This window comes from Sus scrofa, chromosome 5 (assembly GCF_000003025.6).
Source record: "Sus scrofa isolate TJ Tabasco breed Duroc chromosome 5, Sscrofa11.1, whole genome shotgun sequence".
In the NCBI taxonomy this organism is placed as follows: domain Eukaryota; kingdom Metazoa; phylum Chordata; class Mammalia; order Artiodactyla; family Suidae; genus Sus; species Sus scrofa.
The window spans coordinates 33,104,184-33,164,631 of NC_010447.5; the positions used below are offsets into that span (position 1 = coordinate 33,104,184).

Here is a 60,448-nt window from a genome sequence, read left to right on the forward strand (position 1 = left end):
AGATATTTGCTGAGCAACTCTGTTTTTGAAATCGTATAGCACATAACTAACTGCTCCTTCCAAGTTGCATAATTTATCTTTTCATGCTATTTTCTCCATTTCTTGAGATTTTCTTTTATCCTGCGGCAAGCATACCCTTTTACAACCAGAAACCTCACTATATTTGATCTGATATTTTTTTGAGCTAAACCAGATCCCTGAAGATAAGATTAGCAATTAAATTAATCAATTAAGTGACCACTATGTTTAAGGAAGATTCCTTTCTAGTAGGCTAGGGCATGGAAGAAGGGAAAGATACACTATTTTTAATGGCCCCACCCCCAGCATATGAAATTCCCCTGCCAGGGATTGAATCAGAGCTAGCCATAGCTGTGGCATCCCAGGATCTTTTAACTCACTTGGGCAAAGGGTGGGGGCATTGAACCCGAGCCTGGGCAGAGACCACAGCTGCTGTAGTCAGACTCTTAACCCATGTGCCATAGAGGGAACTCCAGGAAAGATAATTTTATTAAACAATTCCTCCTTCATAAAGAACTCACTTTTTCCTGGCCCAAAAAGAAGCTGTTCTTTGCAGTGACTGCTTTTTGGGTTGTACCAGCTCAATTCTCGTGTCCTGGCTCATTTCGGAGACTGCTACACCTATGTGCCAAAAGTGGCAAGTAAGTGAGTCAGTACTGAGTGCCTAATATATAAATAGATTTTTTTTTTTTTGCTTTTTAGGACCACATCTGTGGCATATAGATGTTCCCAGGTTAGGGGTCGAATGGGAGCTGCTGCAGCTGCCGGCCTACACCACAGCCACAGCAATGCCAAATCTGAGCCACCTCTTTGATCTACACCACAGCTCAAGGCAATGCTGGATCCTTAACCCACTGAGGCCAGGGATTGAACCTGCATCCTCATGGATAATAGGTTTGGTATGGCTGAGCCAGCACAGGAACTCCTAAATGCCTAAATAGATATTTTTAATGGGAGTGAATGCATACATTATATAAACAAACCTAAATATTCTAAACGCTTAAAGTAGAAAGTGACCCTTCTTTATCTCCCGCCCCTTCTGTAACGGTAACCACGAGTCTTATTCCTCCGGCTAGAATATTGAATACATCCCTGAGCAAGCCCATATTGTGCTATTTTTAATCATACTTTTAAAAAAGTTTTGAAATAGGTCATTTTTATACAACTCCAGCAGCTGGCGGTGCGGGCTTAATATATCACACAGCTGTTAAATTTGGTTTCTTTTTCGGTAGCAGCACTTAGATACCCATCTGCCTGAGTTTCCACCGCAGTGGGGAGGTGTAAACACACGAAATACAAAAATAGCAGAAGGATAGTCTCAAGCTTGGCGCGCGGAACCAGGTGGTGGCGGGAAAGACCAGGGCGGAGCTCAACCCAAGGGAACTCGCCCCTCTCCAGCTGCCCAGGCCGAGCGCCGAGCTTCAGAACCGCCCCCTTCTCCAGGCAGCCCGCCCCAGCCCCGCCCTCAGTGGGCGGAGGCGGTGGAACCTTGACGCGCGCGCAAACGGCCGGATGGGCCGCGGCTTCCGGCGCGCTGGGCTCGGACAGTAGGGGGCGCGCAGCTGGCGCACTTCAGCCAGCTCGGCACCTTCTGGGGCCTGTGCGGCTCGGTGTGACTGGAAAGAAAATGGAGCAAGAAGCCTAGGCCGAGGGGTAGCCCTCACCCCTCTGATCGAGGTCCTGCCGCTTACGCCGCCAGGAGCCTCCTTCCCCGGACCTAGTGCGTTCGAGTGCCCCGGTGGCCTGGGCCTCGCGAGTGGAATGGTAGCCGAGGCCCAGGGCCTCGGGTTTCGGGGCACCCCGTGAAGGGAACTGGGGAACCTCGCGGGACTCCCCCCGACTCCAGGAGCGGAAAACCCCAGCGAGCTGCAGGTATCGACCTGGAAGCGTGTGGGCAGTTCTGGGTTTGCTCTGTGACTTGGGTCTTCCGACTCGCTCTCGTCCCTCGCCTCTGTCCGCACGGCGCCTTTGTGCATTTCGTGGTGGGGGGCTCGGGGCACGTGGGTGTGTGAAGGTTTTGTTGGAAGGGGCCGAGGACGGCGTCGCTGGGGAGGTGGGCGGGGTTTCGGGCCGGCGCTCCTAGCGGGCGGGGGGAGCGGGGGGGGGCTGGGAGGGGGGCTCCGCCGACAGCTGGGATAAAGGTCACGTGTGCGGGGGGCGCTGCCTGGCGGCCGGCAGCTTCCCGGCCGGGGGTCAAAGTAATGACAGGTGCCTGTTCGGTAGCTCGTATGAACCGGGAGCTGAGTCTGGGCGAGACTGGGCTGGTTCTGTGGGCAGGTTGACTCAGCTTTTCCTGTTGGGCTGGTCAAGTTCGGACAAGTTCCTAAGTCTGCAGTAGAAGGAGCTAAGCCCTGACTTGTCTCCAGTTGGGGCTATTTAAACCGTGCCTTTCCCCAGCTGTATTCAGTGGCTGTTGGAGAGCGATACCTGTGGTCTTCAACGCGTAGCAAGTACTTTATGCTGATCCAGGTGAGGACCCACTTGCTAAGGGCTTTACTTTGAGTAAAGCATTATGTGTCTCCTTTTTATATGATTTTTGTCTTTTTTCACAGGTGTTTCATTATTTCAAGTTTTTATCGTGTTTTTTTTTTTTCCCTATTCTTAGGCAAATGTGCAATACCAACATGTCTGTGTCCACTGATGGTGCTGTAAGCACCTCACAGATTCCAGCTTCGGAACAGGAGACCCTGGTTGGTATTTTTGTCTCCAGTGTAACGTCAAAAGTTTTTTTTTTTTAAATCTTATAAGGTGATTAGCTAAATTCCATAGACCCAATGACAGCCTGGCTCTTTAGGTAAAATTGCGGTACATTGCTTAAGTTCTGCCACTCAGGCATAGTTGTCAAGCAAAAGTTAACTGTCAGACTCAGTATTTATCTTCTTGGCTTTTTACCACACTGGATTTAGAAGTTAGTTTCATTACATTCTTAAGCATGGATGCTGAAGTTGTTTATTTTTTGAGGGATATTTTTTTTCTATTTTGACCTATCAGTATTTAACTTTTAAAATGGTTTCTAAAAGTCACAGAAATAATTCATGCTTGTGAAGATACAGGCATTACAGGAAAGTGCAGTGTAAAAACTGAAAATTCCAGTCTTCTCTTTTGACCATGTCTCCTTTTTAGATCTTTTTTGTGTGCATACCCATGTAATATATGCACATATGAGTTTTAATCTGTGTTCTTTATGTTTTACTATAATGGGATTAAAGGTGTTTGGCAAATAGCATCTATTATCAGTAAGTAAACTCTGCAGAATTTTTTTTAACAGCTGTATGCTAATCCGTAGTATTAGTATGTCATTTTAAAATTTATGATCGATTTTAAATTGCCTTTAGTTGTTTTTTGTTTGTTTGTTTTTGTCTTCCCATTGGCATATGGTGTTCCTAGGCCAGAGATCAGATCTGAGCTTCAGCTGCAGCCTGTGCCACAGCTGGGGAAATGCCAGATCCTTAATCCACTGTGCCAGGCCAGGCTGGGGATGGAACCTGCATCCTAGTGCTCCTGAGATGCGTCTGATCCTGTTGCACGCCACATTGGGAACTCCCACCTTTAGTTTTTGATGATTACAGATAGTGCTGCTTTGCGCATGTCTTTAACACAAGTGTTATGTGAATATTTCTGTCAGAGAGACTTTTATACACATAGAACTCCTGGGTCCTAATTGTACACATTTCATTGCTGCTGATAACATGCTAACCAAAAGATTGTAATAGTTTTCCCCCCTCTGCCAAAATTGGATATTATCACTTTATTATTACTTTGCCTTTTTTGGGGCAAAAGATATTATATCATTGTTTAAGTTTGTATTTCCCTAATCTCTGGTGAGGTTGGGCATCTTGTCATTTGTTTCTTTTGGGATTTGTGTCTTATTCACTCTTTTCTTTTAGGCGTATTTTTTTCTTAGTAATTTGTATTCTCTGTGTTTCAAGTGTATTTAATTTATATCATTTACAAATGTTGTAATTAAACTTTGCTTATGTGGTCTTTTTCTCATTGAGAACATTTTTATAAAGTCAAGTTTGACTTTTGTTGGCTTTTAAAATTTCATATCATGCTTTGGAAGAACTCTCATACCAAGATTATACAAATATATTACTCTATTCTAATATTTAAGGTTTTTACATCTAGGTCTTTTCTCATCTGGAATTTTTTGTTGTTGTTCTTAAATGTAAGATTAAGAATGGTATTCTTGGAGTTCCCATCGTGGTGCAGTGGTTAACAAATCTGACTAGGAACCATGAGGTTGCAGGTTCAATCCCTGGCCTTGCTCAGTGGGTTAAGGATCCAGTGTTGCCATGAGCTATGGTGTAGGTTGCAGACGCGGCTTGGATCCCACGTTGCTGTGGCTGTGGTGTAGGCCGGCAGCTGTAGCTCTGATTCAACCCCTAGCCTGGGAACCTCCATATGCCGCGGGAGCGGCCCTAGAAAAGACCAAAAAAAAGAATGGTATTCTTTCTCATAGTTATGAATGTGTGTCTTCTAAGTCTTAATAGAAGCTAATGGCTTTCTAGTGCAGCTTTTTACTTTGAGTTGTTTTATGTAGTTTGAAGTTAATATAGCATATATAAAATTTTAGGAGAAAAAAATTAACTTTATGTTTTTTGGGCGAATTCATTTTTTGAATAGCTTGAAAGTAAAATGCATACATAAGCACTTAAGAAAAAAATGGGTGATCGAAACAATTAATGGCTTATACTACATTTGTTGTGTTTTAAATTTTTCAGTTACTAAATAATATTTCTGTTGATTGGCTAGAAATAGACAATTTTCTTTTTTTTCTTTTTTCTTTTCTTTTTTGGCCACACCTGTGGCATGTGAAAGCTCCCAGGCCAGGGATGGAGCCTGCTCTGCAGTTGTGACCTGCACCACAGCTGTGGCAATGCCGGATCCTTAACCCATTGCATCACAAGGGAATGTCTGGCAATTTTCTTAAATCTAGTTTTAAGAGTTAGATTCCCAAACTGGGTTGCTGTCAGATTTCAGAAGTTGGGACAGGAATATATTAAAGGGAGATACAGAGACACCAGTCTGTGTAGGGGTGGCAAGCTGTACAGATACTTGAGTTTTCAAGGTTTTGATACAGCAGCAGAGTAGGACAAGGAGCATAAACACATTATAGCCCTGCCCTCTTGCCAGTTATTTCTCAGTAAAACTTTAAAAGCCTCTAGAACAGAGTCAGGCAAACTATAGCCTATGGACCAAATTTGGCCTGTTGCCTACTTTTGTAAATAAAGTTTTATTGAAATGCGGCCACACACATTGGTTTACCTGTTATTTATGTTTCTGTGAGAAAACCTTTGAAATACTTATCTGGGTATTTATAAAGAAAAAATTAACTCCTGATCTAGTTGGGTGGTTCCTTGAATACAGGTCACATGTCTTATTTGTCTTTTTGTGTGTGTGTGTGCAATATCCAGCACTGTCTGGTGCATAGCAGAAGCTCAGTAAATGTTTGTTAAGTAGACCAACTAAAAAGGCAGCATATTACAATGGGAGAAAAATGCTGTCTTGGGTAGTCCATTTACAGTTGAGTTAGTAGGGTAATAAGCAGATAATAGGAATAGCTGGAAGAAAAAGAATAATTTTCATTGCCCTAGCATGGATACTGTTTTTGATTGCAACTGATGATACTTGAATATTCTGTGATTATTTGCATAATAATTAGATCCCCCAAAGACAGTCTGGTATTCAGTTTATATAGTCTATTATTATTACATTTAGTGAAAACATTTTATGACATTTCTCAAGGTCTAACCTTATGAGAGTGTTAAGCATTGTGTCTGCTACCTGTATTGAAATTCTTTATGGACAAGTTTCCTGCAGGGCTTATAGTTCTGGAATAGTTTGGAAGTATAATAGCAACTCTTTGTTCTTTATAGGTCAGACCAAAGCCATTGCTTTTGAAGTTGTTAAAGTCTGTTGGAGCACAGAAAGACACTTATACTATGAAAGAGGTAAGCTGAATTAAGAGTTAAAAAAATAACTTAATGTCTTACTAGTTACTTAAAGCAATGGGGAGAAATTGGCCATGTAGATAGATTTTCAATAAGCAGCAATATTAAGTATTATGGTCATTTGGATTATAATTTGAAGCAGAAAATTCTATTTATACATGAATTTCATTTCTCAGCCAGGAATTCGGATGAAGGTAAACTTCGTAGGGGTTCTTAGCCTTTTTATGCTATGAACCTTCTTGGCACACTGGTAAAGTCTTCTCAGACTATTAATTCCTTATTAGAATCATGTTTTTAAATGCATGAAGTAAAATATATAGGATTACAATGGAAAAAATTACATTAAAATATAGTTAGAATAAAGAGGTTTGTGATATGTGCTTTTAGCAGGATCTAATGTAATTTAGAAATGGGTATAATTGATATTTAGAGATGTTTATATCAAGCATAATATATGAAAGATGCTTGTGATTTTATTGGTGACAAAATCACAGTTATTGTTAATACTTTGTGATTTGTTGCCTGTATTCATAATTGAAGGAAAAGCTGAATTTCAGTTAAAAATCAGTGAAAATAAAGGTAGAAATTTCTTTTCCATCCAAATTAATGGACCCCCTGAATTCTATCCAAGGACTTCTTGGGCATCCATGGATCCCAGGTTAAGAACTTCTGCACTAGAGATACATGAGTACAGTATACTGATCTTTCTGGGAGAGAGGTGAGCTGATTTGTGAACATATGTTCTATTTAATGGATACATTTCAATGTATTGTTCTCTAGCTTTAAATTTGTGCACTGAAGGATGCTTTTCACTGAGAGATTGGGTCATCTTGGGCAAAATTTCGATGTGAGTGAAATGTGCCTCTTCCCCATCTCTCGCACTTAGTTTATGAGGCTCAGATTGCTTAAAACACTGAAGTACCTTCTCTACATCAGAAAACTGGGCAGGGAGAGATTCCAGACCCATTTCCTTTTTAGCCACACTCAGAAATTTCCTTATGGGATGTTTGGTAGAAGGAGTCTAGGTTCTCTTCCTTCTTCCCTTTCCCACTGTCTGCCATCTCTCCGATCTATAGTCATGTAGGAATATTCCTTTAAGTCTGAAGCCTGCTTTGCCAATTAAGTCTGTAGACAGTACCTGTAGGGAAGTGTCAAAGTAAATTATGTTTTTAGGGCTGTTAACTTGGATTTGACTTTATATTATTATTATGTAAACAGTTAAGGAAACAAAATATGAATTTAGTAGTAGATGGAAATAAAGAGAAAATTGATCAAGGCCATCGTGAAGACTTGGAATGCTTATGCTAAACCATTTCACAGTGATGTATATATTGATAGTTTTCAGTTGTAGGGTCTTCGTTCTATGGTAAAGGGAGAGTAATGAAAGCTAATATGGGGTAGTAGGAAGAACACAGGACTAGGAGTCAGAAGACCAGGTCAGTTTCCTTATTTCTCACATGGTGGATAATAATTTTTTGAAATCTCAGGAGAATGAGACAGTACTTGTAAAAAGTACATTGTAAAACACCATATGTATTTAGGTGGTGGTTGTTAATAGGTTTGTATGTGGATGTCTTAAAATGTATTGCCTACTTTGTCTTCATGGAGCACATGGAATATAATTTACCTGTGTATGCATAATTCAGGATCATTATTTTCATTATTTGTTGTATAGATTATGTTGATTATCTTCGAGGGCTTACTTCATTCATTGAATTCTCCTAAACTGCTCTGTAGTTGTAATTGATCATTATCTTGTCTTCCTCATCTGTGATGACCTCAGAGGCTATCAAGGTATATGGTGTCCAGGACTATTTACTGAATGACTCCAGGTCACTGTTTTATTTCAGTACATGTTTTTGATTCTGCAACTTTTTGTTATCATTGGTTTTGCATTTTACCTCCTTTTCCTTTTTTCTTAATAAGTAGCATCTAGATACCTGAGCAGCGTTAAAGTCTGCCAAAAAAAAAAGACACATTTTAAAGTTTATTTAAGTAAGTCGGAATTGGTAGCTCTACTTCCATCAAATTAAAGGGAAAAGTTATAAAACCAGCTTTTTGTTTTTATAAGAGTACAGAGTGATTGTTATTCTAGGTGGTTATCAACGTGGTTGCTGGTTGTTTAACCTTTTCAGGTAAATGAGATAGTGAATATATTTGAAAGTAATATTTAATTTTCTTTAATGCTCAGAAATCATATTTCTATTTCAGGTTATATTTTATCTTGGCCAGTATATTATGACTAAACGATTATATGATGAGAAACAACAGCATATTGTATATTGTTCAAATGATCTTCTAGGGGATTTATTTGGAGTGCCAAGCTTCTCTGTGAAAGAACACAGGTAAGTTCTATAGTCTGTTGTAAAATGCCAACAGAGCATATAGTTCACCTCCGTTCTCACTCCCTCTTGTCAGAGAAAAACTTGTCTTTTTGCCTTTTCTAGGGCCATACCTGCGGCATATGGAGGTTCCCAGGCTGAGGGTCGAATCGGAGCTGTAGCTGCCAAGCCTACACCAGAGCCACAGCAACTCAGGATCTGAGCCGCGTCTGCAGCCTACACCACAGCTCACGGCAACGCCGGATCCTTAACCCACTGAGCAAGGCCAGGGATTGAACCTTCAACCTCATGGTTCTTAGATTCGTTAACCACTGAGCCACGACGGAACTCCATGAAATTTAATTTTTTAGTAATATAGTCTATTGCTTGAGAACCTTAGTTCTGGAATCTTACAAACCTGGGTTTGAGACCTACCTAATTCAGTCACTGACTAGCTATGTGACTAGGTGAATTGACTTAAACCTTGTTAAACCTTAAGTTTCCCCTGAATGTGAAGTAGGAATAATATAAATTCCTTATGTGAGGTTATAAAGAGACAGTGTATGAAAAACATAGTGTTTGGCATGTGGGAAGCATTTACATACTAGCTGCTTGCAAAAGGCTTAAATTTGATCCCCAGTTACGTTGGAGAGGATGATGATGATGTCATATACCATTATGGCACTTAATCACCTGAATTTAACCCAGATAACATTTCTAGAATGACTCTCCTGGGAACCGAGGACTTTTTTCCAGTCATTCTTTACATTTTGAATGCCTTGCTTCATTTGGTTTAGCACTGTTAGTGTTTTTGCAGTGTACCTTAAGTGGGATGAATACTTTTCACCTGAAGCAATTAACTAGATTCTACTAGTATTTAATGTTCTATAATATTATAGCTAAAAAGATAAAGTGAGATATTTATAACTTTGAAAGAACTTTATTATTCTAAGTATATAATTATAAGTTTAGTTCTTTATTGAACGTTAGGAAAAGACAGAAAGTTAAGGATAGTGAAAAAAAGACTATAGTTTGTCATCAACAGATATTTGTACTGTCATTTTTATATTATGCGCAAATGTGTTTTAGCCCAGTTGTGAACATACTATATTTAATTTCATCCTCCTTTTTAATTTATCATATATGTATCTTTCCATTGACAGACCATTTCTGTTTAATATTTATTATTTTACTCTTGGCCTTGGGATATATTTTAGTTTTATAAATTTAAGAGATAACTAAATTGATAATTTTGCACTGTTTGAGTGTTGAATCTTTTTTTATTTTTATTTTTTTGCCTTTTAGGGCCACACCCATGGCATATGGGGGTTCCCAGGCTAGGGATCGAACTGGAGCTACAGCTGCCACAGCACAGCAACTACCAGATCCGGGCTGTGTCTGCCACCTACACCACACCTCATGGCAACACTGGATCCTTAACCCACTGAGCAAGGCCAGGGATTGAACCCACAACCTCATGGTTCCTAGTCGGATTCGTTAATGCTGCACCACAACAGGAATGCCGAGTATTGAATCTTGATAATGTTTTGAGGTTCTGGTACTAAAAGCACAGATGTATGATTATCTTTGATTTGAACTCTAATGTGTTGAGAGGTTAAACACTGGGGAAAATACTGACTTGGAAAAAGGACATAAATAGGAGTATTGATTTTTGTGAGATTAAGAAACTGTATCATCAGTCCTAAGGGTAAAAAAATTATTGGGATTGGCACTTTCCCCTTAACCTTGAGAAATAGAAATTATATCTTCTTACCAATAAACATTCTGTAAAATCATTAGTAAATGAAAAAGAAAAATGTACCATGACTTCAGTGAATATTGGCATAAGTGAATTGTTTTCCTATGCTCCATGAGAGCAGAGATTTGTTTTTGTTTCATCCTCTGTTTCCCCCAATTTCTAAAATAGTCACTGGTATTCAGTCTGATTTAAATGACTACTATATTCTAATAATTTTCAGTGAAAATCCTTTAGATGATTGGTCCAAGATTGATGAAAGTCAGAAGTATAATCAAGTTCTTAAATGGTGGGTTTGGCGTAACATACTACTTTTTGGCTAGGCTACTTCTATGCACAGAGCTAGGTAATTTTTTTTCTTTTTTCTTTTTTTTGCTTTTTAGGGCCATACTTGTGGCATGTGGAAGTTCCTAGTCTAGGGGTCCAATTGGACCTAAAGCTGTCAGCCTGCACCACAGCCAAGCAACACGGGATCCAAGCCACATCTTCGACCTAAACCACAGCTCACGGCAGTGTGGGATCCCCAACCCACTGAGTGAGGGCAGGGATCGAACCTGCATCTTCATGTATGGATGCTAGTTGGATTCGTTTCCGCTGCACCACAACGAGAACTCCAGTAATTTCTTTTTTATTTGAAAGTAAATACATCAACCTGCCTCCTATGTTTACACCAGTTCTTTGGGAACTTTTGGTAAGGCTAAACAAGGCACTTTTTAGGAAACAGATGTGAAATCTTTGAGCTAGTTGCATAATCATTGTGCAACTAATTATTATGGTGCTTTTTCTTTTTCTTTTTTTTTTTTTGTCTTTTTGCCTTATCTTGAGCTGCTCCCGCGGCACATGGAGGTTCCCAGGCTAGGGGTCTAATTGGAGCTGTAGCCACCAGCCTATGCCAGAGCTACAGCAAAGTGGGATCTCAGCCACGACTGAGACCCACACCATAGCTCACAGCAATGCCAGATCCTTTGCCCACTGAGCAAGGCCAGGGATCGAACCCTCAGCTTCATGGTTCCTAGTTGGATTTGTTAACCACTGAGCCACGACGGGAAACTCTTGTGGTGCTTTTTAGAGTCTAGAAACTTGTCAATATTTGAATGTAGAGATGTAAAATTTGGGTTGTCATGTGATAGTTTATACTGATATGCATTTACAACTCTAGTTTAATACATTTTTATTTTAAAATGTATCTTTTTTTCTCTCTATAAGGAAAATATATACAATGATCTACAGAAACTTGATTGTAGTCAATCAGCAGGGTAAGTAAATTTTGAATGCCATAAACATAAACTATAAAGATATTTTACAGACTTTTTGTGCATGTGCAGTCATTTTATAATTGTGATTCTCTTTCAGAGTTGCTCTAATTGTATATTTAATTGTAGTAAGGGTATGCTAAATTTAATAGGAGGAAGTATGTATGAACCAAAATAACATAGTACTAAGGCTCTTAATGTACATTTGCACTTTGTAAAGTTAAATATCCTCTTACGTCAATTTAAGCCTTAATCTGTTAGAATTTATTTCAAAAGATAAATAACTTCAAAAGCGTCTGCAGAATAGAGATACGATCAAACCTTGAAACATATATTCAGAGACTTTGGGGAGTAATACAAATACCTCTGTAGAACCATTTGGATTGGTCCTTTTCTTCTGTGTGTTTTTCCTTTTTATGCCTGTACCGGCAGCATATGGAAGTTGCCCGGCTAGGGTCCGAATTGGAACCGCAGTTGCATGCCTATACCACAGTCCCAGCAACGCAGAATCTGAGCCTCTTCTGCATCCTACATCGCAGCTTGCAGCAATGCCAGATCCTTAACCCATTGAGCAAGGCCAAGTATCAAACCTGCCTCGTTATGGACACTATGTTGGGTTTTTAACCCACTAAGCCACAGTGGGAACTCCTTGTGTGTTTTTTATAATAGACAAAACTTTGTTTACCAATTTATTCAGGTGAGTGACATTGTACTTCCCTTCCTTTAGATTTGTAGCTGTTAACTGGTTATTGTTGGGTTATATATCCCTTTGATAGAAAATCAGATGAAAGTGCTAGGTTCTTATTCTAGAAAGATACACTTAAACAGATAGTGATATGCTGGTAAATGTTTAACAACCCAGTCACCAGGGGAAGAGCTTTGATTTGTGGTTACTGGTTTACATGATATAAATACTCTCACCATGACTATTTTCAGCTGCAAACATGGAGTTAGGAAGAAATGTGCATAGTCTGCTTGGGAGTGCTGATAGGATCTGGCTCCAGTAAACCACAGGCTTCTTAAAAAGTCCATCCTTGGAATTCCCTTTTGGCGCAGCAGGTTAAGGATCCACTGTTGTCATTGCAGCAGCTCAGGTCACCGCTGTGGCGCGGGTTTGATCCCTGGCCCAGGAATTTTATATGCTATGGGTGCAGCCAAAAAAAAAAAGTCCATCCTTGAACTGTAATTAAGAATTGTTCTCGGCCTCACTGGCTGCTCTGAAAAGCCATCTTTGCATTGTTCCTGTGTCTGGCTCTCTGTTCGCCACAGCCACTTCTGCCACCACAGCTTTGTTGCCAGAGTCCTTGGACTCCCACTTTCTTTGTAATCTGCTGCATCGGACTACTGGCCTGCCCCATCATGTCAGAAGCCCAAGCCGTGGGTACCAGCTCCGAGATCACCACCAAGGACTTACAAGAGAAGAAGGAAGTTGTGGAGGAGGCGAAAAACGAGAGAGAGGCACATTCTGATGGGAATGCCAGTAAGAAAATTGGGGACCAGGAGGCTGACAGTGAGGTAGACAGAGAAGAGGAAGAAGGTGGGGAAGAAGAGGAGCAGGAGGAGGAAGGTGATGGTGAGGAAGAGGATGGAGATGAAGATGAGGAAGCTGACGAAGCTACAGGCAAACGGGCAGCTGAAGATGATGAAGATGACAGTGTTGACTCCAAGCAGCAAAACACCAGTGAGGATGACTAGACAACAAAAAAGGAAGAGTTAAACTTTAAAAAAAACCAAGCAAAACCCATCATGACCTATTTACCCTCCACTTTTCAATTTCACAAATTCTTAAACGTGGTCATCTTCAAGTAGAGAGTCCTGCCTGCCTGCCCGCCTGCCTGCCTACCAACCACTGGCAGTGCCACCTACAGATGGCATATGCTCTTCACCACCCAACCAAAACCACTGTGTGAATTTGCAGTGGGAGGGAAGAAAGAACCAAAACTTTCAAGGCCCTGCTTTTTTTCTTAAAGAACTTTAAAGAGGAAACTTTGTCCTTTTTATTTACATTTTATATTTTTGTACCTATTGTGAAGGGTCAGCCATTTTTAATGATCTCGGATGACCAAACCAGCCTTCCTGTCCTACTTCTGACTTTACTTGCGATGTGACCATGTTCATTATAATCTCAAAGGAGAAGAAAAACCTTGTAAAAAAAGCAAAAAGAACAGCAAGAGAATCTTATTCCGAGCGTTCCAGTAACTTTTTTTGTGTATGTACATAGCTGTACTATAAGTAATTGGTTTGTGTGAGATGGTTAAAAAGGCCAAAGATAAAAGGTTTCTTTTTTTTCCTTTTTTTTTAATCTGGGAAGTTGCTGGGTTTTTTCGTGTGCTGTTTTTTGGCCTGTTTGATGTATGTGTGAAACAATGCTGTCCAAAAATAAACTGGAATTTTATTTTGCTCAGTTGTTCGAATAATAACAAAAGAACTGTTCTCAAGCTTATTTACTTTCCAGAATGAAGGGACCACTCCTTTTTGCTTTCATTATTCTGTATATAGATTTTATTCTTTTTGTTTTGTTTTGTTTTAGAGCGGCACCTGCGATATATGGAAGTTCCTAGGCTAGGGGTCGAAATGGAGCTGCAGTCGCTGGCCTCCACCACAGCAACGTGGGATTCAAGCCACGTCTTTACCTACACCACAGCTCACGGTAGTGCTGGATCTTTAACCCACTGAGTGGGGCCAGGGATCGAACCTATGTCCCCATGGATGCTCGTTGGGTTCGGTTACTGCTGAGCCACAATGGGAATGCCTCCATTTTCTTATATTGCTGTTACGTTTGCTTGCTTACACATCTATTTACTGTATCCTATTCAGGTTTGCATTCTGCATTGTACGGTACAATGTTTCATTAACAGAGTGTTTAGTAAATGTGTTGAATAATTACCCTTTATGATCCTCCTTTACATTTCCATAGTAATGAAGTACCTGAAACAAACACTGGTAGTTCACTTCTGGACTCTTTTTTTTTACACAGATCTGGACGCTTTTTTTTTTACACAGTGTTCACTCAGTCTGGAATGGCCTTTCCCAGTCATACTTCTAGATATTCTGCCATGAAACCTTCCCTGATTCCTTGTTCCTCAGACCTTGCCCTGACTCTGTTCTTTTTTTTTTTTTTTTTTTTGCTTTTTTGGGCCACACCCTTGGCATATGGAGGTTCCCGGACCAGGGGGCCAGTCAGAGCTACAGCTGCCAGCCTGCGCCACAGCCACAGCAACATCGGATCCTTAACCCACTGGGTGAGGCCAGGGATCGACCTGCAGCCTCATGGTTCCTAGTTGGATTTGTTTATGCTGCACCACAGTGGGAACTCCATTGCTCTGTCTTCTCCATTAACTTATCTTATGATACTTGGAGTGTGTTCCTTGCACTTTATAGTTACTCTTATGTATCTTCTATGTTAAAATTTATCTGTTAATATCTCTAGTGTCTAGCACAGGATGACTCTTGGGAGACTACACACATGTTCAATGTTTGTTGAAAGGTTAAGTTGTGAAAGGGGTTTGTTCTGGACTAACAGCTATTGAATAGCCCTTGCTTTCTTATTTTGTGATTCTTTGTTTTTATTTTCCATCAGAACCGTCAGATTCCAGCACATCTGTGAGTGAAAACAGGTGTCACCTTGAAGGTGGAAGTGATCAAAAGGTGATCTTGGACTCATTCCACTGTGATGTTTCTTGAAAATTGGGAAGGATATTTAAAACAATGAATTTTTGGTTTCTTGGTGTTGTAAATTAAGTTTGAGGGTTTTTTCCTCCCCTTCCTTGAATGTTTAGGACCTTGTGCAGGAGCTACAGGAAGAGAAACCTTCATCTTCAGACTTGATTTCTAGACCATCTACCTCATCTAGAAGGAGAGCAGTTAGTGAAACAGGTATATATGAATATTTAATTGGCACTTTCACACAGCTTTTCAGTGTTTATTCTTTAGTGCATTTAGGCTTATAAAATTGTGCTGTTTTGGTTTAGATGAATGAATTTATGAGTTTTTTTTTTTTGTCTTTTCAGGGCCGCATGCACAGCATATGGATGTTCCCCGGCTAGGGGTTGGAGCTACAGCTACCACCCTACGCCACAGCAACATGGGATCTGAGCGCCATCTGCGACCAACACCATAACTCACAGCCACACTGGATCCTTAACGCACTGAGCAAGACCAGGGATGGAACCTGTAACCTCATGGATACTAGTCAGGTTCATTAACTGCTGAGCCATGATGGGAACTCCATGAGTTTCTCACTTTTATGTGATTTCTTTGGTTTAAGAATTGCTTTCCTAGCAACATTTTTTCTGGTTGACTACAACAGGCACAGTTTACTGTGTCCTGCTGGATTTTATAGTTAGCCAGTGCTCTGCTATTAGAGGATAATAGAGGACAAGGGTATAAGCTCTGTTTTAGTCATTATTCTTAGTCGCCTTAGCAGTTAAAGCATGTGTTGTTCTAATAAAACATACCAATGAATTTAAATACTGAGTTAGGTGGCTGTTGCCTGATAAAAGTTGTAATTACCGAAACTCTATAATTCAGGTGGAAAAACAGAGTTCAGCAGATCAGTGAAGTAGAGTAGATAAAGCCAGAGAAGAATTTTGTATGTGAGGGCAAAGGGCAACAAAGGCAGGGGATGTCTTACTAAGTACATGGGGCTAGAACAAATGGCTTGTTATTTGGGGGAAAAGAAATGAAGTTATAGCTGTACCTTATGCCAAATTAGTATTAAATGAATTTAAAAGATAAATAAATAAAAAAAAAACAAACAAGATAAATGAGGAGTTCCTGTTGTGGCTCAGCAGGTTAAGAACCTGACATATGTCCATGAGGATGTGGGTTCCATCCCTGGCCTCACTGAGTGGGTTAGGGATCCGGCTATGCTGTAGGTTGTGGCATACGTCAGAGATGTGGCTAGGATCCAGTGTTGCTATCTGTGGCTGTGGAGTAGACCTGCAGCTGTGGCTCTAATATGACCTCTGGCCAGGGAGTTATCATGTGCCATAGGTGCCACCATAAAAAGAAAAAAAGATAAATGAAAAAAATTACACTATATTAAAATAGATTCACTTTTTTTTTTCTCTCTTTCCATTTTGTTTCTTTTATTTCGTGGCCACTCCCAGCCATATGAAGTTCCTGGGCCAGGGATTAGATCTGAGTGGCCCACTCTGTAGCTGTGGCAATGCCAGATCCTTTAACCCACTGTGCCAGGCGACGATTGAACCTGTGTCCCGGCACTCTAGATACAGCTCTGGTCCCATTGCACTGCAGTGGGAACTCCTCACTGTATTTTTAATCTTTTTATTTTTTTAATTTTATGGCTGCACCTATGGCATATGGAAGTTCCTAGGCCAGGGATTGAATCCGAGCCACAGCTGCAACCTATACCACAGCTGCAGCACTTTATCAGGCCAGGGATAGAACCTGCACCTTTGCAGTGACCCAAGGTGCTGCAGTTATTAACTCTCTGGGCCACAGTAGGAACTCAGCTGCACTGACTGGTTCCTCAAACAAGTCAAAGCTCTTTATTGCTTTATGGCTGTTTGCACTTTTTTTTTCTCTGCCGGGAAGTCTTCTACCTCAGCCTTTCAAGACCAGGTACTTATTTTTCTGTTTTTTAGAGATTTTTACAGCAATTAATATAATACTCTAATAATCAGAAAAAAGCCCCAAATATTATTTATTTATTTTTATTTTTAAATTTTATTTTAAAAATTTAAAAAAAAGGAGTTTCCGTTGTGGCACAGCGGAAACAAATCCAACCAGGACCCATGAGGTTGCAGGTTCGATCCCTGGCCTGGTCAATGGGTTAACGATCTGGCATCGCCGTGTGGTGTAGTTCGCAGATGTGGCTAGTTCGCAGATGTGGCTTGGATCCTGCGTTGCTGTGGCTGTGGCATAAATCAGCAGCTGTAGCTCCAGTTAGACTCCTAGCCTGGAAGCATCCATATGCTGCAGGTGCGGCCCTAAAAGCAGGAAAAAAGAATAAAAATTAAATTCTTTTTATTCAAATGTTTTGAAACAAATACTTATTTGGCTATGCCCATGGCATTCAGGACTTCCCGGGCCAGGAACGCAACCTGCACCACTGTGACCTAAACCACAGCAGTGACAATGCTTGATCCTTAATCTACTGAGCCACCAGGGAACTCTCCAAATGTTATTTTTAATAGAGAAAAATACGGATCAACAGCATGGTTTCAGCCTTCTAGCCCACATTTTTCAAACCAGGATCACCTTTTTTTAGAGGGAATGCAAACATGATTAAGAACTTGTATCATGAACTTGTGATGTAGAGATAAAGACAAAATTACTTACAGGGTATGAGAGTGTTTTTGGAATTCGGAGGAAGGGAGGTAACTTCTAGGAAGGTCAAGAAAGGGAAATGGAGTGAGCAGAAGTGTGATTTATACCTATTTCAGATATATGGTTTTATTTCATAACCCTATTAGATATTGAATATATGAAGGCTACAGTGAGAGTCCTTGCCCATATATTCCTAAATGATTATGCAAGTATTTATATAGTATAGAGAAACTGCCCATAAAGTTACACTGCTTCATATTTCTATCAACAGTATATAAATAAATAAAGTCCTTTCTCCCAAATCTCTGAGTGTATTTCATATGTTTATTTGTCATTTGTATTTTATGAATTATGTTTTCATATCTTTGAATTTAAAAAAATGTTAATTTTATTTATTTTTGCTTTAAAAATTTAAAAAGGTATTTTTTTAGGGCTGCCCCTGTGGCATGTGGAAGTTCCCAGGCTAGGGGTCGAATCGGAGCTGTAGCTGCTGGCCTATGCCATAGTCACAGCAACACCATGTCCTAGCTGCGTCTGTGACCTACGCCGCGCTCAGCTACCCTGGATCCTTAACCCACTGAGTGAGGCTAGGGATTGAACCTGTATCTTCATGGATGCTAGTCAGGTTCATAACCTGCTGAATTTTGAATTTTTTTTTTTTTTTTTGTCTTTTGCCTTTTCTAGGGCCACTTCCTCGGCATATGGACATTCCCAGGCTAGGGGTCTAATTGGAGCCGTAGCCACTGGCCTATACCAGAGCCACAGCAACTCAGGATCCGAGCCGTGTCTGCGACCTACACCACAGCTCACGGCAGTGCCAGATCCTTAACCCACTGAGCAAGGGCAGGGACCGAACCCGCAACCTCATGGTTCCTAGTCGGATTCGGTAACCAGTGCACCACGACGGGAACTCCAGAATTTTTTTTTTTGGGTCAAGTTTGTCTTTCACTTATTGGTAGGAGGACTTTGTGTAAAATGGATATTAACCATTTTATATTTGTTGCAGATACTTTTAGTGTGACATTTGCCTTTTAACTTTTGTTTATAGTGTTTCATTTGCCATGTAAACCTCAATTAACATAACCTAATTTTTTTTTTTGGACTTTTTAGGGCGACACCAGTGGCATATGGAAATTCCCAGGCTAGAGGCCGAATTGGAGCTGTAGCTGCTGGCCACAGCCACAGCCATAGTCACATGGGATCCGAGCTGCTTCTCTGACCTACGCCACAGCTCATAGCAATGCTGGATCCTTAACCCACTGAGCAAGGCCAGGGATGGAACCGGTGTCCTCATGGATACTAGTTGGGTTAGTTACTGGATTCGTTGCTGCTGAGCCACAATGGTAATGCCAACGTAAGCTAATCTTGATCGTCTTCTTTTCTTGAGGGTTTTACAGTGTTTCGTGGTACTTCCCCCCACCTTAGTGTAGTCTCTTATTTAAGGAGTTGGATGATTTTTGTTTTTTGTGTTTGGTTCTTTAATCTACTTGGAGTTTATTTGTATGTGTAGTATAAGGTAGGACTCATTATATTTCTGACAGATTTGGTAACATTCTGACTTTAAGTCAGAGATAATTTATTTAAAGTAAAATGAGTTACTGCTCTGGCACAGTGGGTTAGGAATCCAACTGCAGTGGCTCATGTTGCTGCAGAGGTGTGGCCTGACCTGACCCAACCTGATGGGAATTGATTAAAATGAATTCCTGGCCCAGGAACTTCCACATGTTGTGGGTGCAGCCATTTAAAAAAAGAAAGACCAGTTTTATTGGTTTTGATTCCTGTTGAAAATACTGAGGAGTTCCCATCATGGCTCAGTAGAAAAGAACCCAACTGGTATCCATGAGGACTCGGGTTTGATCCCTGGCCTCACTCAGTGGTTTAGGATCTGGTTTTGCTCTGAGCTGTGGTGTAGGTCACAGACGAAGCTTGGATCCCGTGTGGCTGTAGCTCCGATTCAACCCCTGGCCTGGGAACTTCCATATGCCACGGGTACAGCCCTAAAAAGACAAAAAAAAAAAAAAAGAGAAAATACTGTGTACTGAGGAAATTAAAACATTAAGAATACCTTCTAAGTAAATTAAACAATTCAGGTTCTTTCTAGGGAAAAAAGTGAAATCTTATTTCTTAAAGTTTGCTTTTTTTTTTTTTTTCTTTCCTCTTTTGTCCTAGGGCCACACTTATGCATATGGAGGTTCCCAGGCTAGGCATCTAATCAGAGCTGTTGCTGCCGGCCTATGCCAGAGCCACAGCAATGCCAGATCTGAGCTGCGTCTGTGACCCACACCATAGCTCATGGCAGTGGCGGGATCCTTAACCCACTGATCGAGGCCAGGGATTGAACCTGCAATCTCATGGTTCCTAGTCAGATTCGTTTCTGCTGTGCCATGATGAGAACTCCCTGAAGTTGCTTTTGACAGTAAAATCCTAAACGGGTTAGTAAAAACTCTAGATGGATTAGATTAATGGTGACTTAATAGAAGTGAAGTTCTGAAACAAGCTTAAAAAGCTTTTAAAAAATGTAGCATTCTCTCTCAATTGGAGAGATCCAATAAATTGAGTGTTCACTTTTCTTTTTGGGGGGCTGCATCTGGGGCATATGGAAGTTCCTGGGCTACGGATCAAATTGGAGCTGCAGCTGCCAACCTATGCCGCAGCCAAGCAACTTGGGACCAAGCCACGTCTTCGACCTACATCACACCTCATGACAACGCCAGATCCTTAACCCACTAAGTGGGGCCAGGGATCGAACCCGAGTCCTCATGGATGCTGGTGGGGTTCTTTACACACTGAGCCATGACGGGAAATCCTAAAGAGTGTTGACTTTTGAAACAGTAGTAATTCACTATTTTTGTCTGTTGAATTTCACTGAAACAATTTTTGTTCAAAGGTGCTTAAGATAGCTCAATTTCTAAATAAGTTATGGTATAGCAAATTAATTAAATTTTTTTCTTTTCATATTCAGAAGAAAATTCAGATGAATTACCTGGTGAACGACAAAGAAAGCGCCACAAATCTGATAATATTTCCCTTTCCTTTGATGAAAGTCTTGCTCTATGTGTAATAAGGGAGATATGTTGTGAAAGAAGCAGTAGCAGTGATTCAACAGGGACTCCATCAAATCCGGTAATCTTCTCATTTTAAATAAAACAAGACTCTGATTTCTTTTTTAATTTAATTTTTGTTTTATATTGGAGTATAGTTGCTTTACAATGTTGTGTTAGTTTCAGGTGTACAGCAAAGTGATTAATTTATGCATATACATACATTATTTTTCAGATTCTTTTCCCATAAAGGTTATTACAGAACATTGAGTGTAGTTCCCTGTGCTATACAGTAGGTCCTTGTTAGTTATCTGTTTTATATACAGTAGTGGGTTTATGTTAATTCCAAACTCCTAATATAGCCCTCCCCACTTCCACTTTTCCTCTTAGGTAACCATAAGTTTGTTTTTTTTAATCATAATAAGTCTGTGAGTCTGTTTCTGTTTTGTAAATAAATTCATTTTTGTCATCTTTTTAGATTCCATATGATTCCATATGATATTTGTCTTTGACTCACTTCACTTAGTATGATAATCTCTAGGTACATCCAAATTGCTGCATTATTTCATCCTTTTTTATGACTGAGTAATATTCCATTGTATATATGTACCATGTCTTCATCCATCCCTCAGAGAAACTTTTTTTTTGGCTGTGCCTGGGACACGCAGAGGTTCCCAGGCCAGGGATCAAACCTGAGCCACAGTAGTGACAATGATGAATCCTTAACTGCTAGGCCACCAGAGGACTTAAAGACTCTCTTATTTTTATCTTTTTTTTTTTTTTTTTAAAGAGCTGCACCCATGGCATATGGAGGTTCCCAGTTCCCAGGCTAGGGGTTGAATTGGAGCTGTAGCCGCTGGCCTGCACCACAGCCACAGCAACACCATATCCTTAACCCACTGAGCCAGGCCAGGGATTGAACCTGCCTCCTCATGGATGCTAGTCAGTTTTCGTTTCTACTGAGCCATTGATGGGAATTCCAAGACTCTCTTATTTTTAAAGTCTAGTTCTAGCAGTCCTAATAAACATTCAAATAGAATGCACATGTATGATATGTGATTGTTGTTACACACTTGGTAAATTTTCTTTCACGTAAAACTAGATTTTCCCCACTCTAATCCCAGGTTTGGGGAGCGGAGTTGCACTGTCTTCACAGGAGTGAAGTTGATAAAATTGGTACCAATATTAATCGTTATTAATGTCACCCTACATATTGGAAAAATCTTTGTGGGCCACTATACCAATAGTAAATTCAAATAAATTGGAGTATAGAGTAGTTTGAAAACTTAGATGTTTTACTGTTTAAAAAGTAAGGGAAGAAAAATGAAAATTTAGTTCAGTTAAATATCTTAAGATTCTAAGGCAATTTTGTCTTGAATAGTTAGAGTGAAAATATCTTATTATAGATGTCAGCAAATAAATTGAGCATGGCCTGATGTTCACATTTGCCACTCCTAAGTCTGGACATCAGGGAAAGTCTATCTACTGAGGCTGTGAAATATGGGTATATTATTGCATGGATGATGGGAGAGTATCAGTACTTTCTGATTATTGATAAAAAATTCCAAATATTAGCCAACATTAAAACTCTTAAGAGCTATTAATGAAGGAAGTTTTGTAAAGAAGTTTGTGCTAATCAAGAGTGCTTGGAGTTCCCACTGTGGCTCAGTGAGTTGAGAATCTTGACCTAGTATCCTTGCAATTTTGATTACTGGCCTCTCTCAGTGGGTTAAGGATCCAGTGTTGCCACAAGCTGAGGCAGAGGCTGCAGATGAAGCTTAGATCTGGGCATGGCTGTGGCTGTGTAGACCTGCAGCTATAGCTCTGATTTTACCCCTAGTCTGGGGAACTTCATATGCCATGGATGTGGCCCTTTAAAAAAAAAAGAGAGAGAGAGAAAAAGAATTGACAAATAGAATATTTCCTTGTCATTAAGCATTTGTCTTTAAAATGTTATTAAAATTGGAATCTTTACTTGTGATACAGCAGTGTCTCATGGCTATTATTCTGGATATAAGTGATCATTTTATAGTTCTCTAAAAGATGAAAAGAACTGAACCAAAGCAGTGATTTTATGGATACAGATGTGCCTGCGAGAGTTATATAGTAGAGCTGTTACTCGTGGCGTGTGAGCTCTTCATTCAGTAGATATTTGTGTCTTTTCTTTTCTTTTCTTTTTTTGTCTTTTTGCCTTTTCTAGTGCCGCTCCCACGGCGTATGGAGGTTCCCAGGCTAGGGGTCTAATTGGAGCTGTAGCTGTCAGCCTACGTGAGAGCCACAGCGACGCGGGATCCAAGCCGCATCTGCAACCTACACTACAGCTCTTGGCAACGCCAGATCCTTAACCCACTGAGCAAGGCCAGGGATCGAACCCACAACCTCTTGGTTCCGAGTCGGATTCGTTAACCACTGCGCCACGATGGGAACTCCATATTTGTGTCTTTTCTATGCCAGGTTACCTTTGGCACAGAAGATACAGTGGTAGTCAAGGTAGATATGATCCCTGCCCTCATTGGGAGACAGGTCATCAGCAAGCAAACAAATAATTAGAACAGTCAATACATGTTATGAAAAAAATACAGGTTCTTGAGAGCAGCTATGTGTGATCTAAAAACTGGATCCAATTGAAGAAAATTTGATGTGTCCCAAACTTCATGTTTGGATAATTTTATTCTTAACAAATGATTTAAATACAATGACTTTGCCCCATTAAACTTACAGTCTTGGTTAAAGTTGTTTCAGAATTCTAGCTAAATGATATTAAAAGTCCTTGTTCTTTCTGCCTGGGACAATAGGTCTTTGATAGAGAGGATGTCTACTTTTTTTTCTTTTTTCTTTTTGGTTAGTTCTAGCCTACACTCTCTTCTAAAAATTCTCTCTATTAAAAACCTATTTAAAAATTTTTAAAAAATTTTTTTTTGTCTTTTTAGGGCTGCATCCTTGGCATATGGAAGTTCCCAGGTTAGGGGTTGAATCGGAGTTGCAGCTGCCAGCCTATGCCACAGCCACAGCAATGCCAGCTCCGAGCTGTGTCTTCGACCTACATACAGCTCATGGCAATGCTGGATCCTTAGCCCACTGAGCAAGGCCAGGGATTGAACTGCCTCATGGATCCAACTCATGGATACTAGTCGGGCTTGTTACCGCTGAGCCATGACAGGAACTTCAGAAAAACCTATTTTTTTGGGGGGAAAATTCCTAGTTGTAAAAGCCTTTGGTTGGTAGGGCCAATATTATTCCCCCTTTATTTTAGCTTACCTCACATAAGAATGTTATTATTTGGTATTGTCATTCATCAGTTTATGAAGGAAGTTAAAGGCAAGTGCACCTGCCTCCCATCTTTTCTTTCCTTTGGGTTTAATACAGTGGGGAACTGAGCCTATGTTCTAGGCTCAATACTAGGCAGTTAGCATGACACTTTATCACCTCAGCAACCTCAAACGCCATTACGGATAAGAAAAGTAGGACTTGGGGAATTTCAGATAACTTGTTTGATCACATAACTAAAAATTGTCACAATTGAAATTCAGAAAAATGGGGATTTTAGTATCTTTCTAGATCAGGCCCAGCTGATGCTTTTTTAAAAATATGTATCATTTAAAAGTTTCTGGGTTTTTCTTTTTTGAACATTAGCTAAAACTTTTGAAAGCTAAAGAGTTTCTTTTAGCTTTCTTGTTTTGGGCACCTCTCATGGCATGCAGAATTTCCTGGGTCATGGATCCAGCCTGAGCTACAGCAGTAACAATGCCACATCCTTAACTACTGTTGGGCCATCAGGGAACTCTGAAAGCTACTTTTGTCTCTCTTTTTAATTAATTTTTTGTTTTTTAGGGCCGTATCTGTGGCATATGGAGGTTTTCAGGCTAGGAGTTAAATCAGAGCCATAGCTGGCCTACACCATAGCCACAGCAGTGAAGGATCTGAGCCGCATCTGTGACCTACACCACGGCTCATGGCAATGCCAGATCCCCGTCCCACTGAGGGAGGCCAGGGATCAAACCCACGGCCTCATGGATACTAGTGGAATTCGTTTCCACTGTGCCACAATGGGAACTCCTGTTTTTATAAATGGTGAAAAGTATTAGAGATCATTTAATCCAACTCTTTCATAGATGATACAACCGTCACCTTTACAAGCTAAATATGTTTAAGGTTAGAAGCTACTAAGTGTCAAATCTAGAATAAGAATGTATATATCCTGACTAATAGACCTGGGGACTTTTTCTAGTTCTAGCCTTCTACTCTGTGTATGTTTATACCCTTAGCCACTAATTGCAAATACGGGCCTGAAGATCTTAGATTCTTATACTGTTAATCAAAGTTTGAAAATAAAGGATCTCATGAGCAGATACAGATACTTAAAATAAATTTTAGAAGTTTTGTCCAAAAGCTCTTCCAAAGAAATCATTCTCAGAGTTCATTAAACATAAATCGTATTTATTGTATATGTTGTAGTTACTAGCATTCTCCCAGTCTGAAGGTACAGAGATGGTTAAGACCATGTCTTAATCCTTAAAGTATGTATAATTCATATAAGAAACATGAATGCAAAATTGTTCTGCATGATTGGTGTGGGGAAATATATAATACTCAATAATATCATGTTAGTAGTAAAGATAATTAAAGGTGGAAGTGCTCTTTTAGTTATAGTATTGACAAAGGCTTTGGCAGAAAAGGATGAGCATGATTTGAAAACTGTCAAGTGTTTCCAGTTATAGAGGGAAAGTGGAAGTTGAAGTTTGGTTTAGGAAACAACCCACATCTGGCTAATCGTTTGTATTTCGTGGGAGTAAGGGACTGTCTAGATGGAGCTAATATGAAAATGGTAATATAGTCATACAATATGAAAACGGTGATATACAGTATGAAAATGGTGATATACAATATGAAAATGGTGATATAATCATGCAACATGAAAATGGTAATATACCTTGAATGCCATGGCTTTTTCTTTCATGTAATGGGGTTTGGAACCCAGAAAATATTGATCTAGTCATCAACCTAGAAGCTTAACCTAGTGTCATCGTGTGTGCAAGATGGAACTGAGGGCAAATTAGGTTCACAGGGATGAGTTAGGAAGCTGTTACAGGCCGACAGGTGATGTACATTAAGTCACTTTTTTTCCCCCCAATTTTAGGATCTCGACGCTGGTGTGAGTGAACATTCTGGTGATTGGTTGGATCAGGATTCAGTTTCAGATCAATTCAGTGTGGAATTTGAAGTTGAGTCTCTTGATTCAGAAGATTATAGCCTTAGTGAAGAAGGACAAGAACTCTCAGATGAAGATGATGAGGTAGTTTTTTTTCTTTGATTATATTCTAATGTCGTTAAATACTTTCCATATCTGTTGACTGATGGGATGGAAATAATGTATTCAGAGCCACTTTTGCCTTTGAGACCAACTGCATTCTGTCTATGGGATGGATGTCTATCTCCCAGTGCTGCTCTCACTTTCCGAGAGGACCAGTGCCCTGGAGTCAGTTCTTGCCTTCTGAGACACCCACGCTTTGTGGAATGTGTGTCTCTCCAGATAAACCTGCTTTCACTTAAGAAAAAAGAAACGTATTCAGATTTCACATCACATCTGACTCTTCATTTATTCAAACTAAAACATTGTTTTGTGAACTTGAGGCTTTGTAATTCATTGTTTTCTCATTTATATTTTTAAAAATATAATGTCTTGAAGTTCCTGTTTGGCTCAGCAGGAACGAACCTGACTGGTATCTATGAGGATGCGGGTTTGATCCCTGGCCTCAATGGGTTAAGAGATCTGGCGTTGCTGTGAGCTGTAGTGTAGGTCACAGATGTGGCTTGAGTCTGACATTGCTGTGACTGCGGCATAGGCTGAAGCAACAGCTCCAATTCAACCCCTAGCCCAGGAACTTCCATATGTTGCACCTGCAGCCCTAAAAAAAAAAAATATATATATATATATATATATATAATGTCAAGCAGTCAGTAGGCCTTAATGGGCATTCTTATAAAAAGTGTACTCATTTTAAAAAATATTTAATTCAATAGCAACAACAACAACAACAAAAGACAAAAGACAAAAAAAAAAAAATTTAATTCAACTCCCCTTTTTCACTCTTAATTTACTTTTTATAAAAGTAAAGCATGCGTGCAGTTAGTCATATAGTAGCACCAGATCTGTTTTCCTGAAAGTGACCAGCTTCAACATTTCTGGCTGTTTCACTGTAATTTAAACCTTCATATTTCTAGAACAAAAATCCTTATACTGAATTTTTTACTTTATTCATTTTAAACATCTTATGTGTTGACTTTTTAACATAGTGGGTAAGGATTTTACTGTCCTCTGTTTCTTTCCCTTTATACTCACTCATTCTATTTGACTTTTGTCTCAGATTTCTCGTATATCCAGTTTTTTTTTTTTTTTTTTTGTGTGTGTTTTTTTTTTTTTTTTTTGTCTTTTTGCTATTTCTTTTTTTTTTTTTTTTTAACTTTATTTTCCCACTGTACAGCAAGGGGGTCAGGTTATCCTTAGATGTATACACTGCAATTACAGTTTTTTCCCCCACCCTTTCTTCTGTTGCAACATGAGTATCTAGACATAGTTCTCAATGCTATTCAGCAGGATCTCCTTGTAAATCTATTCTAGGCTATTTCTTTGGGCCGCTCCCACGGCATATGGAGGTTCCCAGGCTAGGGGTCAAATCGGAGCTGTAGCCACTGGCCTACACCAGAGCCACAGCAACGCAGGATCCGAGCTGCGTCTGCAGCCTACACCACAGCTCACGGCAACACTGGATCATTAACCCACTGAGCAAGGGCAGGGACCGAACCCGTAACTTCATGGTTCCTAGTCGGATTCGTTAACCACTGCACCACGATGGGAACTCCAGATTTCTCGTATATAACACAGTTGAATCTCCTTAGCATGTGTTCTGCATTTGTGGATTTAACCAAGCACAGATTGGAAATATTTTGAGTAAAAGAAATTTCTCAGAAAGTTCAAAAATGCAGAAGTTGAATTTGCTGTGGGCCATCAACTATTTATATAGTATTTACATTATATTTACAACTTTTTACATACCATTTATATTGTATTGGGTATTATAAGTATTCTAGAGACAATGTGAAGTATGGGGAGGGTGTGCATAGGTTGTATGCAAATACTGTGCCGTCTTTTTTTTCCTTTTTCAATTTTTTTTTTTTTTTTTTTTTTTGTCTTTTTGCTTTTTCTAGGGCCGTAGCTGCGGTATATGGAGGTTCCCAGGCTAGGGGTTGAATCAGGGTGTAGCTGCCGGCCTCCGACACAGCCACAGCAACGTGGGATCCGAGCCGCATCTGCGACCTACACCACAGGTCATGGCAACTCCAGATCCTTAACCCACTGGGTGAGGCCAGGGATCGAACCCAAAACCTCATGGTTCCTGGTTGGATTCATTAACCACTGCGGCATGATGGGAACTCCTCCCTGTGCCATCTTATGTAAAGGACTTGAGCCTCAGATCCCTGGGGTACCTGGAACCAGTCTCCCCACAGTTCTGGAGGGACAGCTGTAGTACATGTTGTTTGTTTAGGTCTTACCACTAAGAATCCTTATTGATTAAAGAGAAAGGTGATGAATTGAAGCTAATGGGTTTTTGTTTTTGTTTTTGTTTTTAGGTATATCGAGTTACTGTGTATCAGGCTGGGCAGAGTGATACAGATTCCTTCGAAGAAGATCCTGAAATTTCCTTAGCGGTAAGTATACATTTATTTTTTATTTATTTTTATTAAAATTTTTTTTTCATCTTTTGTCTTTTTAGGGACCCACCCATGGCATATGGAGGTTCCCAGGCTAGGGGTCGAATCAGAGCTGTAGCTGCTGGCCTACGCCACAGCCACAGCAAGTTGGGATCTAAGCCGAATCTGCGATACATTTCAGCTCACGTCAATTCTGGATTCTTAAACCACTGATCGAGGCCAGAGACCGAACCCATGTCCTCATTGATACTAGTCAAGTTCGTTAACCACTGAGCCACAATGGGAACTCTGCATTTACTTTTTTAAGGAATCAAACAATAACATTGAGGTCAAGAGCAGAAAATATATCTAGTCTACTTCCTGACATGAGGTAATTTTTTTTTTTTTTTTTTTTTTTTTTGTCTTTTAGGGTTCACACCTGGGGCATCTGGTGGTTCCCAGGCTACGGGTCAAATTGCAGCTATAGCTGCTGGCCTACACCACAGCCACAGCAACACTGGGTCTGAGCCATGTCTGCGACCCTCACCACAGCTCACAGCAACACCAAATCCTTAACCCACTGAGTGAGGCCAGGGATCAAAGCTGCGTCCTCATGAATACTAGTCAGATTCGTTTCTGCTGAGCCATGATGAGAACCCCTGAGATAATTTTTATAGAAGTTTAAGTGATCTAAAATATTTTTGTTCTTTTATTGGGTTGAGATTGGTTGCTATATTTTTAATTTTTTTTTGTGCTGGCATTTGAACAACATTATGGAGAATTTCAAAATACGTATCTCCATTGTACTTACCACCTAGCTCTAACAGTTACAACATTTTGCGAGTCTTATCAAATATAAATATATTTCATATTGATTTGTATTAGAGAATGTGGTAGGATTTCCTATTGAAGAAATTGGGACTTAAGCATTTACATTTCATGCTTCACAGGGTTCCTAAGGTATTGGTTATATTTTCTTTAAACTTTACTGCTTTAATTTTTGTTATTAATACTGCCATTTATTATATTTAAGTCTCATTTTTCTCTTTTCTGAGAGACAATTTCTTAACTATCCAAGTGCTAAAAAGGTGAAATTGTAAAATTTTTGGAAAATATTTTGCTATATTAGAAAATAATTGAAGCAACCAGTTGGCCAGTTTGATGTCAGGTTGAGTGAAATGTTTGTCTTGTTATTTATTGAACTCTGTGAAGCGCTTTCTTCCTGGATTATAAGACCTTTGTCTTTGGTTTTATCATTTGGTAGAGACCTACTTTTGCAACTTGAAAGAGAATGAATAGTTTCCACCTTTATTGCTAATACCTTATGTCATTTGTCAAGCAACTTAAAAAGGTTACATTATTTGTGGCAAAATAGGAAGGACTTCTTATGGCAAGTTTTACATGTAGTGTCCTCAGGCAAGAACCATGCTTCTGTTAAGACAGGGAGATAAGGATATGTTCAGCAAAGAGGCTAAGGATATGGAAGAGTTTGTTATCAAAATTGCATCATGGGTAGAAAGATTTGGGAAATAAGAAGTTGGAATAAGGATGAAGCAGTGAGCAGCTACAGAGATGAGAACACAGAAAAAGGTAGTCAAGCAAGGGGCATACGTTTTGAATAGTAAAAATGTGGCAGAGTTTAGCCATTGAAAAGAATGTTTTTAGCATTTCCTTTGTGGTTGAAGTTAGGGAACACCCTGTCGAGCCCTGGTTTTAAAACACTTCCAAGGGAGTTAGTCAGTGGCAGATTGGATAGTGGTTTTGTCTAGATTGATTTGGTGAACTCGGTACAGTATCAGGGTTGAGCCTTTAAGGGAGTGGGGTGTGTACAGGCCTTATTACAGGAGAAGATCCCATGGCACTTATTTCAATTAAGTGAACCAACTCGTATCTGTGTCCTCAAACAGATAATTCTATAGGTACATGGGTAAGGTCACAGTGAATACATTTTTCTGTTTGTTGTTTTAGAAATCTTGAGCATAATTGGGAAAAAATGTATTTACAGTCTCATGTTTAAGGAGAAACTGTTAAATGTTGAATATTTTATGTAAAACCTGAAATGCTGGGAGTTCCTGTTGTGGCTCAGCAGTAACAAACCTGACTAGTATCCGTGAGGATGCGGTTTTGATCCCTGCTTTGCTCAGTGGGTTAAGGATCCAGCATTACCATGAGCCGTGGTGTAGGTCACAGATGTAGCTCGGATCCAGCATGGCTGTGGCTGTGGTGTAGGCTGGCAGCTACAGCTCCGATTCGACCCCTAGCCTGGAAACTTCCACATGCCGTGGGTGCCGCCCTAAAAAGACAAAAACAAAACAAAACAAATAACCAACCCCAAAACCAAAAAAATCTGAAAATTGAGCCGTATGATACATTTTACCCTAGACATATCGAACAGGTTCCTAGCATTACTGTAACTAGTTATTGAAAGGTCACAGAAACTTAACTCTGTCTTATTTCATTGAAGGACTATTGGAAGTGTACTTCATGCAATGAAATGAATCCTCCCCTTCCACCTCATTGTAACAGATGTTGGGCCCTTCGTGAAAATTGGCTTCCTGAAGATAAAGGGAAAGATAAAGGGAAGATGCCTGAGGAAGCCAGACTAGAAAACTCAACACAAGTAGAAGAGGGCTTTGATGTCCCTGACTGTAAGAAACCTACAGTGAATGATTCCAGAGAATCATGTGCTGAGGAAAATGATGATAAGATCCCACAAGCCTTCCTATCCCAAGAAAGCGAGGACTATTCTCAGCCATCAACCTCTAATAGCATCATTTATAGTAGCCAAGAAGATGTCAAAGAGATTGAGAGGGAAGAAATACAAGACAAAGAAGAAAGTGCGGAATCTAGTTTTCCTCTTAATGCCATTGAACCTTGTGTGATTTGCCAAGGTCGACCTAAAAATGGTTGCATCGTCCATGGCAAAACAGGACATCTTATGGCATGCTTTACGTGTGCAAAGAAGCTAAAGAAAAGGAATAAGCCTTGCCCAGTATGTAGACAACCAATTCAAATGATTGTGCTAACTTATTTCCCCTAGTTGAACTATCTATAAAAATAATTATATATTTCTCACTAAGCCTAAAAATTTAGACAACATGAAATTTATTTTTATTTTTTTACCTGTATCAAAACAATAGTGAATATTTACTTCCTTTTAGGAAAATGCCCTTTCTGTTTATATTTTATATTAGGGTTTTAATGTACTTTTAATTGGGTATATAGCTTATCCATCCCCCCCCCCATATTTCAGATAATTTCCACTTTCTCTTAAATGAGAAATATCTGACCATCCAAAATATATATATATAATTAGGACACTGAGATATAACTTATTTAGTACCATTTATGTAAGAAGGAAAAGTTTGCGTGAAAGACTTTAGATGTTCGTAAACTTTCCAGTTCATAGTTCTCTAGTCTTTCAGAGCCCCCTAAAATAATACTCTTTCTCGATAGCAGAAATAGGTAGCTATGTTTGGTGCTTTGTAAATTAAAATGTACTTCTCCTTCTCTAGCGTCTTGGGTATGGTAAAGAATGGGGAGTAATGACGTCTGTTGAGAAGTCTGGCTTTAGTCATTATTTACCCACAAGATAAAACTTGTTAAGGCTCCCTGGTCCTAGGGGTCATTTTAATAAGTTTCCGGGCCCATCTCCATGAATAACTTCAGAATTTAGTGCAATCTATTATTTCCCTAAGTTGGAAAACAATTCTAAGATACTTTGTAGTGCCTTTTGGGGCTAAGTTACACAGTCCCTGGTAGTTACCTAGGCTTCATATTTTTGCTTAAGGCCAGTCTAGTGAATTCACAAAGACTAATTCAGAAGTTTAATAAACAGAAGGACTATTTTTATACTGCCTGGAAATGTTATAACTTCCCTAAATTGTCCCCAAATTTTGCTCTCTTTACTTGAAGAATGATTTAGAACAAAATTCTAAGATAACTCTCAGACTGCATAGATTAACATCTTGATCTAGATTAACTCTTCAACAAAATAGGGAAAATAAGTTCGATTTAAGGTCCCAGTGGTTTTTCCCAATGTAACATTTGACATACTTAGTTGAAGTCAGTAAAATCAGCCGATCTGTATGTTAGAATAGAAATGAGGGATAATCCTTGGCAAATTTGTATGCCAGTTACAGAACATTGTATTAAACTTTAACCCCCCCGCAAACATGACTTATCTTGTATAGATGTGTAAGTAATAGCTGAGGGATCAGTACCTTAGCCAAAGAGTCCTAAATACAATAAAGCCTTTACTAATTGGACATTTATAATAAACTAAGTAGAATTGATCATCTCTGAGGAGAGAGAAGTAAAAATGAGCCTATAAACATTGTACAGTCAGCCCTCTGTATCTGTGGGTTCCACATCCATGCATTCAACCAACCATGGTTTGGAAATATTCAGGGAAAAAAATGCCAGAAAGTTCCAAAAAGAAAACTTGAATTTGCTGTGCCTTGCAACTCTTTACATAGTATTTGCATTGCAATAGGTATTGGAAGTAATTGAGAGATTTAAAATATTTGGGAGTGGAGTTTCCATTGTGGTGCAGTGGAAATGAACCCAACTAGGAACCATGAGGTTGCAGGTTTGATCCCTGGCCTCGCTCAGGATGGGTTAAGGATCCAGCGTTGCTGTGAGCTGTGGTGTAAGTTGCAGACATGGCTTGGATCCTGCGTTGCTGTGGTTGTGGTGAAGGCCAGCCACTGTAGCTCCAATTTGACCCCTAGCCTGGGAACCTCCATATGCCACAGATGCGGCCCTAAAAAAAGGCAAAATAAATAAATAAAATATATGGGAGGAGGTGCATAAGTTATATGCAAATACTATATAAGAGACTTGAGCATCCACAGATTTTGGTATTCCAGGGGTAGAAGTGCATCTTGGAACCAATCCCCTATGGATACTGAGGGACAACTGTACATTCGGTGTATATTCGGGCCGTAAATATTACCTTCATTTACTAACATGCTCCTCATTGTCTAAATTTTTAGGTATAGAAGACATATTATTTATTGATTTATGAATAAAAGATCTTATTAAATGTTTAAATATGTTGTTTTTGAATCATATAAATGATTTTCCCATGAGTTTTTTCTTCCAGTTTTATTGAGATATAATTGATGTACAGCACTGTGTAAGTTTAAGATATACAGCCTCATGATTTAACTTATTTATATCATGATATGATTATTACAATAAGTTTAATGAACATTATCTCATATACAAAATTAAGGACAAATGATTTTTCTTGTGATGAGAAAGAACTCTAAATAGCAGTGTTAATTATATTTATCATGTTATACACACGTCTTTAGTGTTACACAAATGTCTTTAGTACTTACTATCTTATAACTGGGAACTTGTACCTTTTTACTGCCTTGATCCAATACCCCCCTCCCCGCACTCCACCCCTGATAACCACAAATCTGATCTCTTTTTTTCTGATTTTTTTTTTTTTTTTAAGTATAGTTGACCTACAATGCTATGTTAGTTCCTGTTATATGACAGTGATTTGGTATGTCTGTACATTTTAACATGATCACCACAATAAGCCTAGTTATGATGTTGCCATACAGAGATATGACATAGTAATTGCTTAAAATCCGTACACTACATTTTACACCTATGACTCATTTACTTTGCAACTAAAGGTTTGTACTTCTTAATCTCCCTTGTTTATTTTTCCCTCATTTATTTATATCCCCCCACTTCCCTTCTTGCTGGCAACCACGTTTGTTCTCTGTATTTTTAACTCTGTTTATGTTTTGTTGTGTTCCTTTGTTTTTTATTTTTTAAAAAAATTTTGGCTGTGGCATGCAGCAGCTTGATGAGGAATCTCAGTTGCCAGAACAGAGATTGAACCCCTGCGGCAGCAATGAAAATGCCGAGTCCTAACCACTAGATTACCAGGGAACTCCCTTTGTTTTTTAGATTTCCACATAAAAGTGAAAGCATACAGGGTTTGTCCTTACCTGTCTTACTTCACATAGTGTAATAACCTCTAGGTCCATCCATGTTGCAAATGGCAAGATTTTGTTCTTTTTTAATGGCTGGGTATGCACATGTACCACATCTTTATCCATTTTTTTGTTGATAGACACTTTGGGTGTTTCCATATCTTTGCTGTTGTAAACGGTGTTACTGTGAACATTAAAGTACTTTTTTGCTTTTTTTTTTAAAATTTTTATTTTTTTAGGGCCACACCTGCAGCATTGGAGGTTCCCAGGCTAAGGGTCTAATCAGAGCTACAGCTGCTGGCCTACACCACAGCCACAGCAACATGGCATTCAAGCCATGTCTGCAACCTACATCACAGCTCATGGCAACGCCGGATCCTTAACCCACTGAGCGAGGCCAGGGATCCAACCTGCATCCTCATGGATCCTAGTTGAATTCATTTCTGCTGCACCATGACAGGAACTCCCTAAAGTACCTTTTTGGTTTAAAAAAAATTTTTTTTTTATTAAAGTATAGTTGATTTACAATGTGCTATCAATATCTGCTGTACAGCAAAGTGACACAGTCATACAGATATATACATTTTTTTCTTCATATTTCTATCCTGTCACAAGTGATTGGATCATGTGCTATATATCCATGGCCTCATTGTTATCCATAAATGTAATAGTTTGCATCTACTAACCCCAAACTTCCAGTCCCTCTCACTCCTCCCCCCCACCTTGGCAACTACAAGTCTGTTCTCTATGTCCACGAGTTTGTTTCTTTTCTGTAGATAGTTTGATTTATGCCCTATATTAGGTTCCAGATATAAGTGGTATTATATGGTATTTGTTTTTCTCCTTCTGACTGATTTTACTTAGTATGAGAGTCTCTAGTTCCATCCATGTTGCTGAAAATGGCATTATTTTGTTCTCCTTTATGGCTGAGTAGTATTCCATTGTGTGTATGTATCACATCTTAATCCATTCACCTTGTAGTTGGACATTTGGGTTGTTTCCATGTCTTGGCTATTGTGGCACATTGCTGCAGTGAACATAGGTGTGCATGTATCTTTTTCATTGAAAGCTTTGTCTGGATATATGCCCAGGGGTGGTATTGCTGGATTATACGGTAGTTCTATATTTGGTTTTCTGAGGTACCTCCATACTCTTTTCTTTTAGTGGTTGTACCTATTTACATTCTCACCAGCAGTGTAGAAGGATTCTCCTTTTCTCCACACCCTTACCAGCATTTGTTATTTCTAGAGTTACTAACGATGGCCATTCTGGCTGGTGTGAGGTGGTACCTCAATGTTGCTTTGATTTGCATTTCTCTCATAATTAGTGATGAGCATTTTTTCCATGTGCCTGTTAGGCATCTGTATGACTTTTTTGGAGAAATGTCTATTTAGATCTTCTGCCCATTTTTTCAATTGGGTTGTTTGGTTTTTTTTTTTTTTTTTTTTTGCTGTTGAGTTGTATGAATTGTTTGTATATTCTAGAGATCAAACCCTTGTCAGTTACATTGTTTAAAACTATTTTCTTCCATTCCTTAGGTTGTTCTTTTATTTTTTTATGGTTTCCTTTGCTGTGCAAAAAATTTTAGGTGTGATTAGGTTCCTTTGGTTTATTTCTGTCTTTCTTTCTTTCTCTCTTTCTGTCTTTCTCTCTCTCTCTCTTTCTGTCTTTCTCTCTCTCTCTCTCTTTCTTTCTCTCTCTCTCTCTCTCTTTCTCTCTTTCCCTTCCCTTCCCTTCCCTTCCCTTCCCTTCCCTTCCCTTCCCTAGGGCCCCTCCTGTGGCTTATGGATTCCCAGGCTAGGGGTCTAATCAGAGCTGTAGCCACCGGCCTACACCAGAGCTACAGCAACTCGGGATCCGAGCCACATCTGCGACCTACACCACAGCTCGCGGCAGCACTGGATCCTTAACCCACTGAGCAAGGCCAGGGATCGAACCTGAAACCTCATGGTTCCTAGTCGCATTCCTTAACCAGTAAGCCACGACGGGAACTCCTCTTTTTATTTCTATTGCCTTGAGAGAATTAAGAAAATATTTGTACAGTTTATGTCAGAGAATGTTTTGCCTATGTTCTCTTTAAGAGTTTGATGGTGTCTTGTCTTATGTTTAAGTCTTTAAGCCATTTTGAGTTTAGTTTTGTGCATGGTGTGAGGGTGTGTTCCAGTTTCATTGATATACATGCAGCTGTCCAGTTTTCCCAGCATCATTTGTTGAAGAGACTGCCTTCTCATTTTATATTCTTGCCTCCTTTGTCAAAGATTAATTGACCATAGGTGTCTGGATTTATTTCCGGGTTCTCTATCCTGTTCCATTGATCTGTATGTCTGTTTTACGTAAGAGTACCACACTGTCTTGATTACTGTAGCTCTCTAGCTCTGAAGTCTGGGGAAATTATGCCTTCTGCTTGGTTTTTGTCCCTCAGGATTGCTTAGGCAATTCTGGGTCTTTTATTGTTCCAGATAAATTTTGGGGTTTATTCTAGTTCTGTGGAAAATGTCCTGGGTAATTTGATTGGGATGCCATTGAATCTGTAGATTGCTTTGGGTAGTATGGTCATTTTAATGATATTAATTCTTCCAATCTAGGAGCGTGGAATACCTTCCTATTTCTTTGAATCCTCTTTAGTTTCCTTAATTAATGTTTTATAGATAGGTTTCAGTATGTAAGCCTTTTACCTCCTTGGTCAGGTTTATTCCTAGCTACTTAATTTTTAGGGAGTGTGATTTTAAAAGGTATTTTTATATTCCATTTCTAATATTTCATTGTTAGTGTACAGAAATGCAACTGATTTCTGAATATTAATTTTGTATCCTGCCTACTTTGCTGAATTCTATGATCAGTTTGAGTAGTTTTTTGTGTGGAGTCCTTAGGGTTTTCTGTCATCTGTATAGAATGACAATTTTATCTCTTCTCTTCCAATTTGAATACTTTTTATGTCTTTGGTTTGTCTGATTGCTATGGCAAGGACTTCCAGTACTATGTTGAATAAAAGTGGTGAGAGTGGGCATCCTTGTCTTCTTCCAAATTTTAGTGGGAAGATTTCAGCTTTTCTCCATTGAGTATTATATAGGCTGTGGGTTTGTCATAAATTACTTTTATGAAGTTGAGATATGTTCCCTCTATACCCATTTTGGTAAGAATTTTTTTTTTATTATTGTGAATGGATGTAGGATTTTGTCAGATGCTTTTTCTGCATCTATTGAGATGATCATGTAGCGTTTAACTTTTCCTTGGTTACTGTGGTGTATGATGTTGATTGATTTGCATATGTTGAACCATTCTTGTGAAATTGGGATGAGTCCTGCTCGGTCATGGTATGTGATCCTTTTTTATGTGTTGTTGGATTCAACTGGCTAAAATTTTGTTGAGAATTTTTGCATCTATGTTCATCAGATATATTGGCCTATAATTTTCTTTTTTTGGTAGTATCTTTGGTTTTGGTATTAGGGTGATAGTGGCTTCATAGATTATCTTTGAGAGTGTTCCTTTTTCAATCTTTTGGAAAAGTTTAAGAAGGATGGGTGTAAGTTGGGTATAAGTTCTTTGTTTGCTAGAATTCACCTGTGAAGCCATCTGGTCCTGGACTTTTTGTTTGTAGGGAGTGTTTTTAGACATATTTAATTTCATTTGTAGTGATCAGTCTGTTCAAATTATCTGTTTCTTTAATTTTTTTTTTTTTTTGATTTTGGTTAAAGTATAGTTGATTTACAATGTTGTGTCAATTTTCAAATCCTCTATTTCTTCTTGATTTTTTTTTTGGTGGGCTGTATGTTTCTAGAAAGTTGTCCATTTCTTCTAGGTTGTCAAATTTGTTGGCATATAATTGTTCATTGTATTCTCTTTTGGTTTTTTTGTATTTCTGCAGTGTCAGTTGATATTTCTTCTTTTTATTTCTTACTTTGTTTATTTGGGTTCTCTCTCTTGGTGAATCTGGCCAGAGGTTTGTCAATTTTGTTTACCCTTTCAAAGAACCAGCCCTTGGATTTATTGATTTTTTTTTTCCTATTGTTTTTTGAATCTCCATTTTATTGATTTCCTATCTGATCTTAATGATTTCCTTCTTTCTGCTGACTTTAGGTTTTGTTTGTTCTTCTTTTTCTAATTCTTGTAGGTGGTAGGTTAGGTTGTTAATTTGATATTTTTCTTGTTTTTTGAGGTAGGCCTGTATCTCCATCTCTTAATTCCTTCTAAGAGCTGCTTTTGTGGCATCCCATATATTTTGTATGGTTGTGTTTTATTGTCATTTGTCTCAAGGTTTTATTATGTCCTTTTTGATTTCCTCATTGATCCATTGTTTTTTTTAGTAGCATGTGGTCTAGTCTCCACATAGTAAGGTTTTTCTCATTTCCTGTGGTTGATTTCTGGTTTCATGCCATTGTGGTCAGAGAAGGTGCTTGAAATAATTTCTGTAATCTTAAATCTGTTGAGGTTAGTTTTGTGCCCCAGTATGTGGTCAATCCTAGAGAATGTTCCATGTGCACTTGAATATATATTCTGGGTTTTTTTGGATGTAATATCCTGAAAATATCAATTAAGTCTGTTGTATCATTTAGGATCTCTGTTGCCATATTGGTTTTCTGTCTAGAAGATCTGTTTATTGATGTGAGTGGGATGTTAAAGTCTTGTACTGTTATTGTATTCCTCTCAGTTTCTCCTTTTATGTCCAAAAGTTTGTTTTATCTGATGTATTGTGACTTCCTCTTTTCTGGTCATTTCTATTCACATGAAATATCTTTTTCCATCCCCTCACTTTCAATTTATGCGTCCTTTCCCCTAAGGTGGGTCTCTTGTAAGCAGCATATTGTAGTCCCTTGTTTTTTTTAATCCAGTCTGCCACTCTATGTTTTCGATTAGAGCAGTCAGTCCATTGACAGTTAAGGTAACTATTGATAAATATGTATTTATTGCATTTTTTTTCTTTTTTTTTGTCTTTTTGTCTTTTTGTTGTTGTTGTTGTTGTTGCTGCTATTTCTTGGGCCGCTCCCGTGGCATATGGAGGTTCCCAGGCTAGGGGTTGAATCGGAGCTGTAGCCACCAGCCTACGCCAGAGCCACAGCAACGCGGGATCCGAGCCGCGTCTGCAACCTACACCACAGCTCACGGCAACGCTGGATCATTAACCCACTGAGCAAGGGCAGGGACCGAACCCTCAACCTCATGGTTCCTAGTCGGATTCGTTAACCACTGCGCCACGACGGGAACTCCTATTTATTGCATTTTAAATCTTGTTTCCAGTTTATTCTATGTTCCTCCATTGTTCCTTTCTTTTTCTGGTTAGATAATTTTATTTTATGCTTGTGTCCTTGGTTTTTGTGAATGTATTCTTTGTTTTTGATTTGTGGTTGCCCTGTTTTTCTTAGATACCTGCTTGCTTTAGACTGATAGTCATATAAGCTCAAACACATTCTAAAAAGAGTCTAGATTTTCTAACTCTCCTTCCCCATATTTTATGATTTTGATGTCCTTTTTAACATCTTCATATTTATCCTTTTTAGTGTTCCTTATGTTTATCATCACTTACAGAGTTTTTTTTTTTTTTTCCTTTTTGATCTGTGTACTGGCTTAAGTGATTAATTTCCTTTTTTTTTTAGGTTCTAATCTTTTTTTTTTCTTACTCAATGAATTTATTACATTTGTAGTTGTACAATGATCATCATAATCCAATTGTATAGGATTTCCATCCCACAACCCCAGCACATCTCCTCACCCCCAAACTGTCTCCTCCAGAGACCATAAGTTTTTCAAAGTCTGTGAGTCAATATCTGTTCTGCAAAGAAGTTCATTCTGTCCTTTTTTCAGATCCCACATGTCAGTGAAAGCATTTGATGTTGGTGTCTCATTGTATGGCTGACTTCACTTAGCATGATAATTTCTAGGTCCATCCATGTGGCTGAAAATGCCAGTATTTCATTCCTTTTAATGGCTGAGTAATATTCCATTATGTATGTGTACCACATCTTCTTGATCTACTCCTCTGTTGATGGACATTTAGGTTGTTTCCATGTCTTGTCTATTGAAAATAGTGCTACAGTGAACATTGGAGTCTTTGTGAGTCATGGTCTTCTCTGGATAGATGTCCAGGAGTGGGATTGCTGGATCAAATGGTAGTTCTATTTGTAGTTTTCTGAGGCATCTCCATACTGTTTTCCACAGTGGTTGCACCAATTTACATTCCTACCAACAGTGTGCTAGGGTTCCTTTTTCTCCACACCCTCTCCAGCACTTATTGTTTGTAGACTTTTTGATGATGGCCATTCTGGCTGGTACAAGGTGGTACCGCATTGTGGTTTTGATTTGCATTTCTCTAATAATGAGTGATGTTGAGGATCTTTTCATGTGTTTTTTGGCCATCCGTATGTCTTTTCTGGAGAATTGTCTGTTTAGATCTTCTGCCCATTTTTAGATGGGGTTGTTTGTTTTTTTGGTATGGAGCTGCAGAAGATGTTTATAAATTTTGGAGATTAATCCCTTGTCAGTTGATTCATTTGCAAAGATTTTCTCCCATTCTGTGGTTTGTCTTTTCGTGTTGTTTAGGGTTTCCTTTGCCATGTAGAAACTTTTAAGTTTGACTAGGTCCCATTTGTTTATTTTTGTTTTTATTGTCATTACTCTAAGAGGTGGATCTGAGATGTTGCTGTCATTTATGTCAGAGAGTGTTTGGCCTGTGTTTTCCTCTTAAGAGTTTTTTTTATATAGTGTCTGGTCTTATATCTAGGTCTTTAATCCATTTTGAGTTTCTTTTTGTGTATGGTGTTAGGGAGTGTTCTAATTTCATTCTTTTACATGTGGCTGTCCAGTTTTCCAAGCACCACTTATTGAACAAGCTGTCTTTTCTCTGTTGTATATTCTTGCCTCCTTTGTCATAGATTAGTTGGCTGTAGGTGCATGGGTTTAATTCTGGACTTTCTAACCTGTTCTACTGATCTATATTTCTGTCTTTGTGCCAGTACCATATGGTTTTGATGACTGTTGCTTTGTAGTATAGTCTGAAGTCCAGGAGCCTGATTCCTCTAGCTCTGTTTTTCTTTTTCAGGATGTCTCTGGCTATTCTGGGTCTTTTGTGCTTCCAAACAAACTTTAAAATATTTTGTTCAAGTTCTGTGAAAAATGTCCTTGGTAGTTTGATAGGGATTGCATTGAATCTGTAGATTGCCATAGGTATATAGTCATTTTGATAATATTAACTCTTCCAATCCAAGAGCGTGGTGTGTCTTTCCATCTATTTGTATCATCTTTGATTTCTTTCATCAGTGTCTTATAGTTTTCAGAGTACAGGTCTTTTTTTTCTTTAGGCAGGTTTACTCCTAGGTATTTTATTCTTTTGGATGCCATGGTAAATGGGATTGCTTCCCTAATTTCTCTTTCTGATCTTTCGTTGTTAGTGTATAGAAATGCCATGAATTTCTGTTTATTAATTTTGTATCCTGTGACTTTGCCAAATTCATGGATGAGCTCTAACAGTTTTCTGGTTAGAGTCTTTAGGATTCTCTAGGTATAGTATCATGTCATCTGTAAATAGTGATAGTTTTACTTCTTCCTTTCCAGTTTGGATTCCTTTTATCTCTTTTACTTCTCTGATTGCTGTGGCTAGGACTTCCAAAATTATTTTGAATAGTAGTGGTGAAAGCAGACATACCTGCCTTGTTCCTGATCTCAACGGGAATTCTTTCAGCTTTTCACCATTGAGAATGATGTTCACTGTGGTTTTGTCATATATGGCCTTTATTATGTTGAGGTAGGTTCCCTCTATGCCCACTTTCTGAGGAGTTTTTATCAGAAATCTGTGTTGGATTTTGTCAAAGTCTTTTTCTGTGTCTATTGAGAGGATCATATGGTTTTTATTCTTCAGTTTGTTGCTGTGGTGTGTCACACTGATGGATTTGTGGATATTGAAGAACCCTTGCATCCCTGGGATAAATCCCACTTGATCATGCTGTACAATCCTTTTAATGTATTGTTGGATGCAGTTTGCTAGTATTTTGTTGAGGATTTTTGCATCTATGTGCATCAGTGAAATTGGCCTGTAGTTTTCTTTTTTTGTGGTATCTTTGTCTGGTTTTGGTATCAGGGTGATGGTGGCCTCAGAATGAGTTTGGGAGTATCCCTTCTTCTGTGATTTTTTGAAATAGTTTCAGAAAGATAGATGTTAGCTCTTCTCTAAATGTTTGATAGAATTTGCCTGTGAAGCCATCTGGTCCTGGACTTTTGTTTGTTGGAAGTTTTTTAATCACAGTTTCAATTTCAATTCTTGTGATGGGTCCGTTCATCTTTTCTATTTCATCTTGGTTTAGTCTTGGAAGATTGAACTTTTCTAAGAATTTGTCCGTTTCTTCTAAGTTTTCTGTTTTATTGGCATATAGTTGCGTATAGTAGTCTCTTATGATCCTTTGTATTTCTGTGATGTCCGTTGTTACTTCTCCTTTTTCATTTCTAATTTTAATGATTTGTGTCCTCTCTCTTTTTTTCTTGATAAGTCTGGCTAAGGATTTATCAATTTTGTTGATCTTTTCAAAGAACCAGCTTTTCGTTTCATTGATCTTTTCTATGGTTTTCTTCGTTTCTATTTCATTGACTTCTGCTCTGACCTTTATGATTTCTTTCCTTCTACTAACTCTAGGTCTTGTCTGTTCTCTCTTGAGCTGCTTTAGATGTAAAGTTAGCTTGTTTATTTGAGCTTTTTCTTGTTTCCTGAGGTGGGCTTGTATTGCTGTAAACTTTCCTCTTAGAATGACTTTTGCTGCATCCCATAGGTTTTGGAGTGTCGTATCTTTGTTGTCATTTGCTTGTAGGTATTTTTTAAATTTCCTCTTTGATTTCTTCAGTGATCCATTGGTTGTTTAGTAGCATGTTGTTGAGTCTCCACGTGTTTGTGTTTTTTGCAGTTTTTTTCTTGTTGATTTCCAGTCGTATAGTGTTGTGGTCAGTAAAGACTTGATATGATTTCAATTTTCTTAAAGTTAGCAAGGTTGGATTTGTAGCCCAGGATGTGATCAATCTCAGAGAATGTTCCATGTGCACTTGAGAAGAATGTGTATTCTGTTGCTTTTGGATGGAATGTCCTGTAAATATCTATTAAGTCCATCTGATCTAATGCTTCATTCAGGGCCTGTGTTTCCTTATTGATTTTCTGTCTGGATGATCTTTCCATTGCTGTAAGTGGGATGTTAAAGTCCCCCACTATGATTGTGTTATTGTTGATTTGTCCTTTTAAAGTTGTTAGCAGTTGCCTTATATATTGTGGTGAACCTGTGTTGGGTGCATAGATATTTAAAATTGTTGTATCTTCCTCTTTGATTGATCCTTTGATCATTATGTAGTGACCTTCTTTGTCCCTTAAAATATTCTTCATATTAAAGTCTATTTTTTCTGATATGAGTATTGCTACTCCAGTTTTCTTTTGAGTCCCGTTTGCATGGAATATTTCCTTCCATCCTCTCACTTTCAATTTGTATGTGTCCCTAGAAGTGAAATGGGTCTCTTGAAGACAGCATATATATGGATCCTGTTTTTGTATCCATCCAGCTAGTCTATGTCTTTTGGTTGGGGCATTTAGTCCATTAAAATTTAAGGTAATTATTGATATGTATGTTCTTATTGCATTCTATTAATTGCTTCGGATTTGTTTTTGTTGCTCTTTTTTCCTTCCTTCTCTTGTTCTTTCCTCTTCTGGTTTGTTGACTATCTTTAGTGTTGTATTTGAGTTGATTTTTCTTTGTTTGTGTATCAATTGTAGATTTTTGGTTTGTGGTTATTCTGAAGCTTTGATATGAGTCTATATATATATATATATATATATGATTGTTTTAAGTTGTTAGTCTCTTAATTGCAAGTTCATCTCCAGTGTCCTGCATTTGTACCCTCTTCTCACAATTTCTGATTTTGGTGGCATAATTGTGTGTGGATGATTTCGTATCTTTACTGTAAGTATACCTTTACTGGTGACTCTTGTCATTTGTGGTATTTTTGTTTCCTGTTGCTGTCTTTTCTTTTCTGCCTAGAGAAGTTTCTTTCGTATTTGTTGTAAGGCTGGTTTAGTGTTGCTGAATTCTCTTAGCTTTTGCTTCTCTGTGAAGGTTTTGATTTCTCCTTCAAATCTGAATGAGAGCCTTGCTGGGTAGAGTAATCTTGGTTGGAGGTTTTTTTCCCTTTCATCATGTTAAGTATAGCATACACTCCCTTCTGGCCTGCAGAGTTTCTGCTAAAAAAAATCTGCTGATAACCTTATTGGGGTTCCCTTGTATGTTACTTGTTTCTTTTCCCTAGCTGCTTTCAATATTTTCTCTTTGTCTTTAATTTTGGTCAGTTTGATTAATATGTGTCTCAGGGTATTCCTCCTTGGGTTTATTTTATATGGTACTCGTTGTTCTTCCTGGATTTGAGTGAGTGGTTCCTTTCCCATGTTAGGGAAGTTTTTGGTTATTATCTCTTGGAATATTTTTTCTGTCCCTTTCTCTCTCCTCCTTCTGGCACCCCTATAATACGGATATTGGTGTGTTGAACATTATTCCAGAGTTCTCTGAGACTCTTCAGTTGTTTTCAATCTTTTTTCTCTTTTCTGTCCCGCATCCGTAATTTCTACTAATCTGTCCTCCACCTCGCTTATTAATTCTTCTGCTTCCTGTATTCTGCTGTTAGCTGCTTCTAGTGAATTTTTTATTTCAGTTATTGTATTTTGCATCTCTTCTTAAGTTTTATATCTTGTATTTCTTTGGTCATTGTTTCCTGTAAGTTATCCATCTTTGCCTCTAGTTTATTTCCAATGTCTTGCATCATCTTCAGCATCTTCAGCATCTAAAGTCTTTTTCCTGGAGGCTGAGAATCTCCTGATCACTTAGCTGATTTTCTGGGGTTTTTCCTTTCTCCCTCATCTGAGTTATAGTTCTCTGTCTTTTCATTATTATAGGTTTTTGGTGTGGTGACTTTTTACAGATGATAGAGTTGTAGCTTCTCTTACTTCTGGTGTCTGCCCCCCCTTGTGGCTGAAGTTGGTACTGGGGCTTGCTGTAGGCTTCCTGATGGGAGGGGCTGATGCCTGCCCACTGGTAGGTGGAGCTGATTCCTGTCCCTCTGGTGGGTGGGGCTTTGTCTCTTGATGGGATTAAAGGTGGCTCTGAGGCTGGGGGATATTTAGGCAGCCTCTTTACTGAGGGGCGGGGCTGTGGTCCCACCTGGTTTGTTGTTTGCCCTGGGGCTTCTCAGTGCAGACGGGTGGGACCAGATTTTCCCAAAATGGCCACCTCTAGAGAATGGCAGCTGCTGAATATTCCCGAGAGTTTTGCCTCCAATGTCCTTCCCTCACAACAAGCCTCATTCACCCCCATTTTCCCATGAGATCCTCCAAGAACTGCAGTCAGGTTTGACCCAGATTCCCATGGAGACTTCGCTTTGCCCTGGGACCCAGTGCACGTGAAGGTCTATGTGCACTTTTCAAGAATGTGGTCTACATTTCCCCGAGTCCTGTGGAGCTCCTGCACATAAGCCCTACTGGCCTTCAATGCCAGATGCTCCGGGGCTCTTTCTCCCACTGCCAGATCCCCACACATGGGGGTTTGATGTGGGGCTCAGAACTCTCACTCCTGTAGGTGAGTCTCTTTGAACCATTTAGTTTCCAGTCTGTGGGGCTTCCCTCTTGGGAGGTATGGGGTTGCTTATATTATGTAATCGCTCCTCCTACCTATTGATGTGGCCTCTTCTTCTGGAGTAGGATATCTTTTTTAAGGTTTCTGGTACATTTGGTTGAAGAATGTTCAGTCTTTAGTTGTGAATTTTGTTGATTTTAGGAGAGAAGTTGAGCTCCAGTCTTTCTATTCTGCCATCTTAATCCCATCTCAGTCATAGCACGCTCCTCTTACACTTTTCACCTGAAAAACCTGGGCAGTGTCAGAAGGCGAGTGGGCCAGGAAGCCCTGAGGAATAGAAGGAGGCGGCGGAGAAGTGGTGGCCCAGGCCTGCATCTGTGGTAGCTCCAACCCCTCTGCGAGGAACATCTTGTGTGAGAACCCTCCTGCTCTGCATGCAACTGGGAGACTGAGCCACAGCCGTGGCCACAGCTCTTCCAGCCACCTAAGTGATTAATTTCCAATTGTGATTTCCTACATCCTTTATCTCTTTACTTCTTTCCTATTTAAAGGAGACCCTTCAGTATTTTTTTTTTTTTTTGGAATGGGTTTAGCATTGCTGTATTCTTTCAGTTTTTGTTTGTCAGAGAAATTCTTTATTTCTCCTTTTTTAAAATGATAATCATGCTGAGTAGACTATTCTAGGCTGCAAATTTTTTTCTTTTAGAATTTTGAATATATCTTGCTTGTCTCTTCTGATCTGTAGTGTTTCTGTAGAGAAATCAGCTGATAGCCTTATGGGAATCCCCTTCTAATTAACTCTTAGTTTTTCTTGTGCTGCCTTCAGAACCCTCTCCTTATCTTTAACTTTTGCCATTTTTATTATAACATGTCTTGGTGTAGGTCGTTTGGGGCCTAGGTCCTTCCTGTATCTGGATATCTGTTTCCTTCTTTAGATTTGGAAGTTTTCAGCCGTAATTACTTCAAATATATTTTCCTTTTCTTTCTTTCTTTCTTTTTTTTTTTCTTTCTTTCTTTTTTTTTTTTTTTTGCTTTTTGCTTTTTGCTTTTTAGGGCTGCACCCATGGCATATAGAAGTTCCCAGCCTAGGGGTTGCATCAGAGTTGTAGCTGCTGGCCTACATTGCAGCCACAGTAACACTGGAACTGAGCCATGTGTGCAAACTACAACCACAGCTCATGGCAACACCGTATCCTTAACTCACTGAGCAAGGCTAGGGATTGAGCCCACATCCTCATGGATCCTAGGATTTGTTTCTGTTGCACCACAATGAGAACTCCTTCAAATATATTTTCTTTTTTCTTTTTTTTTTTTTTTTTTTTTTTTGTCTTTTTGCCTTTTCCAGGGCCGCACCTGTGGCATATGGAGGTTCCCAGGTTAGGGGTCTAATCAGAGCTGTAGCCGTCAGCCTACACTAGAGCCACAGCAACTCGGGATCTGAGCCATGTCTGTGACCTATACCACAGCTCAGGGCAATGCTGGATCCTTAACCCATTGAGTGAGGTCAGGGATCAAACCTGCAACCTCATGGTTCCTAGTCAGATTCATTAACCTTGAGCCTTGACAGGAACTTCCTAAATATATTTTCAATCACCTTTTCTTTTTCTCTCCTTCTGGAATCCCTGTTCATAGACTGGAGTGCTTTATATTATCCCATAGATCTCACATATTGCTTTCATTTCATTTTTTTTCTGTCTGCTGTCCTGATTGGGTGATTTCCATTATTCTATCTTCCAAGTTACTTATTCGTTCCTCTGCATTTTTCATTTTTGCTATTCAATGCCTTTAACTCAGCTTTCGTCTCTGCAAATGAATTTTCTAATTTTTCTTGGCTCTTCCTTATAGTTTCTAGTCCCTTTTTAGTGTAATCTGTGTTACTGTTGATATCTGTTCTTAATCCCTTCAGTATTTTCATTATCTTCTTTTTTTTTTTCTTTTCTTTTTAGGGCCATGTATGCGGCATATGGAAGTTCTCAGGCTAGGGGTCGAGTCAGAGCTGCAGCTGCCAACCTATGCCACAGCCATAGCAATGCTGGATCTGAGCCACCTCTGTGACCTACACCGCAGCTCACATCAATGCCAGATCCTTAACCCACTGAGAATGGCCAAGGATCGAAACCTCATCCTCATGGATACTAGTCAGGTTTTACCACTGAGCTACAATAGGAACTCCTTTCATTATCTCCTTTTTGGCCTCAATGTCTCTTAGACTGTAGAGGTCTCTTTCATTGGGGGGCAGTTAAGCTCACCACCGTACCACCAACACACAAAAGTCTCTTTCATTGTTTGCTCCTTCAGGGGAATTCTGTTCTTTTAACTGGGAATGGTTCCTATATTTCTTTATTTTGCTTGTATTTTTTCTTATTCTGTGAGTTTAGGGAAAACAATTATCTACTGTAGTCTTGGAAGGCTCTTTATATGTGGGAGTGTCCCTGGGTAGTCTTGTTTTTTCGGAGTGAGGACTGCATTTGGTTTGGATGCTTGCTGTCTCTTTCCTCAGTGTGTGCAGGCTGTTATCCCCTTGATAGTGGGTGTGGAGTTGTACACCTGTGTGGGCTTCCAGGAAGGTGGGTGCAATGGGCAGTTTGTGCCTGAAGATGGCGCCTAGTTGCTGGGCCTTTGACAGTGGTGAGGACCCACAGGGAAGTGGAGGCAGCAGGTTGCCCCTGGTTGCAGGGCCCTGGGCAGTTGCACTAATCCTCAGGGGGAGGTGGGGGCAGTGCCCAGAGCTTTTGGCAGTGGCAGTTGTGAGGCTTGGGCATTCCCAGGGAGGTGAGGGCACCAAGTGGAACTTGGTTACAGGGCCTGCCATGGTGACAACCCCTAAAGTGACTGGGGCCAAAAGCAGTGCCTCTTCATGGGACCTTTAGTTGTGGTGGGCCAAGCCCACTTCAGGAGTCCAAGGTAGCTATGGCAGTTTGCACCCAACCCCATAGCCTGCATAAGAGGCACCCTGCTGCCCAAGAGCCCATGCTTGCGCAGAGAAAGGTAGTCCTTTCGTGGTCCTGCCCCTCCTCTTCTCAACCTCCCCAGCAACGGCACCTTGCTTCTCCTTTGGCATGGGCCTCCTCCTGCACTCCCTCAACTCTGTAGTCTCAGCACCCAGCCCCCCAACCTGAGTGTCTCAGGCTGTGGTGTTCCAGGCTGTGGCACCAGTGATTTGTGTGGCTCTCTCTCTGCTTTTCTCTCCTCTGACCAGCTATGGCACTTTTTTCCTGAGGTTTCGAAGTTGCCCCTCTGTCCTGGCTGATCTCCCTGTCAGTTATGTGGCTTCTCAGCATGCAGATTCATTTCCTTTTTCGCAGTTCCCTCAGGTGTTCTGGTCCTGTCCTAATTCCTTTTCTTCTCTTTTCTGTCTCTCTTTCTTTTATTCTACCCAATTATATGGAAGGTTTCTTGCCCTTTTTGGAGGTCTGAGGTCTTCTGCCAGTGTTCAGCAGATGTTCTGTGTGAATGACTGTCTTTTTTTTGTATGTGTATTTGTGTGAGAAGGTGAATGCCACATCATACTCTTCTGCCATCTTGATCCCACCTTCCATTGTTTAATAAGATTTTTTTGATATTTAGTTGTATGAATTCTTTTATATTTTAGGCATTAACCCCTTATCAATTATATTATTTGCAAGTATCATCTCCCGTTAACTAGGTTGCCTTTTTGTTTTGTTGATAGTTTCTTTCACTGTGCAAAAGCTTTTATTTTTTTTATTTTTTTAGGGCTGCACCCATGACATATGGAAGTTCTCAAGCTAGGGGTCGAATCAGAGCTGTAGCTTCTGGTCTGTGCCACAGCCACAGCAATGCCAAATCTGAGCCACGTCTGTGACCTATATCACAGCTCATAGTAATGCCAAATCCTTAACCCACTGAATGAGGCCAGGAATCGGACCCTTATCCTCATGGACCCATGGATATTAGTTGGGTTCATTATTACTGAGCCATGATAGGAACTCCTCAAAAGTTTTAATTTTGATGTAGTCTCATTTGTTTATTTTTACTTTCTTTTCCCTTGCCTATGGAGACATATCAAAAAAATTTCATTAAGATTAATGTCAAAAAAATACCATATGATATCACTTATATCTGGAATCTAATATACGGCATAAATGAAACTTTCCACAGAAAAGAAAATCATGGGCTTGCAGAATAGACTTGTAGTTCCAAGGGGGAGGGGTGGAGTGGGGTTACTGGGTAGCTTGGGGTTAATAGATACAAACTATTGCCTTTGGAATGGATTAGAAATGAGATCCTGCTGTGTAGCACTGGAAACTATGTCTAGTCAGTTATGGTGGAGCATGATAACGTGCAAAAATTGAATGTGTGCATGTATGTGTAATTGGGCCACCATGCTGTACAGTAGAAAAAAAATTGTATTGGGGAAATAACTATTAAAAAAAGCACACACAAAAAAGATTAATGTCAAAGAGCATACTAGCTGTTTCTTCTAGAAATTTTTTCATTTCAGGTCTTACATTAAAGTCCTTAGTCCATTTTGAATTTATTTTTGTGAATGGTATAAGGGAATAGTCCAGGAGTTTTTTGCATCTAGTTGTCCAGATTTCCCAGCATAACTTAATGAAGAGGCTGGCTTTTGCCCATTGTATTTTCTTGTCTCCTTTGTCATAGATAAATTGACCATAATTGTATGGGTTTATTTCTCTGCTCTGTATTTTGTTCCAATTTTCTGCGTGTCTGTTTTTGCACCAGCACCATACCATTTTGATGACTGTAACTTTGTAGTATAGTTTGAACCAGGGAGCATGAGACCTCCAGCTTTGTTCTTTTTTCTCAAGATTGTTTTGACTATTCAAGTTGTGTGGGTGTGTATGTTTCCATTCAAATTTTAGAATTAGTTCTAGTTCTATGAAAAATGCCAATGATATTTTGACAAGGATTGCATTGATCTATAGATATCCTTAGTTAATATGATCATTTTAACAATATTAATTATTCAAGTCCATGAACATGATTTATCTTTCCATCTGTGTCATCTTTAATTTCTTTCATTGGTGTATCCTATAGTTTCTGAGTACAGGTCTTTAACTTCCTTAGATTTATTTTTAGATATTTTATTCCTTTTGGTGCAATTATAAATGGGATTATTTTCTTAATTTCTCTTTCTGATAGTTCATTGTTAATGTATAGAAATGTGATAGATCTCTGTATATTAATTTTGTCTCCTGCAACTTTACCAAATTCATTGATTAGCTCTAGCAGTTTTTTTGGTGGTGTCTTGAGGAATTTCTATGTATATTATCATGTCATTTGCAAACAGTGACAGTTTACTTCTTTCTTTGCAATTTGGATTCCTTTTATTTCTTTCTAAAAATTTTACAGGATTTTTTGTTACTCAATTACATTTATAGTTGTACAACAGTCATCACAACAAAATTTCATAGCGTTTCCAACCCAAACCCCCAGCACATCCCCCCACACCCAACCTGTCTCATTTGGAAACCATAAGATCTTCAGAGTCTGTGAGTTAGTATCTGTTCTGCAAAGAAGTTCATTGTGTCCTTTTTTTTTACATTCCACGTGTCAGTGGTAGCATTTGATGTTGGTATCTCACTGTCTGACTGACTTCACTTAATTTCCAGGTCCATCCATGCTGCTGCAAATACCATTATTTATTTCCTTTTAATGGCTGAGTAATATTCCATTGTACATAAATACCACATTTTCTTTATCCACTCCTCTGTCGATGGACATTTAGGTTGTTTCCATATCTTGGCTATTGTATATAGTGCTGCAATGAACATTGGAATACATGTATCTTTTCGAGTTGTGGTTTTCTCTGGATAGATGCCCAGGAGTGGGATTGCTGGATCAAATGATAGTTCTATTTTTAGTTTTCTGTGGTTGCACAGTGGGGGTTGCACCAGTTTACATTCCCACCAACAGTATTATAGGGTTCCCTTTTCTCCACACCCTCTCCAGCATTTATTATTTGTAGATTTTTTTTTTTTTTTTTGTCTTTTCTAGGGCCGCACCCATGGCACATGGAGGTTCACAGGCTAGGGGTCCAATTGGAGCTGTAGCCACCAGCCTACACCAGAGCCACCGCAATGCAGGATCCGAGCCACATCTGTGACCTACACCACAGCTCACGGCAATGCGGGATCCTTAACCTGCTGAGAGAGGCCAGGGATTGAACCCGCAACCTCATGGTTCCTAGTCGGATTTGCTAACCACTGAGCCATGTCGGAAACTCCATGTTTGTAGACTTTTTAATGATGAACATTCTGGCTGGTGTAAAGTGGTACCTCATAATAGTCATGTGTTTTTTGGCCATCTGTATGTCTTCTTTGGAGAATTGTCTGTTTAGATCTTCTGCCCATTTTTTGATGGGGTGGATTCCTTTTATTTCTTTTTCTTACCTGATTGCTCTGGCTAGGGCTTCCAGTTCTATGTTGAATGAAAATGTCGAGTGGACATCATTGTCTTGTTTCTAATCTTAGAAGAAATGCTTTTGCCTTTTCACCATTGAGCATGTTAGCTGTGGGCTTGTCATATACTGCCTTTTTGAAGTATGTTCTCTCTATACCCCCTTTGTTGAGAGTTTTTAAAAATCATAAATGGATGTGGAATATTGTCAATTTTTTTCTAAGTCTATTAAGATTATATAATTTTTATTCTTCAATTTGTTAATGTGGTGTATCACATTGATTTGTGTATATTGATCCATTCTTGCATCCCTGGGATAAATCTCACTTGATCCTGGTATATGATCCTTGTACTGAATTGTTGAAGTCATTTTGCTAATATTCTGTTGAGGATTTGTGCATTTGTGTTCAGTGATTTTGGCCTATAATTTTATTTTATTTTATTTTTTGTTGTGTCTTTATCTGGTTTTGGTATCAGAATGATACTGGTCTTGTAGAATAAGTTTGGAAGTCATCCTTCCTCTGCAACTTTTTGGAATAGTTTCAGAAGGATAGGTGTTGATTCTTCTCTAAATGGTAGAATTCACTGTGAAACCATCTGGTCCTGGACTTCTGTTTTTCGGGGGGTTGTTTTATTACTGATTCAACTTTATTACTGCTAATGGTCTGTTCATATTTTGTATTTATTCCTGGTTCAGTCTGGGGGATTGTGCATTTCTAGGAATCTGTCCATTTCTTCAAGGTTGTCTATTTTATTGGTGTATAATTATTTATAGTAATCTCTTATGATCCTTTGTAATTCTATGGTGTTATTTGTAACTTTTTCATTTCTGATTTTATTGACTTGGGCTCTCTTTTTCTTATTGAGTCTGTTTATTTTGTTTATCTTTTCAGAGAAATAGCTCTTGGTACCATTAATCTTTTCTGTTGTTTTTTTAGTTTCTATTTCTTTTATTTCTACTCTAATCTTTATCACTTCTTTCTACTACCTTTGGGTTTTATTTGTTCCTCTTTTCCTAGTTCCTTTAGGTGTAAGATTAGGTTGTTTATTGGAGGTTTTTCTTCTTTCCTGTGGTAGACTTATTTTGCTATGAACTTCCCTTTCAGAACTGCTTTTGCTGAATCTTGTAGATTTTGGATTGTTGTGTTTTTTATTTCATTTGTTTCCAGGTATTTTTAAATTTCTTTTTTGACATTTTTAGTGATCCATTGGTTGCTTAATGGCATATTGTTTAGCCTCATATTTACATTGATTGTGATTTTTTTTTTTTTTTTGTCTTTTTGCTATTTCTTGGGCTGCTCCCGCGGCATATGGAGGTTCCCAGGCTAGGGGTCCAATCGAAGCTGTAGCCGCCAGCCTACACCAGAGCCACAGCAATGCATGATCCGAGCTGCGTCTGCAACCTACACCACAGCTCACAGCAACACTGGATCGTTAACCCACTGAGGAAGGGCAGGGACTGAACCCGCAACCTCATGGTTCCTAGTCGGATTCGTTAACCACTGTGCCACGACGGGAACTCCCTGAATGTGATTGTTGATAGGTATGTACCTATTGACATTTTGTTAAACGTTTTGGGGTTGTGGTTTTTTTTTTTTTTTCCTTCCTTATAGTTGGTCTTCTAGGCTCGTTGTGGTCAGAAATGATGCTTAATATGATTTCAGTTTTCTTAAATTTACAGAGATTTGTGGCCTAGTATGTAATTTAACCTGGAGAATATTACATGTACATTTGAAAAGAATGTATTCTGTGGCTTTGGGATGGAATGTTTTGTATCTATCTATTAAGTTTATCTGGTCTAAAATATCATTTAAGGCCAGTGTTTCATTGTTGATTTTATGACTGGATGATATGTCCATTGATGTAGGTTGGTACTAAAGTCCCCAGTATTATTAAATTATTATCAATTTCTCCCTTTATGTCAATATTTGCTTTATGTGTTTAGGTGCCCCTATGTTGGGTGCATATGTATTTATAATTGTTATATCTTCTTAGATTTATGCCTTTATCAATATGTGCTGTCCTTAGTCTTTTGTGACAGTCTTTGTTTCCAAGTCTGCTTTATCTGATATAAGTATTTGTACCTCATTTTTGGTTTTGTTTTTCATTTCTATTTGCATAGATCTGAAATGAACCTTGTAGGGGAGTTTTATATATATACATATATATCTTGTTTTTGTATCTATTGTTTTGGGGATTTATTGATTTATTTATTTTTGTCTTTTTAGGGCTGCACCTGCAGCATATGGAGGTACCCAGGTAGGGGGTCTAATCGGAGCTACAGCTGCTGGCCTGGGCCACAGCCATGCCAGGTCCCGAGCCATGTCTGCGACCTACACCACAGCTCATGGCAATGCTGGATCCTTAACCCACTGTGCTGGTCCAGGGATTGAACCTGTGTCCCAGTGCTCCAGAGATGCTGCTGATCCTGTTGTACCATAGCAGGAATTCCCATAAAGTTTCTTAAACTCCTCATTTTTTAAAATTGAGGTATAGTTAATGTACAATATTATATAAGTTCAGACACACTACATAGAATTCACAATTTTCAAAGTTTACACACCATTTATAGCTACAAAATGTTGGCTGTATTTCTCTATGCTATACAATATGTACATGTAACTTATTTATTTTATACATAGTAATTTATCTCTTTATCTCCAACCCCTATCTTGCCCCTCCCTCCTTCCTTCTCCCAACTGGTAAACACAAGCTTGTTTTCTATATGTGAATCTGTTTATTTTTTGTTAAATCCACAAGTTTGTTTTATTTTTTAGGTCCCACATATAAGTGATATCATACATTATTTAGCTTTCTATGATTTATTTCACTTAATACCCTTCATATTGTAGTATATGGCAAAATTTTATTCTTTGTTATGGCTTGAGTAATATTTCATTGTATTACGTATACCACATCTTTATCCATTTGTCTGCTAATGGACATGTGAGTTGCATCCATATCTTGGATATTGTAAATAATGCTGTTATGAACATTGGTCTTGTCCTTATTTCTTTTTATTGGTTTGTTTTTTTTGTTCAGCTCCAGTGATTCCCACTACTCTGTCTTCTAACTTGAGCTTGTGGATCCATTCTTCTTTATCATCTAATCTAATATTAATTCCCTCTAATGCATTTTTCCTTTCAATAATTGTATTCTTCATATCTGTTTGGCTTTTTATAATTTCTAACTCTTTGTTAAAACCATCTTTTTGCTCTGTTCATCTGTAGAACTTCATCTAAAGTTCTTTGAACATCTTAATGGTCATTACCATGATTAGTGCTATATACTCTAGCGGTGCCTTCTATTTGGGCTCCTTGGGCCCTTCTGTTGTGACTGACTACTGTGGGCTGTCTGGTGGGTGTGGCTGGTCCCGGTCTGATTGATTTCCAGGCCCTCCTTTGTGTAGAGGCTACTGTCTGCTGGTGGGTGCAGCTGGATTACAAAGCTGCTGGCTATGGGGCCCCAGGGGATGCTGGATTCTGGCTAGTCCACTGGTGGGTGGAGCTGGGTCTAGAGTGGGTGGTTTCAGGGCATGAGGGTGGAGGTAGTGTGTTCAGGATCTAGGGTTGGCCTGCTAATTGGCAGGGCCAGTTTCTGACATAGCTGGCTGCTGGGTCTGAAATGTCCCAAAGCTGATGTACTCACTGGTAAATGGGGCTGGATCCTGGGACAGCTGCTGTCTAAGGGGCCCAAGGTGTCCCAGAGCTGGTTTCTGCCTGCTGGTGGGCAACATCAGGGCCTTGGGGTTCCTGGAGCTGGTGTTGGCCCACAGGTAGACAGTGTTAGAGCTGGTGCCAGCTCACTGGTGGGCAGACCTGGATTCCTGGGTCTCTGGCTGCAGAGCCCCGAGGGTCCTAGAGTTGGTTTTGCCATGCTGGTAGATGGGGCTAGGTCTTGGACTGGCCATCTGAGGGTTCCATGGTGTCCTAGAGCTGATTTTGGCCTGCTGGTGGCCAGGGCCCAGGGGCATCTGTGGCTAGTGCAGGCCTGTTGGTGGGTGGAGCTGTGTCTAGTGTCTTGTCCTGAGGCATAGCATTACTGGTGCCAACAGGTTGGTGGGCAGGGCTGGATCTCAAGACTAATAAGCTGGAGAGGGGACTCCAAAAATGGCATTTGCCAGCACCAGTGTCTGTGTGGTAGAACAAGCTCCCAAAGATGGTTGCTGCCAGTGTCTTTGCCCCCAAGGTGAGCTGCATTTGCCCCCTGCCTCCCCAGAAGACTCTAGACAGTGAATCTGACTCAGGCTTCTCTCAAATAACTGCTTCTTCTCTGGGTGCTGGAGTGTGTGAGAGTGTGTCTACGCCCTTTAGAAGTCGAGTCTGATTTCCCACAGCCCTCTGCCTCTTCCAAAATTAAGCCTTGCTAGTCTTCAAAACCAAACATTCCACGGACTCATTCTCCTGGTGCAGGACTGCCTAGGCTGGGGAGCCCAGTATGGGGCTTGGACCATTCATTCCCTAGAGAGAGAACCTCTGCAATTTTAATTATCCTCCTATTTGTGGGTCATGCACTTGGGGGCATGGATCTCTGCCCCTCCTATCCATCTCAAGGTGAGTCCAGGGTCTTCCTACTCCACCGTCATAGCCACACCTCTCCTCTATTATAATGATTTTTTTTTTTTGTCTTTTTGTCATTTCTTGGGCCGCTCCCACAGCACATGGAAGTTCCCAGGCTAGGGGTCGAATCTGAGCTGAAGCCGCTGGCCTATGCCAGAGCCACAGCAACGCAGAATCCGAGCCGCGTCTGCAACCTACACCACAGCTCATGGCAATGCCAGATCCTTAACCCACTGAGCAAGGCCAGGGATGGAAGCCACAACCTCATGGTTCTTAGTTGGATTTGTTAACCACTGAGCCATGACGGGAACTCCTATAATGAATTTTGTTAAAATAGAAATTATATTTGAATATCATCTATTTGTGGAATCAAAGGCACTAGACTGAATATGCTTTTTTTTTTTTTTTTCCTGTGGGGGGAATGGCCATGTCTGCCCACTTTGGAAGTACACATGTTGAACAGCTTGGTCCATTTGGAAGGCTCCAAGGCATAAAATAAGACCAACTTGAGAGAATGATAATTCCAGTTTAGTAGAGCCATGAAAAGCTGAATAATTTAGCAGAGTCATGAATTTCTATTGTCTCCCTATCCTTTTCACTTGTGTTAACATATTTCAGGTTGGCTTAAGTGGTTTCTCAACAAGTGATAGTTCTGAACAGTCTGGAAGGGATATAGCTGGGGCATAGATGGGACTAGGATTAGTTATCCTGCCACTTGTCAGCATGAAAAACCTTACTGTAATTGCATATAACTTTTCTGTGTTATCCATGAAACTAAATTTTATGAGGCCAAGAACCTTTTTGTGATTGTGATAGACACATAGGTGCTCAGTAGGAGTTTATTGAATGAATCAAAGCACTGGGACTTGAGTCTTGAAGCAGGCTGGGTTCCAAAGTCAAACCAGGGTGAGCTGTTGGCATCACTTAGATCTTTAATAAGTGTTTTAAAGATACCGGTTGATGTTTTGGTCTAGAGGCTCATGACAGTAACCGCAAGTAGTCTGTAATGTATTATGAGAAAGTGGTAGTTGCATTTTCTGGTTGTCTGGATTCTGAATTGGGTTTTTAGTATTTATAAAAAAATTATTAAAAATTTTTTCTTGAAAAAGTGCCATTTGTTTAAAAGTTTGTGGCCATATTTTCTACCATAAGCTGGCTTTCAACTATATGTGATGGGGAATTTTTGACATTTACAAATACTGCTTTAAAAAGATAAATATATAAAAGCATCAATACATTTAGAGGCTGCTCAGAAGTGCTGAATACCATAACAAATTGTAAAATGTACTGTTGACAGGAACTAGCAAAAACACAGAAAATAGAGCGATGGCAGTGTAAAGTGACAAGCAGTTGGGATACTCCCCATGTTTTCAGTAATTTATTAGGTAATGCATTTGAAACTATACTAAAAAAAATATTATTAGAATATTATTTCAGGAAAGAGAACCATAATTGATGGTTTTTAGGAGTGGTGATCCTAAAACATACTTGAATTATTATTACTCTTCTTCTAAAGCTCTCCTTTAAAGTTTCCTGTTTAAGGAGTTCCTGTTGTAGCTGGGTGGTAACGAACATGATCAGTATCCATGAGGATGCGGGTTTGATCCCAGGCCTCGCTCAGTGGGTTAAGGATCTAGCATTGCCACGAGCTGTGGTGTAGGTTGTAGACACAGGTTGGATCCTGCATTGCTGTGGCTGTGGTGTAGACCAGCAGCTGAAGCTCTAATTCCACCCCTAACCTGGGATCCTCCATATGCCACAGATGCAGCCCTGAAAAGGAGAAAAGAAATTCCTATTTAAAAAAACTGATGGACATTGCCCCTTCATCCCTGTTTCAGGCCCATAGATCTGCATCCAGAAAACAACTTTTATGTTCAGCCAACGAACTTTTCAAAGTATCTTTCACATTCCAAATTTCAAAATTTCAACTTAAAAAAAATTTTTTTTGTTACTATCATGTTAGGAGAATTTTTTAAATTAATTATTTTTTAGGGCTTGTACCTGTGGCATATGGAGGTTCCCAGGCCGGGGGTCCAATCAGAGCTTCAGCTGTTGGCCTACGCCACAGCCACAGCAACATGGGATCTGAGGCACGTATGCAACCTACACCATAGCTCATGGCAATGCTGGAGCCTTAATTTACTGGGTGAGGCCAGGTATCGCTCCTCCATCCTCGTGAATACTAGTCAGTTGTGTTAATGTTGAGCCACAAAGGGAACTCTGAATTTCATTTATTTCTCAGTTAATTTTTGGTACTTTTATATGTTTATTTTCTGCTCACACCTCCCAGGCCACTCCCTGTATTAGGCTTTCCTCCAACAGCAACATCTGCCTATATTGACTTCACCACCTTTTTTTCTTTTGGTTTGTTTATAGATAATTTACAGATATCTTCCTGTTGCTCCTTGATTTAAATATTGAAAAAGTTCCCATCATGGCTCAGTGGTTAATGAATCCGACTAGGAACCATGAGGTTGCGGGTTCGGTCCCTGGCCTTGCTCAGTGGGTTAAGGATCTGGCATTGCCGTGAGCTGTGGTGTAGGTTGCAGACTCGGCTCGGATCCCACATTGCTGTGGCTCTGGCTAGGCCGGTGGCTACAGCTCCAATTTGACCCCTAGCCTGGGAACCTCCATACGCTGTGGGAGTGGCCCAAGAAATGACAAAAAGACCAAAAAAAAAAAAAAATTGAAAAAAAAATTTGAAAAAATCCTTCAGTAATTTCACTGCTTGTTGGATATCATCTCAAATGTTTGACTTTTAGAGCGCTCTATGAAACAAGTGTTTTCTTTTCACCACTCTCTTCTCTCATCCTTTTTGCTGCAGCAAAGGTCATTTGCCTCCTGGCTCTACCGTGATTTCATTTTTATCCTCAGTTGAGTGGGATGGGCTAAATTCAAATAGCAGTTCTGGTACTTAACTTGCTTAGTGGTCTTACAACTAGAGACAATGCCTAGAGGCTGGGATGGCGTCTGGCGGGTAGGAAGGACTTCAGTTAAATGGCAGTTGTTTAATAATACTCTTCTTTCTTCCATTCATGACCATAAAACACTGAGCTAGGTGTGAATTTTTCCACCCCTGTCCCGAGTACTCTGTTCACAAATTCACTGCCATGTTGCTTTGTATCTTCTTTCCATAGCAGACTGTAATGTCCTTTTGTGTTGCTTTCTTCCCCCAGGCTCTCCTATAATGAATGCATTGTGTGCACAGTAGGCATGCAGTAAGGGATGCTGATTGGCAAGGAAGTCACTTATGCAGTTTTCTCCAATTTACAGGAGCAAAAGTCAGTTGTAAGAATTATCCTGAAAAATATTGTCCATGCCATAAATTATTTAAATGGTAAAAGAAAAACATTCTAAGGCAACGGTGGTCTTTAAAAGTTGATATGGTGTCAACTTGTGATAGAAAACTTTTCTTAAAAACAGAATATCCTTTTGTATTAAAAATTACTTTTTTTCACCTGTTCTCATTATCGTTTGTTTCTTTTTCAAGAGGCCTGTGAAAAGACCAAGTCTCTGTAGTTAAGCACTTCTTTAACCACCAGGTGGAGGCAACACACTGGGAATTCTGTGAAGGCGTCCCCTAATGGTAGGTAGTCTCCTAACAGTATATACACAGTTCTCCCAGAGGATGAAATTACTG

General features: G+C 39.4%; 1 protein-coding gene across 7 annotated transcripts; it reads left to right on the forward strand.

Annotated features, from left to right (window-relative positions):
* Positions 1,534 to 33,419, forward strand: MDM2 (MDM2 proto-oncogene). Of its 7 annotated transcripts, XM_021090857.1 has the most exons (13): positions 1,535 to 1,890; positions 2,416 to 2,487; positions 2,624 to 2,708; positions 5,898 to 5,972; positions 6,604 to 6,690; positions 8,184 to 8,317; positions 11,256 to 11,305; positions 14,883 to 14,950; positions 15,082 to 15,178; positions 20,559 to 20,719; positions 25,775 to 25,930; positions 28,267 to 28,344; positions 30,791 to 33,419. In XM_021090857.1, exons 6-13 carry the CDS (start codon positions 8,211 to 8,213, stop codon positions 31,364 to 31,366), a joined length of 1,293 nt encoding a protein of 430 aa, XP_020946516.1. In that variant the 5' UTR covers positions 1,535 to 1,890; positions 2,416 to 2,487; positions 2,624 to 2,708; positions 5,898 to 5,972; positions 6,604 to 6,690; positions 8,184 to 8,210; the 3' UTR covers positions 31,367 to 33,419.

Bases quoted from the DNA above. Each gene is read 5' to 3' on its own strand.
- MDM2 (XM_013997706.2), top strand. From the start codon at position 2,628: ATGTGCAATACCAACATGTCTGTGTCCACTGATGGTGCTGTAAGCACC. The intron at 5,973-8,183 runs GTAAGCTGAATT...TTTCTATTTCAG, and splicing joins ACACTTATACTATGAAAGAG to GTTATATTTTATCTTGGCCA. The intron at 14,951-15,081 runs GTGATCTTGGAC...TTGAATGTTTAG, and splicing joins AAGGTGGAAGTGATCAAAAG to GACCTTGTGCAGGAGCTACA.